The sequence below is a fragment of the Beta vulgaris genome, chromosome 6, assembly GCF_026745355.1.
Source record: "Beta vulgaris subsp. vulgaris cultivar EL10 chromosome 6, EL10.2, whole genome shotgun sequence".
NCBI lineage: Eukaryota > Viridiplantae > Streptophyta > Magnoliopsida > Caryophyllales > Amaranthaceae > Beta > Beta vulgaris.
The window spans coordinates 38248044-38320132 of NC_079207.1; the positions used below are offsets into that span (position 1 = coordinate 38248044).

At 35.9% G+C, this 72089-nt stretch overlaps 1 protein-coding gene and 1 long non-coding RNA gene across 2 annotated transcripts; one reads left to right on the plus strand and one right to left on the minus strand.

Annotated features, from left to right (window-relative positions):
- Positions 1-3891: 3891 nt before the first annotated feature.
- On the plus strand, positions 3892-43009 carry LOC104908512 (multicopper oxidase LPR2). Its single transcript, XM_048646193.2, has 6 exons — positions 3892-4354; positions 12201-12741; positions 15489-15824; positions 35369-35949; positions 42639-42730; positions 42827-43009. Exons 1-5 carry the CDS (start codon positions 4127-4129, stop codon positions 42690-42692), a joined length of 1740 nt encoding a protein of 579 aa, XP_048502150.1. The 5' UTR covers positions 3892-4126; the 3' UTR covers positions 42693-42730; positions 42827-43009.
- On the minus strand, positions 7684-8613 carry LOC125498266 (uncharacterized). Its single transcript, XR_007275136.2, has 2 exons — positions 8257-8613; positions 7684-8168 (listed from the first exon to the last, which is right to left on the minus strand). It is a non-coding gene; the product is annotated as an uncharacterized LOC125498266 (long non-coding RNA).
- Positions 43010-72089: the final 29080 nt, after the last annotated feature.

The window sequence follows — 72089 nt, forward strand, 5'->3', positions numbered from 1 at the left end:
GGTATGCCACCATGGAATTACGGGAGAATATCTTGGCTTATTGGGATGTATCACTTGCATATGAGATAGAGCCATTGAATCAAGAAGTTTCAAAAAAGTTCAGTGAAGTAAAGAGTCTTCTTCATAGTTGTCCACCAAATGAGAATATCGTAGTTGGTTTAGGATATGGATTACCCTCTCATATAATGGAAACAAATGAAAGATATACGTGTACTTCATTAAGGGAGAATGGTGGACCTATTTTCTTAGTAAAGGAAGATCCTTATTATGGGAATAATGTTGGAAATTAATGCAAAGCTTGACATGGTTGAGAATAAACAAGAGAGGGAGGAAATATCTCTGACCTATCTGGTGGCCTCCACGATGAAGAGGCAAGTCTCCATAAAAATGGCGAGGTTTAGGAAGTAACTTCTTCAGAAATATCTTTAATGAGTTGTTTGATGGATGAATCTAGAATTTGTCTCAATATTGAAAATGTTAATTTTGCAGAGCCCAAATATCACTTTCATAGCCGAAGGAGGAAAGGCTCTTTCTTAGCAATCTCAAAAAAGGAATAACATTTAATGACTCAAGGATAGACTCTCATCACTAGTGGAAAAAAACCTATATGATGCGGTCAAAATCGGGCTTGCTGATGCGGTTTTGGTCCGCATTAAATGGGCCCGCAACAGTATTGAGATAAATACGAATCTTGTCCAAAACCGCATCAAATTCGTTAGAATCTGATATGGTTTTGAACATGACCGCATCAGAAAGGGGTGTGGAAGGGTCTTAAACAAAAAGAGCAACAGGTACTGTACAGCGTCATGACAAAATTTCAGTTTTGAGTCTCAACATTTCAGCCTATACACAGAATTAAAACACAATTTTATACCAAAAAGTTTCATATATAATATTTTCAACAATTTTACATATATAGAATACACAAAAAAACTAATACATAAAACTGAAAAATGAAAGTGTACTGAAAAATAATAAAAACTGAAAAAATATACAAAAATACAAAATGAAACTTATACCCAAAAGGTTAAAACGAAAAATAAAATGTAAATAAAAATTAAAATTTGAAATTGAAACCCTAAATCTAAAAAGATATAAAATTACAATCTTAGATAAAAAAAACCCAAAAATTCAAATGCTTGATTGTGGCTGGTGTTCGTAGCAGTGGCGGATCCAGCATGGGTTCAGTGGGTTCAACTGAACCCACGCGGTCCGGAGGAAAAACTGAAACTAAGGCAAATAAGTAAACGATATATAATAAATACGTGTTATATATATCATGTTATTGCAATTTGCCTCAGTGGTAAAGTGTGCGTGTGCGTGTTAGAGCGTCTCTTTGAGCAAAGGTCGCGGGTTCTACTCCTTACAGGAGTTGTTTACTTTTGTTTTTTTTTTGGGTTTTTTTCTTATCTTTTGTTAGTAAAGGTCTAGAGCTTATGTTTCATTATTTGGTCTTTTATTTCCATTTTTTAATTCTCTCTTTATTAATTAAGTCTCCTTTATATTTATAAATCTCATCCTCCCACCAAGTACTGATACATCAAAAGGAAATGAATCTAGGTTATGTTATGTTCCGTTCTCTTCTCGTTCTCTAATTAATCATGCACTAAGTGAAATACTATGTTAATTATTTGATTCACTGCTCATATATTTAATACATCTCCACCAATTAATCATGCACTAAGTGAAATACTATGTTAATTATTTGATTCACTGCTCATATATTTATATGATATGTAATGAAAAGTGTGCTAGTTGCTAATTTTTTTTTTCATTGTTTCATATCTTAGATATATAATTACTTTCAACACTTAATAATTGATAGTTTGATTTAATGAAAGTTGTCTTAATAATTGATACTCAAGCAGTAGTTCGTTTTATAACTCTGTATTTGTTCTATAAGATATTGATGATCTTTTGTTAGTACAATATTTTTAATTTTTTGTTACAATGTAACCAAGAATGAAGCTTTATGAGATACCGTTGTTGAAAGTTTTCCTTTTTATTAAAAAATGTAGTTGTGGATAGTAAAATGTAATTTTAAATTTATGTTTACTCCGAACCCACGTGGCTTAATTCCTGGATCCGCCACTGGTTCGTAGACGGCGAGTGAGAAGAGGGCGAGTGAGAGACGACGAGTAAGAGGCGACGGACAACGAGTGAGAGACAGCGAATAAGAGGCGGCAGCGAGTGAGAGACAGCGAGAAAGAGGCGACGACGAGTGAAAACCCAACGACGGCGAGTGAAAACTCATAAATGGCGAGTAGACCGTGAATCTCGCGGTTGGTGTTTAGTCTTGGCTGGTGGTGATTGTCGTGGGTGGTGTATGTCAGTGGAAGGTTGAGGAGAGATAAGATAGAGGCTCATGAGATATTGAGGAGAGGAGAGAGAAGATGGGGCGCAGAGAGAGGGAGGTGAGGTGCTGAGAGAGGATGGGGAGCTGAGAGAGGGAGGTGAGGAGAGAGAAGATGGGGAGCTGAGAGAGGGAGGTGAGGAGAGAGAAGATGTTGAGTGAATGGGGCGCCCGTTAGGTTTTATGAGGAGCGAATATTGGGCCAGCGTTTGGGAAGATTGGGCCAGCGACTTTAGAAAAATTTAAAAATCTGATGTGGTCCACCAAACTACATCAGATTTTAAAAAAACCGCATCTGTTTTATAATCTGAGCGATCCACAAGAGGACCGCATCAAATTGTCCTCCCAGCTTTTCATCACATTTTTAATGTTGATTTTCGGATGCAGTTTTACACAAAACTGCATCTGTTACTAAGTGACATATAAGGTTTTTTCCACTAGTGTATATTGCACAATGCAAGGTCAGATTCCTTCACGGAAGTAAAAATGGATAATGTGATGGAGGAGAAATTAAACAACAAGAGTGGGAAGCACATTCAAGAAAGGGTTTTCTCAACTCAATCAAGTGATCATTCAAGCGTAGAAGAGGAGGTTTAGGATAATGCATATATATTGGAGATGTTATCTAGAGTCAATTCTTGTTTGGCTATACAAAACAATCAACCAATTTGTGAAGAGGCTAGTACTACCTCGAGTGAGGATTTTAGTCATCCTCCTCACACAACAATGGATCCCCTCTTTTGTTTTTTAGCCAAGTCCGAGATCAAAACAAGGAGAAGGAGGTTTGATGTAAAGACACATGGATCATCCTAGATTTAGTTGAGGAATAGTAAGAGAAGTAAGAAGGTCCCGTATTTCTTCACTAACCTTGATTGGGTGATTGTAGGTGTGAAGTTAGAAGAAAATAAAAGTGTACACAACCCCTTCAACAGAAGTCTATCATCCAAATAAAAAAAGTGTGCTACTCATGTTTATAGTTCGTATAATATTAAATGCTCAAGTCGTCAGTGGTCTTGTAACAATAATTATCTTTGTGTAAGTCCTAGTAGTCTCAATGTTTGTGTTTGTGTCACCCGTAAAAAGACTAATGGTGTTAGTACTCCCTCTGTTTCAAATTATAAGGCATTTTAGCTAGAAGAATTTGTTTCAAAATATAAGGCATTCTACAATACCAATGTAAGATTAAATGCAATTTTATATTATCAAGATAAGCTTATAGGTTATTTGGTATTATCAATATAATATTTAATGTCAATTCTTATTACCCATGCAAATTTAACTAAATTCTTAATCTATGTGCAAAAACCTTAAACGACTTATATTTTGAAACGGAGGGAGTAATGAATAGCATTTAACTTTTAATGTTTGTTGTGTGTAGTTGCTGGAAAAAAAAAACAGAATAATATTCATGCAGACTTTTTCAGATTCACACCACTTTTTATAAACTCAAATCAACCAAGCCCAAAAAAAATCAAAATTCTCCCATAAAAAGAGAGGTAGACCAATCACAAATTGTAATGCATGGCTGGATGACTGTCCACTGCAGCTTCCTTTGGATACAAATTGGCATTTTCCGGAAATTTTTGCCATCTTATCTAAACCTACCCCACTTAATTACTAAATTGTCCTTAAATTGAACAACATCTGCAAAACTCGAATACTCTGTCTATCTTCACTCACTTTTGTTATTCTCTCAAACTCCGAATTCAGCACATCTCTTCCTCCACAAAGACCAAACAATTTCCCTCAAGGTTTCTCTCTCCTAACCATATAATGGGTAGAAGATGTAATTTGTGCAACATAATTGTAGTTTTAGGGGTATTTTTGGGAATTCTTGGAAGTTGTAGCACAGGAGTTAACAGTCAGATTTTATTAAGTAGCCACAAATTGAAGATGTTTGTAGATGAAATTCCCAATATACCCAAAGTATATGGGTATGAAGTTGTTGATGGAAAAGCTGTTTCTACTTCATTAACAATCGGCATGTTCCAAAAGTTTTGGGTCAGTTCATAATTCCCCTGTTTTTATCTTTGTTTTTATTATGGTGTTTTCATTTACATCTAGTTAATTACATGTTAATTGTTCTGCTGCTCCTTTAGCCTCCCTTGTTTCTAGTGTAACTTAAGCCTAAATTCGAAGTGGTATTGGTGTAGGAACATCACATACTTTGTAAGAACTCGTTGAACTGATCATTTTAGTAAAACACTGAAGTAACGTCCATGAATAAGAGGTTGAAATTCAAAAAAATAAGCGTTAAACAAGTATCCATAACAACGATTAACGCATGATTATATTATAAGTTAATAAAATAATATATAAAGTAGTTTTATTTTACGAAACGTTTTATGCCTTATGCATGCTCATTTCATGACCTGTCTGACGACTCACGGAACTATTTAGGTAATGCTAAATTTATAGACAACTTTTTCTTTGGTAAAGACTATAGGAAATTATATCATCTAAATCATTTGATATTATTCAAGATATTGTTTAGCATAGATGTGAATATCTTTGCATATCTCTCTGATTATCTTGATTCTTGTATATCTCTCCTTTTATCCCTTACCTTTGTATGATATTGCTGCTGTATTACCTTTACATCAATACAATGTCATCTCACTTTCTCAATGACTCCACATGTTTTAGATAACTTTTTTGTTTTTCTAAAACTCAAACTAAGTAAATAAAAGTTTCAATTCCATAATTTCCATTTGTGGAAACATATTGGTTCTTCATTTCTTTCGATAAAATGTAAGCATAAGACTACTATATAAAACTCAAAAACAAAGGAATGTGTACAAAAACGCAATCCACCCTTGTAAACCCGTTTAGTGTTGACTTTTGAAGATATATTTCAGTTTGCTGAATACCTTCCCCTTTGATTATCAGACGAGCAAAAAATGTTATCAGACAAAGTGAGTGAATTTGTTGGTTTGACTTTTTAGTTCACGAATCGTTACTTATTATGAAGGTAGCCGTACTAGCCGACGTAGTGCCATGGACTATGATGCTACTATTCTGTTTCAGGATACTCCATAATTGAGTAGAGTTTCTTGGACATATCGAATTCTACTTTTTTCTCATTTCGTCTGTCAAAATAATATAAACCCGAATAGGTAATTTCAATTTTCTTTTTGGAGAGGCACCACTTCTTTCGTTCTTTATATAAATGCTTTACGTTAGCAAACGATTTTCAATACTTCACGTTTATTTTTCCTCTTCAGTCCTCCACTTTTAAAACAATATATATACTTATATAGAGAGAGAGATATTTTATCTTTTATTATGTTAGTGATATGAATATGATTTCACACTTTGATAAAGTTACTCGAATAACGCTTGAACAAAAGGATAGTACTATTGATTGATTACTCTTGCTGAACTCTCAAATTGGGTTTTGATTCAATTAAGTCACTCCTGGCTTAATTAATCAAGCACTAAACTTAATTCACTCCTTAATCAAATTCAATGGTTCTTAAACACACTCAAATCACTCCTGAAATTAAGTTGTTTAAACACTAATTAATAAACACTTCTGAATATCAATTAATGGTTTGTAAGCAATTAACTCACAAAAATAAAATTTTCATACTCTTAATCTGTTTTTATTTATGATCTAAAGATGCCTTATATAGGTATTACAAATTCCTAATTATACTAGGACTAGAAAACATAAAAGATAACTAATAAACTAAAAGATAAACTAACTAACTAAGACTCCTAACTAGCTTAAAACAAGTAAAACCTATCCCAATTAGGATAGTAAACCCCTGTAAGCAAAAGACTTCTACTACTACTAGAATTCTAACTAATAGGAATCCTAATCCAATTAGGATTTGAATTTCTAACTTAACAAGAATTGATAAACTAATACTACCTCTGTTTTTATTTAGTTGCAACGTTTTGACTTTCACGCTTGCCAATGTACAACTTTAAATCATTTTATCTCTAATTGTATGTAAGTAAAAATTATAAAAATTTGATATTATGAAAGCTTACATCGAAACGAATCAAACAAGACCCCACATGACTATATTTTGTTTAACATATAAATCAATAAATGTGGTCAAATAAGAGAACATGAATAGTGCAATTTGTCAAACGTTGCAACTAAAAAAAACGGAGGTAGTATATTCCTTACGATACTAGGAGTTATAATCCTACTAGGATTAGAATTTCAAGTTCCTACTAGAAGTAGGAAACAAACAAACTCTTAACAAACTAAAAATTAAAACTCCTAAATTACATAGAATTCTAACAGATTTAGAATACTACTTAATTAACACTTCTCATACACATAAGTTATAGACTATTTGTATCTAAAATCTAATAGAGTTATGATTCGTGACAGATTCAGAATAAACCTGTATTGAGGGCGGATAAAAAAAATTGAAAACTTACGAGGGACACATTCAATTTTAGGAAGATATTTTTAAAAGAGTAAAATTTAAGTTGAATCATAATGTTTTAATACATATTTAAATTATATTTTACGGTAAGATATTTAAATAAAAAAATCAAACATAATTTGGTGATGGATTAAAGTATATCACAACTCATAAAAGTACAAACAACAATAACACAAGATGGGTCCCGTAGCCAATGGGAAACGCATAACATAATGATAATATCATGGAAAATACTTGTGCGTAGAGCTGTCAGTTTGGTTAATAAACTGTTGGTTGAACTGAACAAACTGAAAATTAAACTGAATTAAACTGAACTGGGAGTAACTGTAACTGAAATCAACTGAAAAATACTAAACTGAAACTGAAATAAACTGTAAATGAAAAACCAGAACTGAACTGCAACTGAACTGAAACAAACTGTAACTGAAAATAACTGCAAAAAACTGAAAAGTTGATCGATCAACTGAAATGAACTGAACTGAATATTTAACTGAATTAACTGAACTGATTCAAACTGAAACCGATTCAAACTGAACTTTTTTAAACTGGTTTTTTAATTGTACACAAACCATCATATTTATTTAAGTGGATCTGGAAATCAAGCAAAAACATACAGTTAAGAAAAAAAACAAAATATAAAGTCCATCATATTTATTTATTCTCCGTTCATATATAAAACGAATACCAGTTATTAATGTCATTTATGGATAAAACAAGAATTCAACTTAATCTCTAGAAACCCCAAAAAGAACAAAAACAATTAAAGAAGAAATGAGAATACTGAACAAAAATAGAACGAACCCGGAAACTAAAAAAAACAACTCCATCCATCATTTATCTTTCCCAAACAATTACTAGAGAAACCAAGAGATAAAAAATTAATCTGTAAAGAAGAGAAATAAGAAAGAAAGAAAAGGAGAGTAAGAATTGGTGATCAGATATAATTAGTTGCGGAGAAAAAATCAAACAAAAATAACAACAAGACATGTAAATCTGAACAAAAAAATTGAAAAATATAAACATGAACTCTAAGAAAACTAGAGTTATCCTGATATTTAGATCTAACACTAAGCATTACATCAAGTATATAAACAAAGTTCTTCAAGTATCAACTTTCAGCCTCTGTTCCTTGACTTCCATCTTTATCTCCCAAGCTTATCTTAGACAACACATCCCGAGCCATCTTACTAACAACAGCATACCTTGCACTATTAGTCCTCCACCAACCTAAGATATCAAACTTCTCAGAATCTTCCTTTGTATCTTCTTCTAAGTACCTATCAATGATTATTTTGCCTCTTCTTTGTCTTCACACTGAATGTTTTGTGTTCCTGGGGTGCAGTAGAAAGATCTGGAATTTCGTCCAGATCAATGTGAACAGAATGAGATGTTTGAGCATTTGACATCTGAATCAATTATCAATGTCCAAAAATTAGATTGAAAGTTTAAATTAAAGTAAAATATTATGAATAAGAAGTTGAAGTAGATGCATACCGTGAATCGTGATCGAAGTTGAAACTTCGAAGGAAACACTAAGCAGAGACTCAAAGAGACTAAGAATCTGTGAGAGAAAATAGAGAGAAAATGAAAGAGTGAGGAGTTAAGTGACAGAGAGTGTTATGCGGCTAGTACTGTATTAAGGAAGTACTCAATACTAGGACTAATGAACTAGGGTTATTGGCTTTATTGCCTTACTGAGAATCAATGAGTCAAGTTTTTTAACAATGGCGCCAAAATAGTAAAGTGGGTTTTTGCCTTTTCACTTTTACCTTTCAAGTTTTGGAGCCAAATGAAATTTTGTAGCGCCAAGTGAAATTATGTAGCGCGAAGTGAAATTATGTAGCGCCAACTGCCAAGTGAAGTACATAAAGATGGAAGATTAGAAACTCTAAAATTTTAAAAATAGTATTAATTTTTTTAATATATATATATATTAAATATATAGTATATATAATTTTTTTTTGGATTGGACTGGACTTATTGGACTCCAAAGGGGTGAGTCCAAATCCAGTCCGAAAATAGTTGGGCTCAAAAATTTGAGTCCGAGTCCAGTCCAAAAACTTTTCAGTCCAATCCAGTCCGACAAGTTTGGACTGGACTTGATTGGACTCTGGACTTTTCGCAATCCGCTTACACCCCTAGACCTTAGCTTATAGTATACTACATATACGAATTTTCACTTTTCATTCAGTATCTTACTAATAAGCAATAAGGTTTACTACGACATACTCCCTCCATTTCATATTAATCTACACACTTTGACATTTTACACTATTCACAAATTACACTTTGACCCTCGTTTGTGATTTATACGTGAATAAAAACATAGTCATGTGGGATCTTGTTAGATTCGTCTTAGTATGTATTTCATTAAAATGTAATTTTTATAATTTTTACTAATACAAAACTAAAGATATATGTCTCCAAAGTTTTACATTGGCATGCGTGAAAAGTGTAAGTGTGTAGATTAAAATGAAACGGAGGGAGTAGTAACAATAATTAACTACTTGTTTCAATTCAATTAGATGATTTGGGTTTCAAAATGAACTTAACTTAAAGACGATTACCTTAGATAGAGTATTGTTATCTTCTATTAAGTTAATTAATTAACTTACATTGATACATTTGTTGATATTATCAAATATCCATTATCGTAAACGAACTTACGCCATCTTGAATTAGCTAATCGACTTACATTGATACATCGATCTAATCCAATATTAACTTGTTTCAATTCAATTAGATGATTTGGGTTTCGAAATGAATTTAACTTAAAGACGATTACCTTAGATAGAGTATTGTTATCTTCTATTAAGTTAATTAATTAACGTACATTAATACATTTGTTGATATTATCCAATATCCATTATCTTAAACGAACTTACGCCATATTGAATTAGCTAATCGACTTACATCGATACATCGATCTAATCCAATATTAACTTGTTTCAATTCAATTAGATGATTTGGGTTATGAAATGAATTTAACTTAAAGACGATTACCTTAGATAGAGTATTGTTATCTTCTATTAAGTTAATTAATTAATTTACATTGATACATTTGTTGATATTATCCATTATCTTTAACGAACTTACGCCATCTTGAATTAGCTAATCGACTTACATCGATACATCGATCTAATCCAAAATTAATTTGTTTCAATTCAAATTAGATGTTTTGATATGAATTTAACTTAGAGACGATTAACTCAAATGAAGCATTGTTATATTGAACCAATCTACTGAGTTATACTGTTCTACATCTGTTGCAACTGAATTAGATGTTTTCGGTTCCGAAATGAATTCAACTTAAAGATGATTAATTTAAGTAGAATACTATTATTATCTTGAAATAAACTTAGGGTACTGTTTAAATAGATGTTTTGAGTTTCAATATGAATTTAACGTATAGAAGATTAACTTAAATGAAGTACTGTTATATTAACCAATCTACTGAGTTACATCATTCTACATTTGTTGTAACTGAATTAGATGGTTTCGGTTCCAAATTGAACTCAACTTAAAGATGATTAACTTAAGTAGAGTACTGTTATTATATTGAATTAGTTTATAGACTTACATTGATACACTCATTCCAATAACAACATGTTTCAATTTAAGTGAACGTTTTGAGTTTCAATTACTTTATCGACTTACATTGATACATTCATCTAATCTAATATCAATTGTAATTTCTTTTAGTTTGGCTAAGATACGTGAGTTTCAAATTGAATATAACTCGTTAACGATTAACTTAAATGAAGTATTGTTATCTTGATTTCACTTATCGATTCACATAGATAGCTTGAGCTAATCCATAATCAACTTATTTTACGTCGATTATAGGCTTTCAATTTTCAAATACATAGAGCTTAATGACTTATATAGATATATTACTCCATTGAACTAATACACTAAAAGTAAGACATTAATATAATCAACTTTTTTAAAACTTATAACTCGTCTTTTGAGGAAGTTTATAATAATTTATATTGATATGAGACATCCTTTTTAAACCAAATATGATATGATTTACATACAACTAAAAGTTTGAATACCGACTTACATAGATTTGTCTTATTCAAAATCATATATATGTCAGTAATAAAGTACACTTTTACCAATGTCACTTTCATTCACGTTTTTATGAAGTACAACTGTTTTTTGAGACAATTGTGGAAGTGTCGACAACACTTATTTGTTGCATTAATTTTTAACCGGATCCGAAAAAACACTTGGCCAAAATCGACACAAAGCTCAATTTTTCCCGAACAAATACAAGAGTGTGATTAACTTCTACCCGAACCGATGCGATTATCGTCGAAGTTATGTGGTTTTCGTTAATAACTGAAATAAACCGAAACGAAACTGAAAATAACCGCAACAAATTTTAACTGCTATGGATTCAACCGTTGGTTGGTTTATCTGTTTGGTTAAAACTGATTTAAACTGCAACTGAACTGAACTGAAAATGGAAAGGGAAAAAACTGAATTAAACTGAACTGAAAAGTTTGTTAACTGAACTGAACTGAACTGTTAATTATTTCAACTGATACAAACTGAACTGATATCAACTGAACTGTTTGGTTATAACCATAACTGAACTGTTGAACTGAATTGACACCTCTACTTGTGCGAGTACAACCTATTAGTCTATGCGGGCCATGCAGAATTTAATACACCGGGTATCCACATAAGATCGTTATATATCATTGCTTAACTGGATTTCTGATGACTTAAAGGCTTCTTGTATGTTCAGACGCTCACTCTCCACAAATTTTAATTTGAAGATGGATAAATCACTAGTATCGAATTTAAATTTGAAAAATTATGTTTCAAATTAACTGTTGTGCTAACTTTGAAATTTTAAGAAAATGATATTACCTAGCTCGAGAATAGTTGTCCCAGTCTTTCAAACTCTTATAAGTGTCATGAAACTTCTATCCATCTTTTCATTACTTATTCTATTACATGCGTAAGATATATTTGAAAATCAGTAATAAATTGTCGAAATTGAATAATACCTTTAACAATATTTTATAAGAAAAATACATATTTATGTGACTATTAGTTCAATGCAAGAGTGAATTTTTTTTATATGACACTTATATGTATTGTGTCATTCAATCTTATTGGCTAATGTTAATAACGATTCTTTACTTATTTACTGTTTCAAGATATAAAGTTAATTTAAATCTAATGATGTGAGCTAACAATACTGATGACATAAATAATAGTAAAAAAGTGGGATAAAAGAATTGGTCATAGACTCTCCACAAGAGTATGTTTAAATGTCAACACATTTATAAATGTTATGCCATACTTTTGAGTTTTGGTCTTCTACACTGCTACTACATTGTCTTTTTTTTAGGACATTGTATTTGAAATTGTTTAAAGTTATGTTGCTAATCTTGAAAAGATAAATCCATGAATTACAGAAATTTCATAGAGACCTGCCACCAAGTCCAGTGTTTGCCTATGGTACATCCAAGAAGATGGCAACAATACCAGGGCCAACAATAGAGGCCCTCCACGGCATAGACACGTACATAAGATGGCAAAATCATCTGCCTAAGAAGCATATCCTTCCATGGGATCGAACAATACCAACGGCGATCCCTCGAGATGAGGAGGGGGTTCCGACGGTGGTGCACCTTCACGGTGGGATCGATGAGCCTGAAAGTGACGGTCATGGACATGCTTGGTTTACCAAAGGGTTTAAAGAAAGAGGGTCATGTTGGAGTAAGAAAACGTACCATTATCATAATCAACAGCATGCAGGAAATATGTGGTACCATGATCATGCTATGGGGTTGACTAGGGCTAATCTTTTGGCTGGCTTGATTGGCTCTTATATTATACGTCACCCACAAGTTGAGGACCCGCTTCGATTGCCTTCTGGAGATGAATTTGATAGGGTTTTCGTTGTTTGTGACAGAGATTTCCACAAAAATGGATCCATTTTTATGAATAGCACTGGTAAGTCACACCATTTATTTCATCTTATCATCTTTTTCTATTTCTCATTCTTTTTTATAAATATGTTCTTTGCGTAATCAACATTTTAAATACAAATTAAATATCAGTAGTCTCTACAGACTACAGTTTACCGATCATAAAATATATCATAAAATACAAATTCATATTGTGTTTTTTTGTTTTCCTTGGACTTTTTTTAATTTTAATTATTGTGTAATTGAATAACATTATAAAAACAAAAAAAGAAGTTATGAAAATAAAAATTAGACGCTTAGTGCTTTTGCGAAAAGGAATTTTGTTTCTTTTTTTTTTGTTTCTTAAACATGGGGCAACCTTATTTACTGGTGGCCAATAAGTCTTGCTTTTTATTTATTTATAAGATTTAGATCATACAAATGCAGCTCCCCTTCGCCTTTTGGACTTTTCTCGGTGTTTCTATGAGTGCCTAATGTGCATTAACTATTAAATACAAGGTGGTAAACCTCCTCCCACTTAGGATTTGGATCACTTTAAGAAAAGTAGTACAATTAATTAGTTCAAGGAGAGCTTGACTGTTTGGAAACATGTTCCATCAAGATAAAGGTCTTGTTTTCTCGATTGCTTTTCACAGTCCATAGACCATGTATTTCCATTAAAAGGCTCTTTTGTTAAAATTGCTTAGATTTATTAACTTTTAATATATATATACTTTTCTCAGTTTTGCTCCAATTTATTCACTTTAGTTTAGGGGGTAACATCAAGACGTTAATACAAAAGTATGAGAAGCAAAAATGAAAAAGATGAAGAGAAACTAAAAAGTGAGAAAGAAAAAATAAAAAGTAAATAAAATATTAAAAAGTAGATTATTGTATGGATGAAAAAATACAATAAAGAAGATTAGACATTTACTAAAAATATATAAAATAACAATGTATAGTAAAAAAAAAAAAAAAAAAAGACCAAAAATAAAAGTGTACAAACTAAGGACAACAAAGGGAGCATATCTTAGAAAATTGAAAGGCCAATTTGATAATGTTATACTTATGGACCTATGTTGTTGGGCCACTTGTTTCATGTAATGACCCGACCTAGTACTTTTTTTGTATTTTTTTTTTGTAACATAAATATGTGAAACAAGGTGTAATAAAGGTGGCCTTTTCTGCCCAAATAGTTGTTATGTGGTGTACTTTATCTGTTTTTTAATACTTCAATTCCTTTGTTCTGTTTTAAATGAAACGTTTGCTTTTTCACGCAAACCAATACACTTTTTTAATCATTAATATCTTTAGTTGTACACAGATAAAAAATCAAAAAAAAGTTACAATTTGATAGTAGGTATCAAGATCGACGAATCTAACAAGATCTCACTTGACTATGTTTTTCTTTATATAATGGTGAAATTGGAATCAAAATTGATCAATGAATAATGTCATTTCACCCAATGTTTCATTTAAAACAGAGGATGAAGTAGGTATATTATTATATTATCTTTATATTATCATGATACTAACTTTAACAATATTAAATTACTAACGTGTAAAGTGTAATGTCATTATTATAATTATTATTGGGTTTAATAACTATATATTGCAAAATATTGTTTTATTAACTTTTAATATAAACATTAAAAATATAAATGGTCAAGTTGATAGTTGACCAGTGTACCCATTCAATATGATGCATTTGTTAAACAAAAGAGGAAGTATGTCTATAATGTGGTAATCGTTACTTTTTTTAAGTAACCGTTAGCGATCGGATGTTAGTTGTTAAAAGAGAGATGTTAAAATAGTTTTCAAAAATAAATAATGTGCAAATCTAATATTAATCTATATATGCATACTTTGCGTATCAAGTATCAATAATGATATTTCAGTTCTTGTTATTAGTTGTTATATTATCACTACGATCCTCCAAGTAATAACAACTATTACTTTAAAACACTTACACATACTCATCAACAAATAAGAAGTGGCACAGAAGTGAAATAAATATATGGGAAGAATTAAGTAAAACTATTCAACCTTTAGAAGTTAGTTGGAACGCTACCTCCATCTCAAACCACTATTTAAAAAGATGGATTATTACTAAAGATTCCCGTACAATCAATGTTGTTAAAATCGAGATTCTAGTTTGAATCGAAAACAACCTTTAGAATCGAATCGTAAAATTGAATCGTAGAATTGTAAGATTCTACAAACATGTATAATCAAGATATTGCACTCAATATTCATTGAATATGCTAAAATTATAAGTTAAAAGACCTAAAAATTGGAAAAAATAGTTGTTTACCCACTATATTGGCAATAGCTAATAATATATATCTCTTATTTTCTTTTTTAGGATGATTCTAACTTGCGAGATTTTCGCTAGTCAACAGAAATGTATCGTCTAGAATCGCGAATCGAATCGACTACGATATTTTGAATCGTAAAATCGTAAGATTTTAAGATTTGAATCCCGATTTTAATAACTTTGCGTACAATAATTTCCATTATACATTCAGGGTGCACGATGGACATGGTACACCAAAAATAAAAAAAATTTCCTCATCGTTCATTTGAAAACTCCCATCAACAACATTCGCACAAAGAGATTTTCAAATGAGAAAAGATAACAGTGGGTGTACCATGCAAATGATACACACGGATATACAAAAATTGCACGCACTTAAATAAAATAGTGTAGTATAGATTTGCATGGTTATTTCCTCTACTAATATAATCATAATATATATAAAGCTTAGAAATGATTTGGTGAACTGTGAACAGGAAACAACCCAGACATACATCCAGAATGGCAACCTGAATATTTCGGGAATGTAATAGTAGTAAACGGGAAAGCATGGCCATACATGGTAGTCTCACGTCGGAAATATCGGTTTCGAATAATCAACACCAGCAACGCACGCTTTTTCAGATTCTACTTGAGCAATGGCCTCCCATTCATTAATATAGGATCTGATTCAGCCTATCTTGATCGCCCCACTACAAGTAAACACACGCTCGTGGCTCCCTCTGAGATCGCTGATGTTGTTATCGACTTTTCTAAATCCAAATCCAGTATTGCTATGCTTTCTAATGACGCAGCATACCCTTTTCCATCAGGTAATAATCATCTTTTTATTAATGATGCATGTTTTCCACTAACCTACTTCATTATATTAGTCTAATCTTGTTTTAAGTGGACATTGTTATGCTTTTCACCACTTTGTCTGTGGTTTTCCTTAGTGCTTTATTGGTTTAGTTAATCATAGCTTGTCTGACTCTATCCCACCATCTTATTGATACTAAGGTATATGCATGCACTTGGGTACAAGGTGCGTGCTCCATGCCACACTAATCTAAAACAATTAATGCACATTTGGTTCAATTTTTTTACTCTAAGAAACATAATCAAATACCTAATTTTTTTTGTTTGGTTCAACATTTTCTCAATCCAATAACCACTATTTGATGATAATATATTCCCTTTATTACTTTTCATTTTCCCTCAAGTAACAAAATCCATTTGTTGGTATTAATAATTGTTTCTTTCCCTTTTCTCTCCGAAATTTGAACAAACAACTTGATAAAGGTAACAAGTTTTTAAACCATTCCACCCATCTACTTGATTTCATTACCTTTCAATTCCATAACTTCAACCAAACATACTCTTCTTAATTAGTTGTGATGCATATTGATTAAAACACCAAGAGCATTCAAGTTAAGAAAGAACAAAGAAAAAGAACAAGTATCAAACCGGTTCGAATAGTTCGAACAACCACCAACTTTCCACTAACCAAAGTACCACCAATCAAGACCAAACTATAACAATGAGCTTCTAGTTTGAGTCTACTTTGTGATTCAATCACCAAATCAACGTTTAGATGAAGGAATTAGCAAAGGTTTGATAAATGGTCAAAACTGACTGAGAGAAACACTTAGCACACAGCTTAGTATTTTGGGCATAAAAGTTTCACTTTCAATTCAATTGATCTAATTCCAAAAGGATTACAAAGTAAACTTATATATCTACAACATGTCCAAAATTCAGCTCATTTGGACGTCATTTGCTATGCCAACTAGGACAATAAAGTAAGAGAAACAAAAACTAAAACTGTTACGGCACACTTCTAATGATTAGCTAAATTACCCTATAGGACGAGGGAAAACAGAAAAACTACCAATTGGATATTAAAATACATATCTTAAAGTAAATATCCTCAAAAGCTCAAGCCAATTGGAGAAGGAATGATCATTGCCCAAACAGAAGAAAATGAATGCTGGAACGTGTAACTGGGCAGTTGCTTTCCTTGCCATGAAGTCTCTCTTCTCATTTGTTAGGCTTCTTTTGCCCATGTGAACTTCACATGGTCTTCTACACTTCCTTAAGTCTTTAATAAGCTTGAGGTGGCTGAAAATGCAGCAAAAACATCTCCTAAGCTTGACAATCGGATTACAAGAAGATAACTAGCTTAGCTTTAAACATGATTAGCTTAACTTAAACATGTAATTAGGCTATTAATACCTACTAAACTTGATTACAATACTAATGATGATTAAGGTATTATTAGTATAATTAATCTTGCTTAAAGAGAATTACAAAAGATTAACCTAATTAAGATGCTTAAGTAGAGTTTTAGGAAAACCGAGCTAGTTAAGCTTATTACACCTTGATTAGGACAATTTAAGCCCTTAAAGACCTTAATAATCCTCAATATTAACCAAACCCAGAAATTAAACAAACTTATGATTAATTTCAAGATCAGGTCAAATGCATATGCTTCATTCTCCCCTTCTTGAAGTAAGATTCGTCCTCGAATCTTGTTCTCTTTTTCACCTGAAACATGAAATTTATTGTTAGTGCACTCCCCTTCTTGAATTCTTTCTTGGTTTTTCTTTTTTTTCAGTCTTTTCTTTTATTGGTATAAGGTTTGCACTCAAATTGTTTTCATGTAGCTCACTATTTTCAGTGGATTTTGGTTTCAAAATGAATGGTTCAAGTGTAATGGATTGAAGGTTTGTTTTAGGCTATAAGTGTTTTCATAACCATCATGTTGCACCGCCTATCATACATCCAAGGCCTTCCTAATAAGATTTCACAGCCTCCATGGGTAACACATCACAAAGCACTTTATCTTCATAATAGCTGCCAAAAGAAAAACAAATTAGTGGTTGGTTAGAAATTTCAATTGAAGTTTCATGATTAACCCATTGAAGAAGGTAGGGTTTTGGATGCTGGATCAATGGAAGCTTCATTTCCTTAACCATGTTTAAGGACACTAGATTGGCGCAACTCCCACTATATATCACAAGTGAACATTTCTTGCTTTCCACTTCACAACTTGTCTTGAAAATCTGCTCCCTTTTCGTGAGGCCTTTGGAGCACCCCTCTTCATGGAGTAATCTTCTTGTTATGAGTAATGGACCTTCTTGGATTGGTTCAATCACCACTTCTTCCCCCTGCTCCTCTTCTTTGTTGCTTGGATGCTTCTTCTTCTATGGCTTGAATGTCTACAAGAGTCATGACTCTCTTGTTAGGACATTTTGTTGCATAATGGCCATACCTTGGCATTTGTAGCACTTGACATCCTCCTTCTTTGTGAGTTCTTTGCTTGTTTTCGGCCTTTGATTCATCTTGTGGAGTGTAAGATAAGTCTTCCTCCTTGTTATCTCTCCACGCCATCTTTCTCTTCTCCTTTAAATGTTTCTCCACTTTTAAGGCAAACTTGAAGAGTTCATCTAAGGTAGAATAAGGTTGCAATTCCACCTTCCTCCTAATGTCTTTTTCTAATCCTCCTAGAAAACGTGACATGGTTTGCTCCTCCCTCTCTTGTACATCAAGTTTCATCATCAGTTTCTCAAATTCATGAATGTAATGTTCAACTCCCTTATGATCTTGAGACAAATCAGCTAGTTGGTTATATAAATCAAGAGTATAAGTGGAAGGTAAAAACTTCTCTTTCATCTTCTTCTTAAGTTTTAACCAACTCTTGATTTTAGGCTTATGTTTTCTAGTTCTAGCTAAAACAACATTCTCCCACCAAAGGGATGCATACCCCTTTAGCTTAGCTACAACAACTTTAAAAGCCTTAGCATCATCATACTCCTTAAGTTCAAAGATCCTATCACACCTTGCAACCCACTCCAAGTAAACATCTGGATTAAGGTTTCCATCAAACTCAGGAACTTCTAACTTAATGTCTCTAAAATCATCTGTTTTTCGTGGCCTTCTCCTATTCCTTGAAGACTCAGAGACAACCTCCTCACCACTATCATAGGATACACCTTCATCCTCCACATCTTCTCTCCTTAATGGTCCTCTAAACCCTTCTCTCACAACTGCCATCAAATTAGCCATTTGCTCACTCAAAGTGGCTATTTGATTCTCCACTCTAACCAATCTAGCTTCACTCATGTTCATACCTCTTCTAAACTGATTTTCTTCACCTACACTCATGATTGATTCAACCTCAATGAAAGTTAGGCTAGAAAGAAAGAAAAGAAGTGTGTTTGGGCTTAGAATAGGTTCGGTTTTGGGGGGGATTGTGTTTGGGTTTAAGGAGTGTTTTGAGTGTGTTTATGGGATGAATTTGAATGCTCTTAATCAACCTACAGCTCTGATACCAAATGATGCATATTGATTAAGATAACAAGAGCATTCAAAATAAGAAAGAACAAAGAAAAAGAACAAGTATCAAACCGGTTCGAATAGTTCGAACAACCACCAACTTTCCACTAACCAAAGTACCACCAATCAAGACCAAACTATAACAATGAGATTCTAGTTTGAGTCTACTTTGTGATTCAATCACCAAATCAACGTTTAGATGAAGGAATTAGCAAAGGTTTGATAAATGGTCAAAACTGACCGAGAGAAACACTTAGCACACAGCTTAGTATTTTGGGCATACAAGTTTCACTTTCAATTCAATTGATCTAATTCCAAAAGGATTACAAAGTAAACTTATATGGCTACAACATGTCCAAAATTCAGCTCATTTGGACGTCATTTGCTATGCCAACTAGGACAATAAAATAAGAGAAACAAAAACTAAAACTGTTACAGCACACTTCTAATGATTAGCTAAATTACCCTATAGGACGAGGGAAAACAGAAAAACTACCAATTGGATATTAAAATACATATCTTAAAGTAAATATCCTCAAAAGCTCAAACCAATTGGAGAAGGAATGATCATTGCCCAAAACAGAAGAAAATGAAGCTGCTGGAACGTGTAAACTGGGCAGGTTGCTTTCCTTGCCATGAAGTACTCTCTTCTCATTTGTTATGGCTTCTTTTGCCCATGTGAACGTCACATGGTCTTCTACACTCCCCTAAGTCTTTCCATAAGCTGGAGGTGGCTTGAAATGGCAGCAAAAACATCTCCCTAAGCTTGATCAATTTCGGATTACATAGAAGATAGCTAGCTTAGCTTTAAAACATGATTAGCTTAACTTAAACATGTAATTAGGCTAGTTAATCACCTACTAAACTTGATTATCAATACCTAATGATGATTAAGGTATCATTAGTACTAATTAATCTTGCTTAAAAGGAGATTAGCAAAAGATTAACCTAATTAAGATGCTTAAGTAGAGTTTTAGGGAAAACCGAGCTAGTTAAGCTTATTACCACCTTGATTAGAGCAAATTAAGCCCTTAAAGATCTTAATAATCCTCAATATTAACCAAACCCAGAAATTAAAAAAACTTATGATTAATTTGGAGATCAAGTCAGATGCATATGCTTCAAGTTGTCAAACTAAGTCGTAAATTTTCTTTAGTAGCTAGTTGATAGCAGTTAATTGGCTATCAAAAGTTAGCTATTAGTATAATTTTTAATACTATTGATATTCAGAAAAACTAGTGGTTGGATTTTTTTTAAAAAAACAATATATTCTACATTAAAATATACTCCAAACACACGCCACCACTATCTCAAAAAGCTGATTCAGTTATATATATATATATATATATATATATATATAAAGGCTACTTCACCACACATTAGACATTACTTTTAACATTTTGCTAACTTACTACTTGAAAGACTGCTACAATTAGGGGGTGTTTAAAAGACCCGACCTGCTAGAAAAAGGGCGGGTATATTTTAAAAAAAATATATAATTTTGACATGTCGCGTATCTGACCCGGTAAAAGCGAGTCGGATCATGGGCCGTTTATTTTTGTCAACCGTGTACCCTGTCCCAAAACGTTTATTATTGTCAACCAGCTACCCAATACCTGAGAAAAGCGGGTCGCCTACACTGCACGCCCTACGACTACATATATAGTATTATTTTCATGTGTCTATTAAACATTTTGGGACCCGTACTTAATTATATATATATATATATATATATATATATATAATGAATTGATAAGAAGAATTTCCCTATAGGACTGAAACCTCGCACGGACCAACCCAACCTGGTTTAGTGGGCTAGACACCTCAGAGTAAGAGGGGAGGATAAGGAAATCCTTATCCTTAAAGTTCTCCAAGTGGGAATTGAAACCCCCCCCCCCACCACCTTGAATTGGGAAGACACAATATCAACCACTCGACAAGCTTAGTTTGGTGTACTAACTTATGTTTTTTTTTTGTAAAGAGGTACATGGAGGGACTAGTGAATCCCTATCTCAGAGAGAAATCACTAGACACCTAATCTAGTGGAATCGCTATCTCAGGGAGAGACCACTAGAAATTAAAGTACAAAGAAAAGAAAAAAAAAACAAAAAACAAAAAAACCTAGATCTAGCTCCACAAGGAGGCAGTACAAAGATCGGTGGCAAGAGCCAAAGACGTGGCTTCAATTCTTCGAGATTCACACAAGTGGGTGGTGGACCATCCCAGTGACAAAGGGAGCAGATTCGACGAAGAAAACGCTCGTCAATGGTGGAGGAGCTTCACCGATAGTGGCTGGGGGTGTAGTCGATGAAGAACCAACGACTAGAGCAACACTCGTCCTCTTGGCGGCGAGATCGCCCTGCCGACGAAGTGAGAGAATCGAAAATTTCCAGATCTGAAAAATTTTAGCTTGACAAAAAGAACTTGAGATGGGGTGCCAAGAGTTTACGGTTTATGGTGCGACACCCTCAACCACCACCTCGACACCGACAAGAGAAGCGACGATGTGGTGAGCTGATGGTCCCTTGACGAAGGAGGCGAAGCTCCGGAGATCGGGGTGGAGATGGTTGAGAAGGAGACTGATGGCGTTGGAAGGATTTTGAGAGAGGCGGTGAAAACGTTTTCTAGAGAAGTCTAGAGAGAAGGGAAAGCCCTTCTCTCTAGATTTCTCATAGCCACTAATGCCTTGAATGTACTAACTTAAGTATATTAGGTCTAAAAATAAAAAAACTACTATATAGAAATGAACAATTTAAAAGAATATATTTCTTAAGATGATCATATCAAGATTGCAATTAGTTGTACATAATTATAATTGTATAAGATCTGCAATAGATAGAGAACGAATTTGGAGTTGATCAGTTTGTTAATTTTTTTTCTCTACAATTTATCACGGGGGTGGAACGTGGAAGTCAGCTTGACAACTTTGCATCCTTACTATAATAACTGTTTTGAACATCAAAAAGCTACGCAAATAGCTGAATAAATAAAGTGGTGCCTAGTGGCATACACGCAGCAAACACAACCGAGAAGAACGAATGGGTCGATAAGAAAAGGCTCATTGGACCTTTTCAGGAAGCTAACTCTTGGAGAGGCATTTGCTTAATTTCTAACAAGAGTAGAAAATATTACTTTTTGGGCATAAGCTGGTAGATATCAATGCACTTACGTAATCAGGATTATTGAAAGAGATTTATTGCTTGCCATTTCATTCCAATCAACAGTTTAAATACAAGATTACAAGAGAATATGATGGCTATAATTACGGAAACTAATTAGCTATAAGTTAGGAACTAAATATATACTTTATTTACAACTAAGGTATATACAATAAATCAGAATATATGAATCATATATTCTAACACACCCCCGTAGTTGTAGCGGACGGCTCACAGACGCTAAGGCTGTCCCGAAAACCATCAAATAATACGCATGGAATACATTTTGTAATAATATCAGCAAGCTGATAACAACAGGGCACATGAAGAACCCATACTTCGCCTTTAGCAACTTTTTTGCGAACAAAGTGAATGTCCATATAAACGTGTTTAGTACGTTGATGTTGCACCGAATTACCGGACAAATAAATGGCAATGACATTGTCACAGTATACCAAGGTAGCACGATGAGGAAAATGCAATTCAAGTAATAAGTTCCCGAGCCAACAAGTTTCAGAGACTACATTAGCAACGCACAATGAGGAAAATGGAGCGTTTGGTGTCCGAACACCCTCTCCAATCAGCATCAATATAAGAAATGAGCTTACTAATGGAGGATTTGTATAAGTGTAGGTCGTAGGAAAAAGTACGCTGCAAATAGCGTAAAATACGCTTAAGAGGTGTCATATGCTCATTGCGTGGATCATGCATGTGAAGGCAGACATGTTGCACTGCGTAAGAGATATCAAGCTGACTGAAAGTAAGATATTGCAGAGCACCAGCAAGACTGCGATACTTAGTTGAATCCTCATAAGAAGAGTCTTGAGTTGCACTAAGTTTTTGTTTAGTGTCAACATGAGTGTGGCAAGGACTGCAGTTAGTCATGCCAACTCGGGCCATCATGTCCTCAACATATTGTTTATCAGACAAAAACATACCAATAGCATTGCGAGTCACAACAATCCCCAAAAACAAACTCAAAGGATCTAGATCCTTCACAGCAAATTCGGTACCCAAAAGATCCATAAAATGTTTTCGTAAGCAATCAGATGAAGCTATAAGAATGATATCATCAATATAGAACAAAATATATGCAATATCGGACCCTTGTCTGTACATAAACAATGAGTGATCAGATTTAGTATGAGAGAAAAAATGGTGGCTTACAAAGTCTGCAAACCGCCAATATCAGGCCTGAGGAGCATATTTAATTTAAGGCCATAAAGAGATTTCTTTAGTAAACACACATGATCAGGGCGATTTTTATCGCGAACCCCATGAGCTGATGCATATAAACTGTTTCATTGAGATAGCCATGTAAGAAACATTCTTGACATCCAATTGATGAGAGGCCAAAAGTTAGAGAGAGTAATGTTGAGAACAACACGAATAGTTGTTTGTTTGACAACAGTACTTAAAGTCTCATCATAATCAATACCTTACTACTACAAGCCGAGATTTATGCCTCTTTAATGAACCATCAAAATTTCTCTTATGATGAAAAATCCACATAGATCTTATAACATTCACATCCCGAGGTCTAGGTACTAATTCCCATGCATCATTAGAAATTAAAGCATTAAATTCATCTTAAACTTTTCCAATTTGGATCACGAATAGCACTAAGTGGATCCTTGGGTAGAGGAGAGATGTTAGGGGTAGTCCTAGCCTGATGTTGAAGTTCGAAAAGTATTTGGACTTGGGTTACACAATGCCATTTTTTGTGCGAGTGGTCATGAGATGGGATGGATGAATAATGGGTTGAGGTGGGTTGGTTGGCTAGGCTAAGTGAGGAGTATGTGGGCTGGGATATATAATTGGCCCATACATATGTGGATTGTGGACCGGACTGTTGTGAGGAGGAAAGGTGAGGTGTGTCAAGAAGTGAAGAAGAGGGAGGGGATTGTGGGCCTAGAAGTGGCGCAAGCCCACGTATACCAACAAACCATGTACTCCCATTGTTGCACGTGGGTCTGCTGCTACACATGGGCCTGCACCACTTCTCGACCCACAATCCCCTCCCTCTTCTTCTCTTCTTGACACGCCTCACCTTTCTTCCTCATCGCAGTCCGGTCCACATATGTCTGGGCCTATTATATCTCCCTGCCTAGATACTTCTTACACAGCCGAGACGACTAGTCCTCCTCAACCAAATATTCAGCCCTCCTATCCATCCCATGACTACTTGTGCGAAAAATGGCATTGTGCGACCTAACTACCTATAACCTTCTCATACCCACGTTGTGACACACCATCACCATTATTCTTGAGTAAAACTAGAATCTAGGGAGTCTTGACCGGAGGATCATCAAAACAATCAAATTTCTTTAGCACATTCTCCGTATAATGAGATTAAGACAATGAATAGTCCTGGGGAGTTTTAACAACCTTAACCCCTAATATCACATCAGCTACACCCAATCCTTCATCTCAAACTTAGAAGACAAGAATCTTTTAGTCTCCTTTGTGACATCAAGACTTGCACTAAACATGAGCATGTCGTCAACATATAAGCATATGCTTACGCAATCAGAGCCCTTTACCTTTGAATACACACATGCATCTGAACCATTCACAATATAAGAAATGAGCTCTGATAGTCTTATGGAATTTTTCATATCATTGTTTTGAAGCCTGCTTGAGGCCATAGAGAGACTTTTTTAGCCTGCACACCTTTTGCTCCATCATTGGCATGGCACAACCAGGAGGTTGTTTAACATATATCCTCATCAGGATCACAATTTAACAAAGATGTCTTCACACCCATCTGATGCACAAACAGGTTAAAGGAATAAGCAAAAGCAGATAAAACACGAATGTTAACAATTTTAGTCACATGTGAATAAGTATAGAAATTATCCACTCCAAATTTTTGAGTGAATCCTCTAATAACCAATCTTGTCTTGAACCGTTCCACGGTCCCATCGATTTTCAACTTCCTCTTTAAAAATCCACTTTGAGTTAATCGCCCTAATCCCCTTAAGTAAGTCTCTAAGTTCCTAAGTGTTATTCGCCATGATAGATTCCAACTCATTGTTGACTGCTTTTTTCGAGAAACTAGCATCCATAGAACTCATGGCTTATTCAAATATATTGAGATCCTCATCCACCATAAATAATGGCATATCCATGACCTCTGAAGTTTCAAACTCGGATATAAATGCAATAATGAAATTTGGACCAAAAATTGATTACTCCCTTTGCCTTTTACTTCTTCGAGGCTCATCTGAGTGACTTACCTCACTCGAAGTAACCAAAGGACCTGCATCACCAAATTGAACCCTTACCAAAGGAGCATTTTATTATGCCCAATTTTCTTCAAAGGAAATACCTCTTCAAAGAATTATGCATCTCGAGTTTCACACACAGACTTTTCATCCGACCTCAGATTTCTGTAGGCAGCATTATTCTCAGCATAACCAATGAAAAAAAAATCAAAAATCTTGGCTCCTATAGTAGTCCTATTGAACGAAGGCATACCCACTTTAGCTAGATACACCCACAATTTCATGAATTTCAGATCTGGCATAAAACCTCTCTATAACTCAAATGATTTTGTCTAACTTCTTATGAAACACCCTGTTCAATATATAGTTTGCAGATAGGACAACATCCCCCCACATATTATAGGGAGCCCATAACTTAGAAGCATAACATTCATCATTTTCTTCAAAGTTCTATAATTTCGTTTTGCTATATCATTCTGCTGAGGGGTATATGGTGCAGACACCTGATAAATAATGGCCTCGTTCTCACATAGATTCTTAAGGAAACAACACCCATATTCCCCACCATGGTCAGACCGAAGCCTTTTAATTTTTCGGTCCAATTGATTTTCAACTTATGCCTTATAAATCACGAATTTATGTTCAGCCTCATCCTTGGACTTTAACAGGAAAACTCTATAGTATCTTGAACAATCATCCACAAAAGTAATATAATATTTCTTACCACCCCGACTCTCAAGATTCTTAAAGTCTGCCAGATCAATGTGAATTAGTTCTAATAGTTCAGACACACTATTAGTTACTATTTTGAATGAATTTCTTATAAATTTTGCCTCAGCACACACTACGCACTTCTTGTTAAGTCCATCATCAACCACATCATGTAATATATTCATTCATCTAAGATGATTTATTAACCAACCCCCGCATGACCCAATCGACTGTGTCATAGATTTATAGAGTAAAAAATATAAGCAGAAGAAAAAATATTAATCATATAAATAGGAGTTACAATGTACAAAACAAACAAGCCACCATTAACGTACCCTTTCCCAACATACTCACTATTACCAGTCAACACTAATTTATTGTTATAACGGACGTGAGAGAGAAACAAATTATGAATGCAAAAAAACAATAAAATAGACAACAGATTTACGTGGTTCACCAATTTGGCTACATCCACGGCAGAGAGGGAGAATATTTTATTATATGAGAAGAACAGATTAGGAGAGAAAAGAATGAATTTCGTAGTCTAAACCCTAAATTAAACAGAGTATTTATACCGTCGAAAAACGCGTTTCCGCGTTTACCGGGCAGCCGCCGATCGGGTCGGGCGAACCCGCCCGATCGGGCGTAATTCTTTCCTTCCCAGTTCGTTGCGCGCCCGGTCGGGCGAAGTCGCCCGAGTCGTAATTCGGTACTTCGCCCGATCGGGCGAACACGCCCAATGCCATCGGGCGAACACCTTTTTCACTTCAGTTTCTTCTCTCGTTGCGGGCCCGATCGGGCGGCCTCGCCCGACTCGATCGGGCGGTAGTCCAGATTTGTCTTCGATGCAATTTGACGCATTTAACAAACACATTAAGCACAATTCTACAAATCTCCACCTTGACTTGAATCCTCTCATAATAACCCAAAAACAGATGCATTGATCACAACGCCCAGAATCTCCCAAACACCAGATTTGTCCCAAAAGACAACCAGACCAGATTAGTCCCTAAGGACCCCAGAATTGCCCAAGGAGGGCAATTAACAATCACGAACATTGAGTAAGTCCAAACAATGTTGAAACTTACTCTGCGGAACCGGCTTGGTGAACATGTCAGCAGGATTATCAGCAGTTCCTACCTTTTTCACCTTAATCCTAGTCTCACTCCTTAGGAAATGGTATCTCACATCAATATGTTTAGTCCTCTCATGATGGACTTGATCCTTAGCTAAACATATTGCACTCAGACTGTCACAGTAAACAGTAGCCTGATCATGATGCAACCCAAGATCACTAACTAGTCCCTTTAGCCATATTCCCTCTTTAGCAGCTGCTGTCAACGCCATGTACTCTGCTTCAGTAGTAGACAAAGTAACTGTAGCCTGCAAAGTTGCCTTCCAACTAACGACAGAACCACCAAGAGTAAATACATAACCAGTCATTGACCTCCTACTGTCAACATCTCCAGCATAATCAGAATCCGAATAACCAGTGACTAAACACTGGGTATCATTCCCATAAATGAGACCAACATCAGAAGTACCTCTTAGGTACCTAAAAATCCTCTTGACTGCCTGCCAATGCTCCTTACCAGGATCACCCATGAACCTACTAACTACACTGACTGCATGTGCAAGATCCGGCCTAGTGCAAACCATAGCGTACATCAAACTCCCTACTGCACTAGCATAAGGAACCCGACTCATGTACTCCTTCTCCTCAGCAGTTTTGGGTGCAAAAGCCACAGACAAATGATTATTTGAAGCACTTGGAGTGTCTATAGGCTTTGCAGTTGTCATGCCAAACCTTGATAGAATCTTCTGAATATAACCTTTCTGAGACAAGAAAAGTTTCTTCTGACTTCTTTCCCTATAGATCTCCATCCCCAAAATCTTCTTTGCAGCACCCAAATCTTTCATCTCAAACTCAGCACTGAGAAGACCCTTAACCTCTGAATATCAGACTTAGCCTTAGCAGCTATAAGCATATCATCTACATACAGAACCAGATATATGAAAGAACCATCACTCAACTTGTTATGGTACACACAGCAATCATACTCACTCTGTTGTAGCCCAACTCAATCATGTAGCTGTCAAACCGCTTATACCACTGCCTAGGAGACTGCTTTAGCCCATACAAGGACTTCTTCAATCTGCAAACATAGTCTTCTTTTCCCGGAACTTGGAACCCATCTGGTTGTGTCATATAAATCTCTTCTTCCAACTCCCCATGTAGGAAAGCTGTTTTCACATCTAGTTGCTCAAGTTCAAGATCCTGATGTGCAACCATTGCTAGTAGCACCCTGATGGAAGTATGTCTGACTACTGGTGAGAAAATCTCATTATAATCTACCCCTTCCCTTTGTGTGAACCCTCTTGCAACAACCCGAGCTTTATATTTAACCCCCTCAGTAGGTGAAGACCCCTCTTTCTTCTTGAAGACCCATTTGCATGTCACAATCTTCCTTTCCTTAGGACGTTTGACTAACTCCCAAGTCTGATTTTTATCGAGAGACTCCATCTCATCTCCCATTGCAGCAAGCCATAAAGTAGACTCACTTCCAGAAACAGCTTCCTTATAGGTGGATGGCTCATGATTTTCAACCTCCACCTCCTCAGCAACCTGAAGTGCATAGGCCACCATATCTTCAAAACCATACCTCTTTGGAGGCCCCACACCAACTCTTCTAGCTCTATCAAGTGCTATGCTTGGTTGATGAATTTCAGATGGCTCTTCTTCATGTTGATCTTCTCCACCTTGGTGCTGTGATTCACTCTCAGCCTGAGTGACTTGCAGCTCCACCTGTTTATCAACATCTCCACTGACGACACCACAGTAGACTTTACGAAGGGTTAAGCATGGAATTTTCATCAAATATTACATTCCTACTAAGTATGACACGATTTTCAGAAGGTGACCATACTCTATAGCCCTTAACCCCAATCCCAAAACCAACAAATCTACCCTTCTTAGCTCTAGGTTCTAATTTTCCCTCATTTACATGATAATAGACAGTAGAACCAAAAATTCTCAACAAAGAGTAATCTGCAGGCTTACCAGACCACACCTCATAAGGTGTCTTGCAGTCAATACCTGTGTGGGTCCCCGATTGATCAGATAGCAAGCTGTGCTTACAGCTTCTGCCCAAAACCTCCTAGCCATCCCAGCATTTGAGAGCATGCACCTTGCTCTCTCCAGAAGTGTCTGATTCATGCGTTCTGCAACTCCATTCTGTTGTGGCGTGTTTCTAACAGTATGATGGCGAGCAATCCCTTCATTTTTGCAGAACTCATCGAACTCAGACCAACAGAACTCCAGACCATTATCAGTTCGCAGCCTTTTGATCTTCCTTTCAACTTGATTTTCCACTAAAACCTTCCACTGTTTGAAATTCTTGAAAGCATCATTTTATGCTTCATCATAATCACCCAAGTCATTCTTGAATAATCATCAATCATAGACACAAAATACCTGTGACCTCCAATAGATGCAACTCGGGAAGGTCCCCAACAATCAGAGTGAATATAATCAAGTGTACCTTTAGTTGTATGAACCGCCTTTGGAAACTTGCTGCGATGAAGCTTCCCAAACACACAGTGTTCACAAAACTCTAGGCTCTGCACCTTGTGCCCACATAGAAGATCCCTTTTTGACAGAATTTGCATCCCTCTTTCACCCATGTGCCCAAGTCTCATATGCCACAACTTGGTCAACTCCTCCTTGTGAATCTCAGATGATGCAACAACAGCAGAATCTGTCATAGTAGACCCCTGAAGAATATATAAGGTACCAACTTTAATACCTTTCAGAACCACCTTTGAAGCCTTGTAGACACTCATAGCTCCACCTTCACCTTGAAAACTGAACCCCTTACTATCTAGAAGACTCAGAGATATCAGATTCTTTGTCATTAATGGAAATGCCTAACTTCGTTCAAGGTACAGAGTGTACCATCATGAGTCCTCACCCTTATAGAGCCTATCCCAACTACTTTGCAGGCAGCACTGTTAGCCATAGAAACATTGCCTCCATCTATCTGCTTGTAAGTTGAAAACCACTCCCTGCATGGACTAATATGATACGATCCCCAGAATCAAGAACCCACACATCCCTACAATGTGACTGGCTATTAACTACTAGGGCCAGATCTTCCTCAGAATCACCTCCAGTTTCTGCCAAAGCAGCAGAACCTTCACTTTTATCCTGCTGTTTTTTTTCTTAGGACACTCATTCTTCCAATGCCCCTTCTCCTTACAGTAATTACAGATATCAGTAGTTTTAGGACCCTTAGAATTCGAATTTTTAAAGTTCGTTTTCTTTTTACCAGATTTCTTTTGTCCCTTCCCTCCAGTAACTACTAATCCAGATGCTTGATTTTCTGTACTAGACCCAGAAGCCTGGTGGCGGACTTCTCTAGTATGCAAAGCAGATCTTACTTCTTCTAACGACAGACTATCTTTACCAACAATAAATGAATCCACAAAATTCTCATATGACATAGGCAAAGTTACCAACAGAATTAAAGCAGCATCCTCATCATCTACTTTAACATCAATATTTCGCAGATCTAGTAAGATGGTATTTAATTTATCTAAGTGATCTCTTAGAGACGTACCTTCCTGCATACGCAGGCTGAACAGACGTTGCTTCAAAAGCAACTTGTTGGTTAGAGATTTCGTCATGTACAAGCTCTCTAACTGCAACCACAGACCAGCAGCAGTGTCCTGCTCCGCAACTTCAGTAATTATGTCGTCAGACAGACACAACATAATTGTTGAATATGCGCTTTCTCCTCCAGAATTTCCATCTCAGCGGTAACTGAATCCGTTGCCTTCTTGGCCAACGGTGCCCACAACCCCTGTTGCTTCAGTAAAGCCCGCATCTTGATTTGTCATAGACTAAAACTATTCCTCCCAGTAAATTTATCAATTTTGACATTCATCCCAGACATCTTTCTCACACAGATCGATCACCAAAGCTCTTGATACCAATTTGTTATAACGGACGTGAGAGAGAAACAAATTATGAATGCAAAAAAACAATAAAATAGACAACAGATTTACGTGGTTCACCAATTTGGCTACATCCACGGCAGAGAGAGGGAGAATATTTTATTATATGAGAAGAACAGATTACAGAGAGAAAAGAATGAATTTCGTAGTCTAAAACCCTAGAATATAAACAGAGTATTTATATCCCGTCAGAAAAACGCGTTTCCGCGTTTACCGGGCAGCCGCCCGATCGGGTCGGGCGAACCCGCCCGATCGGGCGGTAATTCTTTCCTTCCCAGCTTCGTTGCGCGCCCGGTCGGGCGAAGTCGCCCGAGTCGTAATTCGGTACTTCGCCCGATCGGGCGAACACGCCCAATGCCATCGGGCGAACACCTTTTTCACTTCAGTTTCTTCTCTCGTTGCGGGCCCGATCGGGCGGCCTCGCCCGACTCGATCGGGCGGTAGTCCAGATTTGTCTTCGATGCAATTTGACGCATTTCAACAAACACATTCAAGGCACAAACTTCTACACTTATTAACATCAAAAACTAGCTGGACTCCTGCTTTATTAAGCAAACTACTAGAAATTAAATTTCTATGAAGGGAGGGATAAAGAGAACATTAAGGAGAGCTAATGATTTCCAAGATGTCAGCTTCAGGTGAAATTTCCCCTTTCCGAGCACTTGAGATTTACTGTCATTTCTCATATAGACTTGGTGACCCCCATCCAACTCTTTAAAATCCATAAATAGGTCTTTGTTTGTACAAAAGTGACGAGAGGTTGTCGGGTCTACTACCACTCATTATTCTCCACTAGATTAACCCCAAAAACCATTGTAACAACAAGTTCATCTGCCTCTACTGCTTGACCTTTGTCTCGATCCTTCGAGCCTTGACCCTAACCAGTGCTTGTGTTTTTGTTTGGACAAATAGAAGTGTAGTGACCTGGCTTGCCACATTTGTAATAGCAACCCAACTTCTTCCCAATCTTCCCATTACGCTTAAACTTCCCCTTGTCAAGGGGATTTTGACCTTTCTCGTTGAACATCTTGGAATCTCCTCTAGGCTTCCCAGAACCCGAGTAAGAACCAAAGCCAGCTTAACCTAGATTAGCCTTAACTGCCAGATTATTTGCAGTTGGGGCTACAGAGTCTTTTAATCTATTTGCCTCTTCGATTTTCATGTGACTAACTAACTCCTTTAGAGTCATGTCCCTCTTCTTGTACTTCAGATGATTACGATAAATTTTCTATGATTCAGGTAACTTTTCTATTAGAACATTGGCTTGAAGAATTTCACACATTTTCAGTCCTTCAGCAAGAACTTCAACAACTAAATTCTCTTACACATGAACTTTCCATAATTGGTTTATTATCTACCAATTTAAATTTCAACCAGTTCTAGTAACATACTTCTTTTTCCATGCATCATCAGCACCATACTTTTTCTCCAAAGAAATCCATATTAATTTTGCAGTCTTTGAGGATACAAACAAATCAAGTATGGGGTTTGTCATGAGGTTTCAACATGTTTCCCTTATCAATCTTATTATCCTTAACAAATTTTTCCATACTTATCCTTCCATCAGATTTAGGGATTTTCTCAGATTTCTCGTTGGCAAGAGTATCAACAATAACTATAGTCGTACATGTAGCATCTACACCATCTTTTTCAGCAGGTGGATCATTAAACAAAACATAGTCAAGATCTACTTGTTCACATGCAATCAAGAACTTTTTAGGCCACCTCTTATAGTAATTAGTTCCATGTAAAGGTTCCAACTTTGACATATCAGGGAAAAATCTAATATGAGAACTAGATATGATTTCAATAGAACAAATTCGATTCTAAATGGTAGGATATGTAAATCAGCAGAAATCAAACAGCTTAATTTGAATTAAAAGGACAAGTTGCGCCATGGTATGATGGCCACTACCTTAGATAAATTAATAAAAAATAGAAGTAATACACAATGCATAATCATGTGTGATATTGTTAGATTCATCTTAATTTTACATACAACATATCATCTTTTTATAATTTTAATGTTACATAATTGACGTTATGAATGGTCAATGGTGTGTTTTACCTTTGGAAAAAGCAAATAGGAAGTCTAGTAAAAGACGTATGGAGTAACAAAGAGATGCGACAGTGTGCACCCTTCATTATTATTTCAGAGAAATTGGTCTAGTTGACGCCTTTCAAAAAAAAAAAAAAAGGAAAGAAAACTACTCCAAGTGATCGAGGTTGATCGATTATCAGGTGAAACATATATTTAAGCTTCAATAACGCTTCATGATTTCAAGATTAGAAAAACTAGGGGAGACAAAGAGACACAAATTATTCGCGGCTTTTGGAGTGATAGACCTGTTCATATATTTTTTTTTATTAGGAAAGATGATTGGTTGGAAGACCAGTCCCTGCAAGGCTACTAGCCTACAAAACACACCAATTTAGAGGCTGGGTAGAATTTAAACAACCTAAAAGTAACTGTCCCAACATATTGTTGGATGAGGATTTGAACCTTGGGAGCCTGAAATTCGAGGTGGTACTGGATTGAGCTACCACCTCTCCCTGGACAGACCTCGTCATATCTCTATTATATAAGCCCAGGGAGGAGGTGTGGTGTCACCCATTGAAATGACTAGAGTACCCTCTAATAATTCAAAACAACGTCTTCTTTTTAGAAAAAAAAAGAGAGGTAATGCAACCTGCCATATGAGTAAGTAAAAAATGGAATATGCAATCACCATTAATAACTTGACAAAATAGATTGACACAATCAATTCATGAATTTAATTAGAATCTTCAGTTAAAAAAAGTTAGCGATATATCGTGACAACATAATACTTCGTATTTACAAAGTTCAAACAATATGGTTTATTAACATCTATAATCGTTAAATAACTATACTAAAGTCATTGATAAGGAATTATTAAATCATCAACTAATTTTTTTAGTAACGGTATTGAATAGCTAAAAATCGATAACCTTCAATTTAAAAAATTAATAACCTCTACAAAGGAACCTCAAGAATTTACAGCATTACCAAAATAATTTGAGATAAAAAAATGGCCATTCGTATATATAGCTCCATAAGGTGGTTGGCCTACGCATTGCGTGCATATGCGACTAGTATTTATGTAGGGATTGATTTGGCAATTATTTATAGGTGAGTGGATTATCCATTGACCTGCCCAAATATATGGGTGAAAACCCGCAATGAGGCGGGATGCCAGACGAGTGGCGGGTGGAGTGGCAGGTCGGATATGAGTGAGATTTTTGACCCATCACACGCTCCATCCATCTACCCATGTCTTATATGTGTGTGTGTGTGTGCGCGCATGCATGTATTAAGAATTGTCAAATGATATTAAGTCGTTTTGTTGTTAATAGATGACTAAATTTTAATTTACTATTTTTGTAAATTGTTAAGTATACAATCAAGGCCCCAACCTATTACCAACCCGTGATTGATGGATGGTGTGGATGGATGAAATTTTTGGCGGGTGATGGATGGTGTGGATGAAGATTTGGTTCGCAGGTGACAAGGCGGGTTGAGATCCAGCCGACCCATCTCCAACCTATTACCAACCCTATATTGGAATGTGTTATACCTCATACCTGACTTTGCATTGTTAATCAATCCATTATCCATATATACTAATACCGAAATTGTTTAGAAATTAAACAGGATGAATAATTGTACGAATTAAGGAAACTATACTACAAGTAAAAAGATAAGACATGATACTTACAAATTAATTTTACGATTTATATATTTATTTAATCTACATGTTGAGAAATCTCACATTACCTAAGCTGTTTTTTTTTTTTTGTTTGGGTTGTTTCTGTAATGGTGTTTGACTGGTTTCTGCTATGCGATCATCTGCTGAAAACAAGATTTATGTTATATCCCTTATTCCCTTTTAACGTTCCTCTATTCAGGAGAACCTGTCAATGATGCAAACAGCAAGGTGATGAAATTCATTATCAAAGAGCAACGTGTGCATGATTCAAGTTACATTCCAAAACGGCTAATCAAATATTCACCACCTAAGTTATCCACTGCTTCACGGACACGCTATATTGCCATGTACGAGTACACTAGTCCTTCCGACGAACCCACCCATCTCTTCATCAACGGCCTATCTTTCGATGCCCCGGTAACAGAGCACCCTAAGGTCGGGTCCAGTGAGATATGGTACGTCATCAATCTGACGGAGGATAATCACCCGCTTCACGTCCATCTAGGACTGTTTGTGGTGCGAGAGCAAATAAAGCTGTTGGATTTCGACAAGTTCAAGGATTGTATGGTTGACATGAATGATGCAGTGAAATGTAACATACACAAGCACGCACGTGGGAAAAAGAAACCTGTTCCGAAGCATGAAAGAGGATGGAAAAATGTGTTCAAAATGATGCCAGGCTATGCGACTAAGATATTTGTGAAATTCTCTTACATTCATAGCAACAATTCCTACCCTTTTGATGCTACTAAGGAGCCTGGTTATGTCTATCATTGCCATGTATGTATTCTCATCCCTTCTCTTGATAAGTTTTCGCGAAATTATGTTGTGATAACGCATTATAACATTAAAATCAACAATTCTATGGATCAGCGTTATGATCATTTGATTAGAAATCACCAATGCAGCAACATACTTGGAAAAACAATACCCAACAATATTGCTAGGAAGTGCAATTCCCAGCCTTCTATTGGGTATTCTACTAGTCGAATCTAACTTAAGTGGAGTCTAGTAGGTTCTAAGCTACAGGGTGAGATATTATAATCTCATTTAGTTTTCTAAAAGAAAAAAATTCTCATATACACTCTTAATTGATGTTTAATAATTAGGGGGTTTATTGATACAATTTAGTATACTATAGTACCTATTTTCTTGCTTCAAGCAATCAGATTTTTAATGAGTGCCAAAACTTGATCGTAATATAGTTTCTAAATACAGAGGCAAACTAATATAAGGAGACCTATATGGCTCGACATACCTTTTTTTCTTAAAAGGGGCTGCGACGGAGTAGCTAAACATTAGTATGTAACTTCAATACTTGAATATATCATATCATTTAAGATCCCAAAGTTTTAACTTTTTTGTTGACTAATATTTGCGACACACCTGGAGAATTGCAGAGAAAAGACAAATATGATAGGCACAAAAGTTGAGATATTTTATTCCACTGAGTTTATATATTACAACATACAACAATCCCCAAATACCTAAATAACTAACAGAAAAAACAGTAACATGGGCTAAGAATATAATACATCTATGATGTGTGAAGAAGCTAAAGTAAGCAACGGTACGACTGGGCTGATATTTGCTACACTCCTCCTCGAGCTTGGTGTGGAGGATGAGAATGAGCACCTAGATTGTGAAGAATGTGTTGATGCTTGGCATGCAAGTAGTCCTTTTATAAGTTTATCAGCAAGTTGATGATGAGTAGAAACATACACTGGTTTGATAGCTTCTTGAGAAACTTTATCTCGAATGAAGTAGCAATCCACTTCTACATGCTTAGTTTTTTTTAATGATGCACTAGATTCACAATTATGGAAATTGCATCTTGGTTGTCACACTTGAGCACAATAGGTGCCAGGAATTTGATGTCAAGTTCTTTTAATAGCTATGTGAGCCATGTTATTTCACATGTAGTCAATACCATCGCCCTCTACTCAACTTCTGAAGTGGACCTTGCCACCACTTGTTTTTTCGTTGTCTAAGAGATCATAGAGTCTCCAACAAGGATGCAGAACCCTGTAGTCGATTTTCTAGTGTTTGGGCAACCAACCCAATCACTATCACTGTTAGCAATGAGCTAATGAGAGGTGGCAAGCAATACTCCTTAGTAATGTGCACCTACTAGATATCTCAAGACTGTCTTGGCAGCTTACTATGCACAAATGTGGTCTTTTGCATGAATTCGCTCAAGATATGGACACTAAATGCAATGTCAGGTCTAGTGATGGTGAGATATATAAGCTTGCCAATAAGATGTTTGTAGGGTGTAGGGCCAGGTAGACTTTTAGCTAGATCATGTGTGAGTTTGAGAGCTGAGTCCATGGGTAGTTTTAGAGGTTTGGCTTTAGTTAGTTCTATTTTTTCAGCAGGACAAGGGTATACTTCTTTTGAGATATGAAAATTCATTGAGTGGATATCCACTTCTATTCGAAGATAGTACCTTAGAAAACGTAGGTTTTCCATATGGAATTAAGTAGCAAGTAAGTATTTGATTTCATCAATATTAAGAGATTGAGAGTTGCCTGCTACGAAAAGGTCATCGAAATAAACAAGCACAGTCACAAACTGGTTTTCTCTGAGCTTAGTGAAGAGAGAATAGTCAGCTTTCGACTGCAAGAAGCCAAATGTTTTAAGCGCACTCTATGATTTTGCAAACCATACAATGATTTATTAAGCTTCCAAACTAGGTTTGGCTGAAGGCTTTGGTATGGATGCTCCCCTTGTCCCAGTACAATCTTCTTGCTAGGTCCCTAATAGCAAGCATGCATGTGCATGTACACATCTTCAAGTAGGTCACCATCGAGGAATGCATTTTTGACGTCCATCTGGTACACTACCCAATTCTCTCTAACAGCAACTGCAAGCAATGTTCTCATAGTGGTGAGTTTGACTAATGGAGTAAAGGTTTGCTCATTGTCAATACATTCTCTTTATCTACAACCCAAGATCACCAATTTGGGTTTCTTCCTCTCTTCACTTCCATCAGGGTTGAAGGTTGTTTTGAATACCCGCTTGCTTCCTATGGTTCTCTTCCCCGGAGGCAGGGTAGTTAGAGTTCATGTATCATTTTCTTCAAGAGCTTGTGGTTCGTCATTCATAGCTAGCAGTTTTGAAATTTTGGAGATCTTGCATAGTAACACATTGAGTCATAAAAGCATGATATTTAGATCGCGGTTGTCATTGCTATATTTGTAGCAGGTTCAAGCTGTTTATGAACATTCATAGTGTCAGCGACATAGTACACTAACCAACTAGGTGTTTTGGATTGCCTCAAAGATCTTCTAGGAGCTTCAACAACACCAACATCCTGGATATGTCTTGGCTCTTCAACATCATAGTAGAATGTTGTGAGTCATGAGGTGTTCCATAAAAGCCGTTCATCAGCATCTCAAGTGCATGTGTTGTTAAGGCATGTGTTTTTATGGCTAGGCTCACCATGTGGCTCTCACTCTCAGGCATAGGTACTAGGTGGGGCAGTAGGAAAGTTTTTGTGGAGTTTTTATTAAAAGGAAACATTTTTTCCTAAAAGGTGACATCTCCTGAGACAAAGATTTTGTTGTTGAGAAGGTTCAATAGTTTATACCCTTTTTGGGTGATAGCCTAGAAACACACATACCCCTAGGAGCAAACTTATCTGTGGTTTTTTCAAGGTTGCTAGCCATGTCCAAGTAACCAAAAGCCCTCATGTTCACATAATTTGGCCTCTTGTCAAATAGCTTAACATATGGAGTTTTGTTATGTATCACAAATTCAAGGTGTCTGTTAAGTATATGTGTAACAGTTAGAACACAATCTCTCTAAAATTTCAGAGGGAGGCATGCTTGCATCCTCAGGGCCCTTGACATTTCCAACACATTTCTTTGTTTTTTTTAAGCTCAACCATTATGTTATGGTATATCCACACAGGAGGTCTGATGTACTATGCCTCTCAAAGGCAAAATTGATTGCACTTGCTGTTTTCGAACTCAACAGTATTATCAGGCCTTATCTTTTTGATGCTCAAGTCAAACTGGTTTTCAACAAGGTTAGCAAACATTTCAACCACATGAAAAGCATCAGACTTATATTAAAGCAAGTACACCCAGGTTACCATGGAGTTGTCATCTACAATAATGAGAAAGTATATGTACTCTCCACATGTAGTTACCCTCTAAGGTTCTCATATATCCATGTGTATGAGGGAAAATGGTGTATGTTCTTGTTCAGACCATAATGAAGTGTGGAAAATTTAGCCATTGGACATGTCAAACACACTGCATTAGATACATCAAAATCATTTTTTACACAACCAATTAACTTGACTTTATTCAAGGGACCATATCCCGTCCTATTGTGCCACAGCACATAATTATCCCTAGATATTAGATGATTAGCACTAATAATTGTGTTCAGCTTCCCAGCATCTCCTCCTTTGTGAGTATTACATATCTTGTCATCTCCCATATTGCATATCTTGTTCTTTTTATTGGCATTCAGGCCTTTTAGGGGTGTATTTGCCAAATAGTAAAGTCAATCTTGAGCTCTTCTAAGTCCCTTTGACAGTCAGAGTAGGAAAATCCTGAATTATCAATAGTCAACATGAAAGGGGACTTTGAATCCATCTTTTATTGGACTAGTTTATTCACTGATAACAAGTTATGTCTAAATTTTTGAATAGACAACACACTTCTCAACTCAATGTTATTTTCCAATTTCACATCTCATACGTGAGAGATATGTTGCCATGGGGAAGGTTATGCAAGGTTTGTTTGTGGTTTGAGCAAGTTTAATGAGCATGCTATGTCATATGTCATATGTCATATGATTAGATGCTCCTGAGTATATTATCTAATCATATGCATTAAAAGAGACATTGCAGCAAACAACAATACTTGCAAAGCTAATGTCAGTCTCCTGCTTAGTGTCTGATCCATGCTTCTTGGCACCAGAACTAGCATGGAGACTTTCAGCAACCGCTGGAATTGTTCAGAGAAGAGGAGTTGCTTTGGTTTATCTGTTGAGACATGCGCCTTTGTAGCCATTTTATTCACCCTTGGCTTGTTCCATTTGTTCCACCTCCTTGGTTTACACTACTATCTCTTCGAAGTTTCCTCACATGTTGTTTGTTCTTATGATGATTATTTTTGTAAAACCAACCACATGCTAAAAAGCTTCAAGTGTATGGTTTTGGCCACCACACATAGAACATCCTCCTTCTATAGTGTTCATGTTGTACATAGTAGATGAATCCAACGACAACTTCGAAATGTTCAGGACTTCTCTTTTAGCGTCCTCTTGCATCAAAGAAAAGCAAGCTTCTTCCACAAAGGGCAAGGGAGACCTCATAAGCAACTAACTTCTTTGTTGATTGTAGTCTCCATTCACTCAATTAAGGAATTGGAACAAGCGATGTTCATCTTGTTAATTGTGTATAGCTAGCACTCAAAAACTCATTTACCTCAATAGTAAGAGTTATGATGGGTGGTAGGTTGTTCAAAGCATCAAACTCCTCCTACAATGCTCTCATCTTTATGTAGCATTCATTTTTGGGTGCTCTATTCTACTTTATTTCAAACATCTCCTTGCTCAACTTGTATTTCCTTGAGCTATGAGTCACTTTGAATATGCTCTTAAGTCCTACCTAGCTCTGGAAGTTTCAAGGTATAGGACTAATGTTTTCATAGCTGTAGTCATTGAACCACGAAGCCATGAGATGACTATACTATCACATGTATCTCATCGATGTTGTTTTTGAGCATCTTGAGCATCCCTTTTAACCAATCTTGTCAAAAAACCTGTGCTTTTATTTGGTAGCTAGGTTTATCTCTATGGTTCTGATCATAGTTTGCTGCTCCCTTAAGCTTCTTAATGTTGACAACGTTTGGTCCATCATAGGGTTTAAGATATAGAGGGTCAGTGAAAGTGATTTTCTTGTCTACCCTGTATGATATTTTAAGGCAAAGACATGATTCTTGATAAAACACCGGTCATATTAGTGAAGGTAATTTACTGTGACCGCAGGGTAATAGAGACCTTGCATTTGATTTGTATTTTCTTGGATAGACTCTTCTTTTCACGTGATGGAGCCTAGAGCTCTGTTACCATGTTAAGTAATATATGCGGTGGGTTAGGTGATTTACAGAGGAAAGAGAAATATGATAGGGGCAATAGTTGTTGAGATATTCGTTCGTTCAACTAAGTTTATGTATTACGCCATACAACAAACCCCCAAATACCTAAATAGCTCAAACGACAAAACAATCGCATGGGCTAAGAAAACCAATACAACTATGATGTGAAAAGAAGCTAAAGTAAGCAACTCATGGGCTGACCAAGTAATTAACAATCATAATTAAATGACTAAAATTAAGTAAACTAGATAATTATTACTTTGAAGCACTAACATTGACACAACCTTTTGCTTCAAAGTTTGATAAAAATAAATAAAGCACATATCTTCATCCACGACGCGTTTCTCATCTCACATTGTTAATGCATGTTATTAGTAACCTTTAATCTTTACAACACTTTTCTCATTCAGCGCAGATCATCACCCATCACTTTAGAATAAATTTTCTTCAACGACCACTTATGCCATAGATTATTCCTCATTTTCTAATAATTTCTTTGCTCACAACCAACCACGTGACAATGGTTGCATTTGGGGGGGGGGGGATTCCCATTCTCTTTATGGTACTAAGACATATTTACATGCTCCTTTACGTTTTCTCCATTTTTGTCCGGCTTTATTGATCTCCTTTAGTCTACATCATTAATAGGATTGACGAAATTTGCTAGGTTATTTTAGATGGATATTCAAGTAAGGACATTTCAGACTCATATTTGTCAGGAACACTCACTAAAACCTTATCAACAACTCTCTCATGATTGGAAAATATTTCACCTTGAAATCTAATTTTATTAACAGTGTTCATAAGTTTACTTGTAATCGAATGGTTTGGCACTTTTTTCATCCTTTGTATCTCAAATTCTCATTTGAGGTTCAAAACTTGCATCAACTTTGTTTGAGCATTACCCTCAAACTCTTCCTTTAACATGTCCCATGCCTCTTTTGGTGACTCACACAAGTCATGAGACCTGGAAATAAGAGAGCAAAAGAAAGAAGTAAACATTGAAATTTAAGAAAGCTACTGCATTTCTCAACCACTTGAATCAACACATTAGGCTACCTTTTGTATAGGCTTGAAACTAATAGAAAATGGCAAAACAGTATAGCTAAAACATGGAGTTATGGCTGATTTAGTGTCCCACAACTCTCTCCACTAATCTAGTGAACTCTTTTTAAATAAAACAAACCTATTTGACTAATCTAACTAAGTAAATAAAAATCATAATTAAATGAGTAAAATAAGGAAACTACATAATTAATACTTTGAAGCACTAACTTCTAAGAAAACTAGTATCTAATTTAGTTAGCTTCACAACAAAATTAAACCTTTTGTTGATACATGAACTTACAGATATTGGATCATGAAGACAATGTCATGATGAGGCCATTAAAATTGGTAAATTAGGAAGTGGAGGACGACCTGAGATCGCATGTTACAAAGAGGTAAAATGTATTTGATAAAAAATTCAGCCTTTATGTCATCTTTTTCTTTCAATGTGTGCAACTGAGTACTAACACTTAATTTCTTGGTTTTTGTAGGAAATTTACTTGGTCGTAATGGCCCTCGATAGATCAATTACGCCTTCTTTAAATCCGGTCAAAGTTGTATAGTGTGGAATAATAATAGCAAAGACCCTTTGTCAAGTTGATGTCACAATAATTAGCAATCTACACACTGTTTGTGCTCAGTTATCCTTGACAAAAGCAAAAGCTTAGCATAAATATCTTCTTTCCCCCCGATGCATACATAACAAATGGGTTATCAACTCTTGAAAGAGGGATTTTGCTGCTAGAACAACTCGTAATTCAAGTAAAACCGGATATGAACTAATCACCTAAACTAGTGGCCGGATAGGGTTGTCATTAGTAAAGCAATCAAACATCCATCACTTAAACGAGAACTTCATTTACCGGTTTTTCTCCAACCTTGCAATTTCTTGCCACATTCCCAAATATGCGAAATAGCTTGTAACTTTTATGTTTAACTAAGGGTTTTGTATATCAGTTAGTAGAGGAATATATGCAGTAGGTGCTTATAGCTCAAAATCATTTGAGAAACCAAAAAAAAAAACAAGGGTTTAATTAACTCGGAAAGCAACTAAGCAGAAATCAGGTTTTTAAGTATGCTTTACGTCTGAAACAGAGGTTGTACGTGGCATATGATGAGGAACAAAGTAGGGTATTATTTAATAATCAAGATATGAAATTTTCAGAAGGGTATCATAAATTATTAGCAACCAACGAGACCATTAATCTAGGTACAACCAAAATAGTAGCAAAATTTAATCGGTTTTAGAGGAACTTCACATGCAGCGATTTGTATCGCATAAATCATTAACAAAAATTTACATGCAATACTCTGAAATCAACTACTTCAAACTTATAAAAAAATTAGTACTTTGTCATCACTGTACATATTCGAAAATTACATAATTTGCATAAATCAAGTGCTACACAAACAAACAAACTAAAAGAGTAATGGTTTAAAGGGTGGTCCTTGTGTACCATAATCGGATATTTAGGAATTAAATATCCTTTCACCACATTTAGCACTCTTCCATTAACCTTCTAATATTTTAAGTTCAGGAATTAACTCAAAATAATCAAGTTTAGAAACTCCTAAACCTCATAAGTACTACAGTTTAGCCACATCATACTTTTCTTAATTTTCTTTGTTGTTATGGATGCGATACCTCAAAAAGAACAATTTCTAAGTATGAATAACATGTTGAGGAGCCTAGGAAAAAGGGTTCATGCAATATTTAACTAAAGAATTCAAAAGAAATAATAGCTGCCAAATGTAGCCCTTGTTCACGTTGGAAATGACGTGAAAAAGGAGTGGTCTAAAATGAGAGTGAATTTTCGTGAGTTATGAGTAAGTAAATCAGTTGAAAATTTTTTGGTTCCTTGGTCACTTATATATATATAGAGAATGGGTAGTTGGAAACTCATGATTTTTGGCTTAGTAATGGGGGTAAAATCGTCTTTTAACTACTAAGGAGCATTATAGAATTTTCTGGTTTTACTTAGTCCTTACACTTATATAATAAATCTCTAATCATTCATTGATTAAAGGAAACCCCAAAACCAAAACAAAACCCTAAACAATAATTTCTCTCTCCTCTGATTTTATACCCCGTACTATGCATGTTCCATTTCTGCATTTAGAATTCGGAATTTGCCCAAACTTATCGCACGAAAGTTGTAGATCTAGAAAGTTATTGAACTTAGATGCAAAAATCACTCGATTCGGAGTTCGGAACTATGAGTTACGGCCTTTGCAAATTTGGTGTTGCTATATTCTCCGAAACTCATATCCTAGGTTCCAAGTTTTTTGTATCATATACCCAAATCTCGTAAGGTAACTATTTCTTACAACATCCTCCAGTATTTTAGAGGAGAACGTTATAAAAACCATTGAGTGATTCAATGAATCTAAAAAAATTTAGTACAACAAATCCCAAAAACTGATTTTTGTGCACTATAAACCACTTGAAAAGGAAACAATTTATACAAAACATTTCAGAATTCATGCTTCTTGATTGTTGAACTCAGAACGGTTATTTGGTGGCAATTAACACTAAAATATGATAAACACTTCTCAGATTCTTTATCAGTTAAGTTCTTGAAATAATAAAAGGTTGAACACTTATAACCTGAGCTATCCTCATTTCCTTTTTCCCTCGAATGACTTGCAATTGTTCCTTAATTAGTCTCGTGATCTTACTCAATTCTTACCGGGATCCTGGGATTACGTCATCTCAACCAATGAGTGTTCAATATCTACATACATGCAGAGCTTCATATGAAGCCATATTCGACTGGTAGTTATAGTTATAGAAGACTTTTGTGCATGTTAATTTATCTTCTCATAAACCCTTAAAATCTTGTATGTAAGCTCTAACCATATCTTCCAACATTTAAATAACACACTTTGTTCTCTCAAGTAACTTATCCCCTTAAACTTCACTCCTAACAATTTAAGTATTTTGCATCATATTGTGGCACATCTCGCTTCAACCCTTCCTACCAAAATTTTATATCTTGATTCATCCTGCTCTCTTCGTGATACGCATTGCTAAGCGCCTCTCTTAGAATTCGCTCTTTTTTTCCAGCTCTGAATCATAGGTTCTCGGTATTTTTTCTTTTATTCATATTCTTTCACCACCATATACTTCAAAAATCTGTTGTCTCATTTTTTCTCTATCTTTAAACTCAGTTTCTTGATAAACTTACTTTGCACTTACTTAGCGCAAATTTTCTCAAAAGAAATGTTTTTATCACGAAACATTTAGTTCTCCTTGCAAATATCCTTCCTTAATCACATTTAACTTTAATTGCATTACTCTTTATATAACTCCTATGGTATCGAAATGATGAAATCATTTCCATGGCAAGGTTTCCAATTCAAAGCATCCACTACCCCATCTGCCTACCCCGACGGTACTAAATGTCTATATCATAATCCTTAAGCAATTCTAGCTATCTTCGCTATCTCACTTTCATCTATTTCTAATAAAGATATATCTTAAGTTTGGATGATCAGTATAGACCTTTAAGGTTACTTAATTTAATAAAACGTCTAAGATTTTGAGGCAAATTCCTCAACTTCCATTCCAATTCATGCGCAAAGGTAATTTTCTTATACTTTTAACTAGCTAAAGGCATAGCTTATCGCTTTCTGATGTTACATTATTCTACATGTCAAACCTTTCTGAGAAATATAGATATACACATTAAGTCCTTCTGTCCCCGAAGGTGAAGCTAGAACTAGGGCATTGGTTAACCTTTTTCTTCACACTAGTAGAATAAATGCTATTTGCTGCGCTGATATTGCTGCGGTATTATCTGTACGCAGCAATATAACACGCAAAAAGAAAAAAAAAATTGAAAATTACAATATTGCTGCGGTTTCCCGCCAAAAACCGCAGCAATATTAGTCAACGGGAATTTTGAAAAAAATGTGGGGCCTGAAGAGACTAATATTGCTGCGGTTTTGAGCGGGAAACCGCAGCAATATCATTAAAAATTATTAAAATAATATATATAAGACATGGCCAGCGTGTTACGCGTCTATGTTAAGTAGGGTTTTTTTTTTCACACTTATCTCATCCGCGCCCTTCTCATCCTCTCTCTCCTCAAATGCTCTCTCCTCTCATCCGTTTTCTCTCTCCTCTCAGCCTCTCTCAGCCGTTTTCTCTCACCTCTCACCTCACCTCTCACCTCGTCGGCATCGCGTCTCGGTGGCCCATCTCGAGAATCCAACACCGAACAACAAAACATCGTCGCTCGCAACGTCTCGTCGTCGTCTCAGTGGCGATAGCGCAGCAACGTCGCCTCGTCGTCTCGCTCATCTCGTCGACTCGCTCATCTCGTCATCGTTTCAAGATGGCGAAGCAAGTGAAATTCGCAGCAACGCAACGGACTCGCTCATTTCACGTCGTCATCGCATCCGCGCCTCGGCCTCCTTGTAGATTTTTTTGTTTTGCTTTTTCATTTTTCCTTTTTTTAGATCTGTTAGTTTATTTTTTAGTTTAAGATCGTTTTGATTTTTTTTTTGCTTTTTCATTTTCTTTTTTAAGATCTGTCAGTTTATTTTCCAATTTCAGATCGTTTTTTTTTTTTGATCTGTTAGTTTATTGTTTTTAAGATTGTTTATCGGCCTCTTTGTAGATTTTTTTTTTTTGCTTTTTCATTTTTCGTTTTTTTTTAGATCTGTCAGTTTATATTTTCATTTAAGATCTTTTTTTTTAGATCTGTTAATTTATTGTTTTTTAGATTGTTTTTTTAGTTGGTTTTTCATTTTACATATTATTCTTTTGTAATATTAATGTAATTAGATTTTTTATTTTTATATATTAATGAGATTCATGTCATTTTATTTTTAGTTTGTTTGCGAATTGAGTGGATGGTGAATGGGTTGGTTGTTTGTATCTAATATTTCAAATTTAATTGACAAATGCAAAAAAAAATAAAATAAAAATTTCCTGTACTGGACATATTGCTGCGGTTTTGGCTTAAAAACCGCAGCAATATACTGATTTTTTTCTGATATAAAATAATAATATTGCTGCGGTTTGGTCTTTAAAACCGCAGCAATATTACCTTATATTGCTGCGGTTTAAAACCGCAGCAATATTAATAATACCTGTTGCTGCGACCTCAATTGCTGCGCGCCCTATTCCGCAGCAATAGGGCACTTTTTAATCGCAGCAAGTAGCCTTTTTTCTACTAGTGTCAACTTGTAGAAAGCTTCCTTATTGCAATTCCAACCACTCTAATTTTATTATTTCCTTATTACTTCTTTAAGATGCCTTTCCTGATTCCATGAACATACCAAAATACCATCTACAATAATCGTCCTAATTTAGTCTAATAAGATTGAAAATATCACTACATCGTATTTACGATCGCTAGTGGTGAATTACTAAGCTCGATTGGTGTTTTCACAAACTCATAGTAACCATGACTCATCCTAAATTTCATATTTTAAATATCTCCCCTTGTTGTATGCATGCATCTAGTAATATCTCGATATTAGATCTACTTTCAAACACCCTAGCCCCTTTTAATTGATCGAATGAATCATCCATTCGAGATACTTTCAAACACCCTAGCCCCTTTTAATTGATCGAATGAATCATCCATTCGAGATTATAAATTCATATTCCTAAATGTAATATAATTAGTCACCTGATAATCTTTACATAATTAATTCATCTCCCCGGTTGAAACAATTATAATCTTTTGCAACGATTCTTCTAACTACGTCATTAACTCGACATCTCAGCTTTACAGGTAGGCATGGCTACCACCTATCATTAGATAAAAATCAACCACCTTATATAGTCGCAATGCTGACAAATTCTCGGATAATACATCTGGAGAGTCTTCAACTACCGGAGCTCTTTCCATCCTTCATTACTTCCTTATGATTCTCTACTATTTGAATTATGTAAGCAATACCTTCCGATAACACGTCTATATATTATCACCTTGCTCTGTTCTTCCGTTCTTGACGATAGACCCTTCTATATAATACTATCTTTGCTTGGTGATTTCACCTAATAACATTTGATGATCATTCGGTTCTTGATCATCCAAGATATCCTCCAAAATTATATTATAATACACAAATCGGAAAAAGAATAAATCTACTTGCAACTTTGACTCTTGCTATCTCAATTACATAATCTCTAAATAATCATTTACAACAACTTGACCCTTTATCAAATATACAAGTTTTCATACTGAAGCTTAACAAAATGCACTGCAGATACATAAATGCGAAGTCCCCAAAAAACAACAAATCAAACACGGTATTATAATGATTTTTTTTTTCCTGAAACCACATCACTTGAAATCTCCGACAACTCTGATGTATCTTCGACTTCTCTCCCCTTGACGTTTCCATATTCCCACTATTCTTCCTTTTCTTCAATTCTTTCTTTTATTTTCCATCCGCACTTACTCTAGAGCATAATCATATGACTTCCCCAAGGTCAGATAAGACCCCATTTTCTGAAGTTTCAGTTCATCAAAGTAACGCCCAACTCCGACCTATTTTTCATGACAATATTCGACTTACATATTTGAGGAAATCATATGCCAAATCCATTATAAAAGTTTCCAATCTAATTAGTAATATCTAAAATTCAAATTCCAAAAACAATTTCCTTACTGCAAGACATGTAAGAGAAACATATAATTTTTTTGTATTCAAGTTCACTTCACAATTGAAACCCATATCGTAGCCAAACTACAACACATGTTCTTGGAGGTTTACAAGTTATTTATAAACAAATCACAAAGTACTTGTAACTGACATATAAACTCCAAATTTTTAATGTAATCAATTCCCCATGACAATCATATTGATTCTTATATTACCAAAATGATATCCATATTTTCGAAATTATAGTTCTCTTATATTATACCTCTATAACTATATCTTTTGCTAAGTAAGTGAAAAAATATATAATACCAAAAAACATACACAACCTAAGCTCTACCTAGGGCGAGCAAACCAACTAGGTTGGACTCCTTACACACTAGGCAAGCAAACACACAAATTATACAGTATCAACTTTTATCTTCGCAAACCAAATTTTATCTTGAACAAACAACTTTCTAGGCAAAACAAGACCAATTCTTAACAGCAGCATGTTTCACATTTTTTTTTTTCACCATAGCTCTAGGTCTCTATAGAGTCATATTCCAAATCACTTCATTTCTTATCCACCATATTGTGTATCCAGAGCACATTATGCAGTAGCAATCACCCTTCTGCGGAATTGTGATCTACTACTTTTTGACCAGAATTCAGCATTCTATTAAACCAAACCTGGGACTGGTTGATCCCAATCCAATTTTTCACTAGCCTCAAACATCATTGAGAGTAATCACACTAAAAAAATAGATGCTTAAGTAATTCTTTCCTTTAGCACATGACACAATTATCATCACTACGCATCATAATACACAACAACCTATCAACTATTCTAAGTCTTTTAAGCATTATAAGCCATGAGATAAACCTGTGCTTTGTAATAAACAACCTTCCACACATATCTAGCCTAATACACTCTGTCAACTTACCCTATCAACTGATTCTAGCATTTCCTGATAGAGAACCTAGGCATGTTCCTAAGATCAGCTTTACTGTAAATTTGCTTTGCTTCCTCCTTCAACTTGCATATCTGTTTCAAGTACCAAATGCACGATGATTGTGAAACATAATTCCACCAGTTTCCTCCTTTGACATACACCCGATTAACCCATTTGATCCACATGGAGTTGTGTATAGTAACTCAAATAGAATCTAGTTTTGAAATTTATCATCTCAAAACCATTGGAAATAAGAAAGTAGAGGAAAGAAATAAAGAAGAAATTTAATGAAAGGTACCCGCATTTCTCATTCACTCTAATCAACTAACGAACAAAAAAATGCAAAACAATAGGAAAACACAAGCAAAACATGGAGTTGTGGCTAAATTCGTGTCCCACATTTCATCCATTAATCGAGATATGAACAAACCTCTTTTACTAATATTACCAAGTAATTAACAATCATAACTAAATGAATAAAATTAAGGAAACTAGATAACTAATACTTTGAAGCACTAACATTGACGCAACCTTTTGCTTCAAAGTTTGATAAAATTAAATAAATCACATATCTTCATCCATGATGCATTTCTCATCTCACACAAATGTAGTTGATGCATGTTATCACCAACCTTTGATCTTTGCAGCACTTCTCCAATTCAGAGCAGATCATCACCCATAGTAGAAAAAACCTCTTTTGCTACTTTACAAATGCTTTGGTTGTTTTAACAAACCGAGCATTTGACAAGTTTTTGGAAAATTAAAAAGAAAATTTCACAAATGCATGTCCAGGTAAATTAAAAAGAAAAATCTAATATTTGGAAGTTGAAACGCAAACTCTACAACTATTTCCACTGTAATCTCCGTTCTTTCTCTCTTTCCCTCAACTCTCGATCTGCTTCTCTTTCTCTCTCTTCCCCACTTCACTCACTCTCGATCTGCTTCTTCGAATGCATGTCCAGGTAATTTCTTTCGATTTTTATTACTATATTCAGTTTTATTGTTGTATTTTAGGTTTTATTTTTGGTTTTCTGGATTTAGGGATTATTTTAGGGTTTTCTTTGATTCTTTAAGGTTTTGTTTGATTCATCGATCCTCCACTCCTCCCAGTAGATCTTTCAAAATTTACCCATGGCGGTGGTGCGATCATTTTCTTAGGCCACCGCATTTGATCTCTTTTATAACTATATATCTTCGCGTCATCGACCATTGTTGTCACCCTCGAGTAGCCGTTGCTCCTCCTCGAACGCCGGTGACGTTCTCATCATATTTCTAGGTTTTTTCTGCAACCACTTATACATATTTTTTTGCCCTAATCTTGTTGTAAATATTGTAAATATGAAAAAAAATTAGAATATTTAGTGTTTGTGTAACTGATACATGTCTTGCTTTTGCACTAATTTCACGTCCTTCTACTTTTAAATTACACATTTTAATTTCCTTTATTTTTGAATTTCGTCAGATTACTTGCAAATTGCAACATTTCTAGATTTCTACTTGATTTGCAACTGATTATACGAGGGTATTCGAGTGATGGAAGGAACTGAGAATTCAGAAGAAGTTGTCTCAACTGTAAGTGCATGATAATCTAGTTTCGATTCGCAATATTTAGCTAATTTGGATTTAGGTTCTTAGGTTTTCATTACCGGATTTTGTAGCATTTTTTTAATTGTGTGAGCTCGTCAGCTCGTGAGGTCGAATGTAATGTATGTCTTTTTGCAAGTTGTTATAATGTTCTTATGCAATTTATTTTAAGAGCAATATTACTACCATGGTTTAAATGAAGTCACAATCGAACATCACACAAGCAAACTATCGAAACTAGATAAGTAGTGACAGCTAATGAATATAAACTGGTTCTTTGATTGCATTCTTTTAGTTGTATGAGCTTGTGAAGTTGAACGTTGTGTGACTTTTTGCAACTTGTTATAATGTTCTTATGTAATTGCTTTTAACAGCAATTTTACTACCATGGTTTCGAAGAAGTCACAATCAAACATCACACAAGCGCCTATTGAAACTAAATAATTTGTGACAGCTAATTAATATAAATTGATTCTTTGATTTTCCTCAAATCAGCAAAGAATCAATTAGGGTTTTGAAACTTCGACTTTATTTTGAGAATTTTTATATCACACTCTAAAATCATCATTTTCTAGGTTGTATGACTAGATATCCCAGCTTCTCTTATACTTGAGAAGTAACTTGTGTGATGAATATGATAGAGGTTGATAACATTTGTGTCTCGTTAACAGATCCCCAAGATAGTTATGTTGATTTACACATTTTTGTGCTCAAATCAGGAACTTGCTAATGCGTCTTCAACTATTTGCTTAACAAATTATGCAGAGTCTTTTTCATCTGATTAGATTTATCTTGTTTTTTAATCCTTTGCGGAAGGAGAGGGTTGCATTGTTTGTAAATTTGCAGCTCTTCTTTTAGTTTTAATTAGTTTATTTATCTTTAGATTTCACGAATAACATGTTAAATAACTTATGAAGAATTGATTAGGAGTTTAATCAAGATTAAGTTGTTTATACCTTATTTGTGATATTCGGTTAATATTATGAAGGTAACAAATTTAATATATTAAGTTTCCATAATATTTTGTTCAGTTAGTGTGTGCAGCATCTTTGGTTTTCCTACAATCTAGGAGCCGCCAAACACTAACCTAAGCATGCGCTTAAAAATAGATCGTTGAGGTAGTTCCTACATTTTAGGAACCACAACAACTAATCTATTTATAAGGCATGTGAACGTGGAGAAGTGGCTAAGTTTAAGGAAGCTCAACTGCCAACGGAATTATCACAACGGACATATTGTAGAGAAGTGGTTGAAGCTACGTGTGATAATGGAGAAGATCTTGGAGAAGATTGTGGAGAAGAACTTGAGAAGAAAGGTCCCTACAAATAGAGTTTTGTAATGATCTTATTTGTGATACTTTCAGAATTTTATGTAATATTCTTAGTGAAAGTACATTCGGTTTTCTTCTTCTTAGAAATTGATGTATTATAGATTGGGTTGAGTGAATCTAAGTCTGTAATCATTTTGAGAGAAAAAGAGAAGAGAAAGAGAAGAGAGAAAGAGAAAAGACTTGAGTGAAGTCAAGGGAGAAGTCAACTATCAGGGGGAAAGGCTGACAGAGAACCAGTTCCTAAGGAAGAAGGTTGGTCCAAGTTTAGGTTGTACAAAAGAGAGTCTTTTGGCCTAAAAGTTATTAAAGAGAATTGAGTCAAAATTCCTCGTGGTCAAGGTTTTTCTTCCTATTGGGCCTAGGAAGTTTTCCTTGTAAAAATCTCGTGTTCCTAGTTCTTTTTTATTTCATGCAATTATTTCTTTCTTATTCAATCATTCTTTTATTTCCGCAAAAAGTTTGAAAATCTCTCCAACTACAATTCCGCCCCCCATCTTGTAGTTGCTTAAGTGTTCGTCCAAGACTAACAATTGGTATCAGAGCCTAGTTCCTCCAAAATCAGTTAACACTGAGGAGCTAGTTCCTGGAAACGATGAACACATCAGGAAAAGATTGGAAGAAGGTTACTCAACTCACGTCCACCAATGTTTAATGGCAAGTATTATCCATACTGGAAGAATCGTATGGAAATATTATCAAGGCCGAAAATTATCAATTTGGAGAGTAATAGAGTAGGTGACTTCGAAGTCACAGAAAAAATGAAAAAGGTAAAATCCCCAAGCCACTCTCCAAATATGATAAAGATGACTTCGACAAGATGGAGATGAATAACTTGGCCAAAAAGATTCTCCACTGTGTCTTGGTCCCCATGAACACAATCCAATCATGGGATGCAAATCAGCCAAGCAAATGTGGGAACTTCTTCAAGTTACTCACGAAGGAACAAACGAAGTCAAGAGATCAAAGATTGACATGCTCATGCACAAATATGAGCTATTTCAAATGAAGCCTAAGGAGTCTGTTCAAGAGATGCTCACAAGGTTCTCCAACATCATTAATGAACTTGAATCTCTAGGATAGATCATCACTCCAGAGGAACAAGTACGAAAAGTTCTACGAAGTCTTCCTCGGGATGAAAAATGGATGGCAAAGGTCCGCCTGCTTGAAACAAAAGATTTCACCACATTCAATATCGAACAACTTTCCGGTTCCTTGTTGACTCATGAAATCCATCTAGGAACTCATGAAGTTGACTCTAATAGCCTAAGGCTTGGCTCTCAAGTCCGATGATTGAGGATTCAGAAACTGATGAAAGAGGCAGCACTGATCGTGAAAAGATTCAAAAAGTTCTTCAACAAAAACTACAAAGGAAGAACTTGAAAAAGCCAGGAAAGTTAATGTCACAAGTGTGGAAGTCGGATCACTTATAAAGGAATGCCCTCTCTGGGAAAATGAAAAGAGCAAAGGAAAGTACAAGGAGAAGGAAAGGAACGCAAAAACCTTTCTCAAAAGTTGATATGAGAAGGGCCATGGTTGCTGCCTGGGGAGAATCCGATTCAGAGGAGGAGCAGGAACAACCAGAAGAGGAGACAACTCATTTATGTCTCATGGCAAAAACAGACAAGGAAGAACACTTGCCAAACAACAAGGTACGCATAAATGTTATTGAAGAAGAGTTAAAAGAACTTTCAAAGAATCAATTAATAAAACTACTTTTGGAAACTTTGGATGACTACAAGGCCATTTGTGTTAGAGAAGAAAATTTAGAAAAAGCCTTAGAAGTCACCAAAGGACATTCAAATTGGTTTAAAACAGTGAATGCAAACATTGGGAAAGATTCTTTGAAGTCTTTGATGAAAACCGACGTATTCGAGAAGCTTTTGAAAATGCTAAAAATGAAAATTATTTCTTGAATATGGAAATGGCTGAATTGAAACTATTCGTTCCTGAAGGAACCAGTTCCTCTATAAATACCAGATCCGAGTTCGAAAAGTTAAAATTCGAACATGAAAAAGTTTTGAGTAAATATCTGGTACTTAAAGAGAAAATGGAATCTTCAAGAACGACTCTTCCTGATCCAGTAGCTGGATACAAAAATATAAAAATGAAGGAAGAAGTGGGTTAGGTTTCAATCACAAGAAGAAAAACAAAATGAAAAAATATGTTGATCTTCCAAGCAGCCGAATATGCTCTTACTGTGGGAACAGTGGACACTTAGTGTCTGACTGTTCCTCCAGAGAAGAACATATTGAAATGAACACCCACTTAGTTAAACAAGTTTGGAAAGTTAAGAGAAATACAAGCCCGACAGAGGAACCCAAGTCAAACTGGGTTCCTACCACTGACTGATTGCTTTGATACAGGCTAAAGTGAGGGGGAACAACCTGTGGTACCTCGATAGCGGTTGTTCTAAACACATGACAGGAGATAAAGAGAAATTTCTCTCGCTTTCAGCCTATGATGGAGGAACTGTGACCTTCGGAGACAATCTTACCGGTAACATAGTTGCAATAGGGAAGGTAGGAAAGTCTAAGTCACATTCCATAGACATGTATTTTTGGTCGAGGGTTTAAAACATAATCTGCTTAGTATTTCTCAATTTTGCGACAAAGGGAACATGTAAATTTTACTGATGAATGTGTGTAGTAAGTAATGCAGGAATAGGTACCAAATTCTAGAAGGAACAAGGAAAGGGAACACCTACGTTGTTGATCTCAACCTTGTTCCTAGGAACAATCTAACGTGTTTAAGTGTCGTCGATAATGAACCACTTCTTTGGCATAAAAGATGTGGTCACGCAAGTATGGCATTACTCCAGAAGCTAAGTGGTAAGGACTTGGTGGTTGGATTACCAACTATCAAAGTCTCAAACCATGAAGTTTGTGGACCCTGTAAAAGGTAAACAAGTTAGATCCTCGTTCAAATCAAAGAAAATGGTAAGCACACAAAGTCCCTTGAATTGATTCATATGGACTTGTGTGTCCCCTGTTCGAATCCAAAGTCGATCTGGTAAGAGATATGTGCTTGTAATAGTTGATGATTTTTCAAGATACACTTGGGTTATTTTTCTCCATAGCAAAGATGAGACATTTGATGAATTTGTTAACTTTGCAAAAAGAACTCAAAGAATAAGTGGTTTTAAAATATAAGCACTTGCGTTCTGATCATGGTAAGGAGTTTGAAAACTCCAAATTTGATGAGTTTTGCAGAAACGAAGGTCTTGATCACAACTTCTCGGCTCGTAGAACTCCACAACAAAATGGCGTTGTAGAACGGAAGAATCGCACTTTGGAGGACATGGCAAGAACAATGATCATAGCAAGCAATCTTCGAAGAATTTCTGGCTGAAGCGTGAATACGGCATGCTACATAATCAATAGAGTCATGCTAAGACCTATTGTCTTGAAGACCCTTATGAGCTACTCAAAGGAAGAAAACCCAATATCTCTACTTTAGAATCTTTGGCTGTAAATGCTTTGTACATAACAATGGTAAAGACAATTTAGGAAAGTTTGATGCTAGAAGCGATGAGGCTGTTTTTATTGGATATGCTTTAAGTAGTAAGGCATATAGAGTTTACAACAAACGAACAATGTGTGTTGAGGAAAGTGTCCATGTTATTTTTGATGAAACTAACTCTCTGCAGGAACCAAGTCATGAAAATGACTTTGAAATAGGACTGACTCGTATTGAGGAGTCAGTAAACATTGATGAGGAACTAACACCTGCAGGAACCGACAAAAAGCATATTTCTGAAGAAGAGATAGTTGTTCCTGATCCTGTTATACAGGAGGAACAGGCACCAGAAATTCATCCAGTAGACGAGACGAATGAAGCTCCTCAAACTGGAGGAGCAGAGACAAAAGATTTGAACCAAGACCTGGAAACACTTAAATCCCATCCATTGGATTTAATAGTAAGTGATATTGAAAAGGGAACTCAAACGAGATCCCAACTGAAAAATTTTTGTGCTTTCCATGCCTTTTTGTCTATGACAGAACCACGGATGCCCTCCTGGAGTCTGACTGGATAAACGCCATGCAAGAGGAACTGAATGAGTTCCAGAGGAACAAGGTCTGGCCTTGAGACCAAGCCTAAAAACCAAAAGGTGATTGGACTAAAATGGGTCTTCAGGAACAAGCTAGACAACATGGACCAGTCATAAGCAACAAAGCCAGACTCGTAGCCAAAGGGTACAATCAACAAGAAGGTATTGACTTTGATGAAACCTTTTCCTCCTGTAGCTAGAATCGAAGCAATTTGATTGCCTTTGCATCATTCATGGGTTTTAGGTTATACCAAATGGACGTCAAATGTGCCTTTTTAAATGGATATTTGATTGAAGACGTCTATGTGGAACAACCTCCTGGTTTTGAAAACCCGGATCTTCCAATCATGTCTATAAGCTAGATAAAGCTCTTTATGGGCTTAAGCAAGCTCCTAGATCATGGTATGAAAGACTTTCAAAATTCTTACTTTCTAATGACTTTATACGAGGCAAAGTTGATAGGACCCTGTTCCTTCGATCCAAAGGAACAGACATCCTAGTGGTTCAGATTTATGTGGATGATATAATTTTTGGTGCAACTAACGAATCTCTTTGTAAAGAATTTGCTGAGTTAATGCGTAGTGAATTTGAAATGAGTAGATGGAGAGTTAAACTTCTTTCTGGTTTGCAAATCAAGCAAACTGAAAAGAGAACAATGATCCATCAACAAAAATACGTAAAGGAGTTATTGAAAAAATATGGACTGGATCAAGCAAAATCAAACCATACTCCTATAGGAACAGGTACAAGGTTAGATGAGGATCAAAGTGGTAAGTCCGTAGATCAAAACTTATAGAGGTATGATTGGTTCCTTACTTTATCTAACTGCTAGTAGGCCTGATATATCCTTTAGTGTTGGTTTATGTGCAAGATTCCAATCAAATCCTAAGGAATCCCATTTGACAGCTGTCAAAAGGATTCTTAGATATTTGAAAGGAAGTGATGATCTTTGTTTGTTCTATCCTCGAAGTGACATCTTTGATCTAGTAAGTATTCCGATGCTGACTATGCTGGAGACTTGGTGAATCGCAAAAGTACATCGGGATTATCCAGTTCCTAGGATCAAGCTTGGTTTCTTGGAGCTCAAAGAAACAAAACACTGTTGCTCTTTCCACAGCAGAAGCTGAATACGTGGCAGCTGCTGCATGCTTCTCTCATGTATTATGGATCAAGCAACATGTACATGACTTTGGCATAAAATTTAAGTGTGTTCCTATATTCTGTGATAACACTAGTGCTATTTGCATTTCCAAGGATCCAGTTCATCACTCTAGAGTCAAGCATATTCACATTAGACATCATTTCCTAAAAGACAATGTAGAGAAGGGATTAGTCAAAGTTGATTTTTGTCCTACTGAAAATCAAATAGCTGACATATTGACTAAACCTCTATCTAGGGACAGGTTTGAAAAGATACGCTTGGAACTAGGAATGATAAAAATTGTTTAAATGTACACATGATGTTGATTCCCCCAAATTGTTTCTTACTAAGTATGTCCTGCAACTTCATGAATTAAATTTCATACACCTAGGGTCACGTATAAGGATTCACATATGTCTCTTAATATTACCCTTAGTGTCCTTGCACATATTTGGTACGTATGTAGTTTGTATATTATGGACACATTTTTATCATATGCAAGAGTAAATTTTTTTTTTTTTCATTTTTTCTAATTTACCTCCAATTTTTCTTGTCTCTTTTTCTTTTCACACCTTTCCGTCCAAAAACAAACACATTAATCTGAATTACGACCACAATTACGCGTTCAATTAATCTAAAGTTAAATGAAGAAACTTCATTAATTGCCTTCCAAAAACCCATAAACCGTTTCATTAAACCTAACTCTCCATTTTTTTCACACGGAATCATGATTACTTTATAAACCCAACCATCAATCACTGACCCCTCATAATTTCCCTCTCACATCAACTCACTTGTCTCTCTCTCTCTCCTATTTCTCATCTTCAACCTCACACCAAAACTCTGTCACCATGTCTTCCAAAACTCAAAATTCCGGTGATCATGAAAATTTCCCAAAGAGAAAACACCATCCCATGATGAATTAAGTGCTCAAGAATCATCCAAGAAGACGCAGATTCTACCGGGTCAAAATCGGCATCCTCTGCTCTGTTTCTCTCTCTCGAAAAAGGAAGAAGGTGAAAACGAGATTGAAAGCGATCAAGAACAAGAGATTATGGTACCTACAAAACGAGGTAAGAAAACAAAGTCTTCACAATTTCTTGTGGGCTTTTGTGTAGATATTGCATGGTGCAAAAAGTCTAAGTGGAATGAGTTATTGAAAATTTTAAATTTCAGAAGTGGTTAAAAATTGTTAGCATAGATGAGGGTCTTTATGAAAAGGAGATGAAAGTGTTTCTGGGTTTACCATAACTGAGGGTGTGTGTTGTCAATTGTCAATGGGTCTGTAGTTACCATACTGAGAAGAAACTGGGGAATGGTTTGATGTTCCGAATGAGGGTTACAAGGACTACATTAAGGGTAGGGCTAAGTTGAACATAAATGGATTCCAATGCTCAAATTCTTGCTTTCTTTAACGGCAATTCAATGTTTTATCTTTAGATCAAAAAGAATTGTCTCCATTTCATAAGCTGCTATTTCAATTGGTTTGGCGTTTCATTTTACCCCGTTCCTCAAAAAGAACCCAGGCAAGTCTAATGGATCTTTCCATTATGTATTCTTGCTGAAAACATAAAAATCAACCTTCCCTCCATGATAATTTCACATCTCTCTCACTGCATTACCCATAACACCAAAGTGGGTTATGGAAATCTTCTTTCCTCTGTTTTCAAATAATGCAAAGTTAAGCTGCCTACTAGTCCCTCCTTTTCTCTTGAGCCAGAAAATTATCTTACACAAGAAACTTTGACTAGACTGAGCTTGAGGTTGGTAAATGGGAAGATTGATTTTGAGAGAGAAGAAACTCCTGTAAAGGTTGAAGTGGGTAGTAAGAGGAAGTTGGATGAAGAAGGGGTTCCCAGTGGGTCTGTCAGGAAGAGCCAAAGGTTGGTGGGTCCAAGTTCCAGAAGGAGCAGGATCAAGGTGACACAGTCTTTATTCACCTAGATTCTAATCCTGTCCCTTCTACTGCTGTGGATTTTCCATTACTGTCTACCACTGGGCTTAACAAGCTACTCCGGGAAATTCAGGACTCCTTGACTCTTCTGCACACCAGGATCAATGCCATTGAAGCTACTGTCAATGTTCTGGACTCTCAGCAGCAACAACAAATGCTTGCAATCAAGAATGCTGATACTGGGATCAGGAACAAGGTGGATGGTGTGCTCTCCAAGATAGATTTTGTGGTTTCCTCTCTCTTCAAAAGAACCAAACCCTAACTTCTCTTAACTTTGGACCAATTGAACAAGTTTTTTTTGGCTGTAATTATTAAACAATCTTTTTGATTTCTCTTCTTGTGTCCATCTGAGACACATGAAGTACTTTTAATTTCTCTTTCATTTCTTCACTTTCTTTTGCCTTTCTCTGCATATTGCGTAATTATTGCTGTCTATAATGTTGCTTTCTGCATGCCTATTTTGTTTGTGTGTTTGGATGGCTAATATTATGAGATGTATGTTTGAGCAACTTGCTTGTTGCCTAGACTGTTGACTCTCTAGTGTTGCAGGTATAATCCTTGGTTTTCATAATGACAAAGGGGGAAGAGATATGAGTGTCAATTTTTTTTTATCTTAGTTCCTATGTATATTTTTCTCATCCCTGTTCCCAGTCAAGTCTGATCCTGTTCCCAATCTCAGTAGAGTTTTAATTAGGTTAGATTGTGGATAGTTTGTGTAGTTTATTTTCTTAGTATTTAACTTCTTTAGATTTTTTTTAAAAAACATAAAAACTTAAAATTTTTTTAATTATTTGTCATAATAAAAAAGGGGGAATATTGTTATTTCACTATTTTGATAATGACATATAATTAAAATTTACGTGATTTTAGTTTATTAAGTCCGGTTTTTAGTTTATTATGTTAGAAGTAATTTCATATGTCTTAGATTTATTTATCCTATTTTGTTTATTTTACTTTGTTAGATTTATTCTTTTAGTTTTAATTAGTTTATTTATCTTTAGATTTCACGAATAACATGTTAAACAATAACTTATGAAGAATTGATTAGGAGTTTAATCAAGATTAAGTTGTTTATACCTTATTTGTGATATTTGGTTAATATTATGGAGGTAACAAATTTAATATATTAAGTTTCCATAATATTTTTTTTAGTTAGTGTGTGCAACATCTTTGGTTTTCCTACAATCTAGGAGCCGCCAAACACTAACCTAAGCATGCGCTTAAAAATAGATCGTTGAGGTAGTTCCTATATTTTAGGAACCACAACAACTAATCTATTTATAAGGCGTGTGAACGTGGAGAAGTGGCTAAGTTTAAGGAAGCCCAACTGCCAACGGAATTATCACAACAGACATATTGTGGAGAAGTGGTTGAAGCTACGTGTGATAATGGAGAAGATCTTGGAGAAAATCGTGGAGAAGAACTTGAGAAGAAAGGTCCCTACAAATAGAGTTTTGTAATGATCTTATTTGTGGTACTTTCATAATTTTATGTAATATTCTTAGTGAAAGTACATTCGATTTTCTTCTTCTTAGAAATTGACGTATTATAGATTGGGTTGAGTGAATCTAAGTCTGTAATCATTTTGAGAGAAAAAGAGAAAGAGAAAGAGAAAAGAGAATAGAAAAGACTTTGAGTGAAGTCAAGGGAGAAGTCAACTGTTCAGGGGGAACAGGCTAACAGGTAACCAGTTCCTAGAGGAACAGAGTTGGTCCAAGTTTAGGTTGTACAAAAGATATTCTTTTGGCCTAAAAGTTATTAAAGAGAATTGTGTCAAAATCCCTCGTGGTCAAGGTTTTTCTTCCTATTGGGCCTAGAAAGTTTTCCTTGTACGTAAAAATTTCATGTTCCTAGTTCTTTCTTATTTCATGCAATTATTTCTTTCTTATTCAATCATTCTTTTATTTCCGCAAAAAGTTTGAAAATCTCTCCAACTATGATTCAACCCCCCCCTCTTGTAGTTGCGTAAGTGTTCGTCCAAAACTAACATTAATGTTGATTTCATATATTTGTAGCATGGGACATTGTTATAGCTTATAAGTATATGTCTAGCATGCGACACTGTTAATTTACTATTGATTTCATATATTTGTAGCCAATTTATGTAATTTATTGCTGGAATATATATGTAAGATATAATGTATGATGACAGAAGGTGCCTGCTTTAAACCCGTGCATTTTTTTTTTTAATAAAATTGTGCAAATGCTCCGGTTGTATGCTTAAATCGGAGCATTTGTTTCCACAAATGCTCCGGTTTTCTCCTATAAACCGGAGCATTTGTTCTATTATAGGCGTGTAAAATACATCAAATGCTTTGTGTAATTCTCCAATTTTCAACCGAAGCATTTGTGTAATTCTCAAATGCTCGTATGACGTCTGCTACGCGTCAAATACGGAGCATTTGTGGGCATTTTAAACGGAGCATTTGAGTATTTTTCCACTAGTGGCTCCTTCAACTTGCATATCTGTTTCCAGTACCAAATGCACCATGATTGTGGAACATAATTCCACCAGTTTCCTCCTTTGACATACACCCGATTAACCCATTTGATCCACATGGAGTTGTGTGTAGTAACTCAAATAGAATCTAGTTTTGAAATTTATCTCAAAACCATTGGAAATAAGAAAGTAGAGGAAAGAAATGAAGAAGAAATTTAATGAAAGGTACCCGCATTTCTCATTCACTTTAATCAACGAACAAAAAAAATGCAAAACAATAGGAAAACACAACAAAACGTGGAGTTGTGGCTAAATTCGTGTCCCACATTTTATCCATTAATCGAGATATAAACAAACCTCTTTTACTAATATGACCAAGTAATTAACAATCATAATTAAATGACTAAAATTAAGGAAACTAGATAACTAATACTTTGAAGCACTAACATTGACGCAACCTTTTGCTTCAAAGTTTGATAAAATTAAATAAATCACATATGTTCATCCATGATGCATTTCTCATCTCACACAAATGTTGTTGATGCATGTTATCACCAACCTTTGATCTTTGCAGCACTTCTCCCATTCAGAGAAGATCATCACCCATCACTCTAGAACAAATTTTCTTCGACGACCCCTTGTGTCATAGTTTATTTCTCATCATTTTAGAACTTGCAAATTTTTGCCACATGCTCAAATCATTGACATTTGAAGCATATTGGTTTTCCTTTGTGCCAATAATCTCTCTTCTCAACCATGTGACAATGGTTGCAATGGGGGGAGGGGAGGGGAGGAGGACTCCCATTCCCTTTACGGCCCGTTTAGTAATCGTTAATAAATTGCGGTAATGGAAATGAATTTTAAGTTTAATTTTATTAGGGAAGCACCCCTAAAATCTCCATGGTGAGGTATTTTTTCTCCATGGGCAAGCAATCTCAACCATAAGCTTGTGTTTTTGTCTCCAAGGGGAAGCAGTTTTCATTACCACTCATTACCACCTACAAGGTGGTATTGGATGAGAATGAAAATTCAAGAAGGAAAGTGGACACTTTAGGATAAATTAGCATTACCATGGGAATGGACAATGATATTTCTCACAAATTTACACACAAATTAATTCCCATTACCACCATTTATGACCAACTACCAAACGGGTCGTTATGGTACTAACACATATCTACATGCTCCTTCAAGTTGTCTCCCTTTTCGTCCTCCTTTACTGATCTCCTGTAGTCTACATCATTAAGAGCATTGGCAAACTTTGCTTGGTTATTTTAGATAGGTCTTTAGAATATTCAAGTGAGGAAATTTTGGTTTCATATTTGTTGGCAACACTCACTAAAACCTTATCAACCACTCTCTCATTGGAATATGTTTCAATTTGCAATCTAATTTGATTAATAATCTTTATAACTTTACTCATCACCTAATGGTTTGGCTCTTCTTTCATCCTTCGTATCTCAAATTCTCATTTGAGGTTCTAAACTTGCGTCTACTTTCTTTGAGCATTGCCTTCAAACTCTTGCTTTAACATGTCCCATGCCTTTTTTGGTGACTCACAAGTCATGAAACATGGAAATAAGAAAGCATAAGAAAGAAGTAAACATTGAAATTTAATGAGAGTCACTGCATTCTCAACCACTTGAATCAACAGAATTGGCTACCTTTTGTATAGGCTTGAAACTAATAGAAAATAGGAAAACACTATACCTAAAACTTGGAGTTATGCTAACTTACTGTCCCACAATTTTCTCCACTAACCTAGTGAACTCTCTTTAAATAAAACAAACATATTTGGTTAATCTAACAAAGTAAACTATCTCTATCTTCATCTTTTAATTGAACTGGTTCGATAACATCACTAGTCAAAAAGCGCTAAAGGCGACGCCCTTTTAAGAAACTAGACATTTCTTGATCCCACTAGGTGCAAGAATATCAACTTTCTCCATTACAAAAGAAAGCAACAAACATCGATGCAAATATGGCGATTAAGACAGAAATAAACTATTTGTAAAAAAATAGAACTGAACTGACCACACTTGATACTGAGTAGCAGATATAGTGGGTTTGGGAAAGTTGTTAAAGATTGTTGAAGACTGAATAATCCGCAATTGAAAACGGATTTGAGCAAGTGAAAAGGAGTCGGAATACGTCACAAATAAAATAACCCAATTTGGGTATGAAGACCACGATTATGAGTGAAGAAGAGGAAATTGAACAAAAAAATTAAAAACATAACAACTTACTGGTTCAGCGAAGCCGCGATGTACCGAAGTCAAACTACGAAGTTCGAATTGAAGGTTTCAGCGACGACAGTTGGCGTCTCGAGTTCGCGTGACTTCGAAATCAGGGAGGAGAGAGAATTAGAATAGAGAGGAAAGAGAAGAGAGAGAAAAGAGAAAGGAGCGTAGCTGCGTGAGAGTCTAAGAGAGAGGAGAGAGAGGAGAAAGAGGAAGTAACGCGTGCTTGGCCCCTAAGTGAAATTCCAACTTATTTATTTATTTTCTTTTTTAGCTGATTTTTTTTTAAGGAAAATGTTTGGGTAACCCTTAGGGTTGCCAACCCTCTTAGACACATAAGAATAAAATATTGATATGTATGTAATAAATGAGGAGAGAAGAGATATAAAAATAATGTTTTAATGTATTCCTAACCAATGAAAATTCAATAATAAGAGGGTTGGCAACCCTTAGGGTCACTCAATCAATGTCCTTTTTTTAATTAGGCGATACAACAATACCCCATGTAACCCTCTAAGTCCACCACTGGTTGTTGGCCACTTGTCACCAATGACTTACAATTGTTGCCTGTGGTGGGTAGTGTTGTCGTCTGCTTGTACAAGAACAGGGACCAAGCTAAATATCATATCAGAAGATTTATAGAACAGTAAATTACCAATTGGTTATGGCAAATCTTATATTCCAATCAAGGAACACAACTAGCTAACAACATATAATATTAGATTGCCGATTTTGTCCGAAAACGATAATTTTCTTTAGCTAAGTAAACTAGGTTACCTGTATACAGTGGCGGAACTATGTAGGGTCACAGACTCACAGTTGGTCACGTGACCAACTATTATTTTGGAAAAAAAAATTAAAACTCTCTCTCCTTCACTGATAAAAAAATGCCGCCCCTTTTCTCTCTCACGTCTCTTTCTCTTCCTCTCTCTCCTTCAACCTCAAGTTGTTAACTAAAATTCTTGAATTTTGTTTACATGAATATCTTTTTTCATTCAAATCTTCAACTAAAATTATAATCTCGTCTTGATCTATCGATTGTTACCCGTTTTGCATTTTTCAGAAATAAAACATTATCATTCAAAACCCTAGAATTTGGGGAAAAACTCGACGAAATTCTTCTTCTTCGAATCGTCCTCTTGAATCTCCTATTTTTCACAGGTTAGGCTTTTCGTTATACGTAATTTTTTTGAAATTAGATGATTTTGATTCGAGAATTCTTGGATTTTTTTTATTTGTTCATGGACCACATAGGCTTCAGAAATTTAGGGACTTTGTCTAGTATGAGGTTGGTGATAATTCTAAAGATTCCGTAAAGGGCTTGGATAGACGCTAACATAATTTTTTAGATAAAGGCACTGTATTTGGATGACTTATATGATATTTGTTGCTATAATTTTTATACAGCACGATGTATCCAGACAGTCTTTAGACTTATATTTACTTGTTCGTATGTTGACAAACCATTTGTTAGCTGAAAGACATTATTCTTTCTCCTTGATTTTATACAGATGCTGAATTATAAATTTTTGGCACTTTGCTTTTTGCTTCCATGATTAATGATAATTAAAATTTCAAAATGTCAGCTATGGTAGGGTTGATGAATTGGTGTTCTTTGCAAGCTTGAAGGGGCAGTTTGAAATTGTAATTCACCATTATATTCAGATAAAATCATTTGAACTATTTTATTGTTCGCTTATTGTGGTATACGGTTCTTTGATGATTGCGTACATTAGAGTGGCTCTCTTTTGGTGTTGGGTATTCGTTTGCTTGATGTTGCGACATATTGGCAGCTGTTTCTCGGTTGTTGATTTTATTGAATGAATTGGAGGCCTTGTCAAAATTTCAGTTTCATGGATTTAAGGTTCTGCTTTTGTATTATATTTTCATTTGTGATTTTTGTTGATACATCAATAGTTTGATGTGATTATTTGTGGAGATAAAGTGACTTCACTCGGAATCGTGTATAATGCAAGTTTAGAGCAATTGTAACTAGCATATAGTGCTAGCCTTGGTTTTGCAATTACAAGTTAATTAAGTTATTTTTTTTCTTTTAGCTGAATTTATGTTGTACCCATTTTTAAAATTTTAATTTTGACATTTTCCATCCCTGTACCCATATGACCGTCCCTCTATCCGTTTCCGTGCTACCTAGAGTGTGACCAACTATTCCCAGATTCCTGGATCCGCCACTGCCTGTATATATGTAATTATTACCTTTTCACTATTTATTTATTTTTGATTCAAATGAGGCAAAGCCCAGAAATAATTTAAAACAAACAAAACTACAACTAAGAAAACTACCTACGGAGGGATCAAGCGTGGGAAAGCCACACCTTGTAAATCCTCAACTAGAATTCTACTTAGAATTGGGGGAGGGTTATTAAAAAGATGGAGGTGCAACTCTAGGTTACTCCATGATTTGCAAGCCAGTCTGTTGCACGATTGCCTTCACGGTACACATGAGCAATATACGTCTTCCAATCTGGGCTATCTAACAGAGTCCGACATTGTTGGATTAAGTGAGCGCATTCACCACTAGCCTCTACCTTTCCTTAAAAGATTTGCACACACGCTAAATTATCCATCTGAATCATAAGCTTTCTGATTTGCAAGTTGAGAGCAATATGTAAACCACGATGGAGAGCCAAAACCTCCGCTTTGAAAGCTAAACAGATGCCAAAATTCGCAGAAATGGCTGATACGAAGATGCCGAGGTGATCCCTGATGACTGCACCCCCACCAGTGGACCCTGGTGACCCTTTTGCAGCCCCGTCAGTGTTGAGAGCGTACCAACCTTCTAGCGGTGAAACACAATTCACAAATTTCTTTTTTTTTTTATTTGGGTTGTGGGGTTCATCATCCTCCAATCTTAGCAGCACTCTTTTGGTTTCATTGAAACGAACTTGCAGAAAAGCTACCGGATCCACTGGAATATCTAGGCGATGCTCGAATACTCGGCTATTACGCCACCTCCATAACCACTACACTGTGATACCGAACATAGTTGGCCACCATTCCCCCTAATCATTCTGACAGATTGTAGGATATCCAGTGTTTGATATCTCCTTGGGTGAACTCGGGGGTAAAAGCAATCCCTCCAATTTCTTTCCAAACCATTGTCACAGTTGGACAATCTCTAAGCACATGAATGGAATTCACCACATTGTGACCGCAAATGAAACATTTTGGGTCATCAGTTAATTTTCGCTTGAATCCATTGTTATTATCCATCAGACGGTCATGACATAATAGCCAAAGAAATGCACGTTGGCGTTGTTGAATAGGCGCTGTCCATACCAGATTCCAACACTCTTCATTAGAGGAATCAGTTTCATTTTTCATCAAACTAATTGCAGATTTAATGGAAAACTTCCCTCTAGGTGTGCCATGCCAATACACTAAGTCTCCTAATTCTGCATCTTCCTTTAATTCAAATGATTGAATCATTTTTAGATGATCCGAATTCAAGTATGATGCAAAGGTTTCCCACTTCCATCCAAAATCTTTATCCCACATGTCATCAACTGTTGCTCCTTCTAGCTCTGGTGGAATAGGTTGGGTTACCACATAGTTAAGGGGTTTGTTTAACACCCACTTATGGTCCCAAAACAGGGTGTTGAGACCATTACCCACAGCCATACGCATCCCTTCAAAAAGCACTCGAGTATTTTCCGTTATACCGCTCCAAATATTTGACATACCTTGTTTAGGTACAAACATGTTGATATCACATCGACCTTTGCAATATTTTTGTCTCAAAACTCTTGACCAGAGGGCATTGGGTTCGACTAGCATACGCCACCGCTATTTGGTCATGAAGGCTGCATTTGCTTGTCTCGCGGATCTAAAGCCAACACCCCCTTGATCTCTTGGCTTCTGTAAAGTTTCCCAAGAAATAAGATGCATGGTGCGTTTGTCTTCGTTTCCCCCCATATAAATCTCCTCGTTTTTCTATCAAGCTCGTCACATATGGTGCGGGAAATTTTAGCCGTCTGCATAGATTAAGTAGCCATGGTGGAAAGGGTGGCTTTGGCTAACGTTAACCTTCTAGCAAGTGAAAGATATTTCATTTTCCACCCAGAAAGCCGTCTATCGATTTTTTCGCATAAATGCCTGAAGGTATCTTTAGTGACCCGACTTGTGAGGGTAGGCATCCCAAGATACATACCAAGGTCTGTAGTAGCTTCCATATTGAGGGTTTTGCACAAATCGGACTAGGTATCATCTTCCACATTGGCCAAAAAGTAGACCCGACTCTTCGCTAAACTCACCTTTTGGCCTGAAGCTCTGCAAAATCTACTCAAACAATCATGTATGACTTGTGCTTGATCAATCGAAGCTTCTGCAAAAAGAATAATGTCGTCTGCGAAAAACAAGTTAGAGAGAAAGGGGACATCACGGCTAGCTCTTATAGGTTTCCACTTCTTCTCTATTATCGCAGTTTCGATAGTTTGAAAAAGATGTTCCATACACATTAGAAAGAGATATGGGGATAATGGATCCCCTTGTCTAACACCATGAGATGGTGTAAAACTCTGTGAGGGCTCTCCATTCCACAATACATGTAACTTAGCAGAAGTCACGCATTCCAGGATAATATCAATGAGTAATATTGAGATGTTCATATGAAGAAGTGTATCCCTAATAAAATGCCATTTAAGCCTATCATAGGCCTTTTCAAAATCAATCTTAATGGCCATAAACCCCTTTGAACCTTGCTTCCGGTGCATTGTGTGAATGACTTCTTGCACAATTACAATGTTATCAGTAATTTGTCGGCCCGGTACAAAGCTAGACTGGGTATTAGAAATCAGACAAGGTAAAATAGGCTTAATTCTGCTAATTCTTACCTTAGTAATAATTTTGTAAATTACGTTGCAAAGCCCTATTGGTCTGAACTGACTTGCTGATTCTGGATCGTCCACCTTGGGGAGGAGCACAATGTGCGTGTTATTGAGATTCTCAGGCAACCCCTTTCCTTCTAAAACCCGAAGAACCAAATCATACTCGTTTTGGGACACAATCTCCCAGTTTTTTTGAAAAAATAGAGCCTGAAAACCATCTGGACCTAGCGTGCGGAGAGAGCCCATGTTATGCACCACCTTGTCTATTTCTAGAGTGGAGAAATTTTTTGTGAGATGTCTCCAGTGTTCATTAGATAGTTCTGGAAATACATCCTGAGGGATATCATACGTAACCTCATGACTATCCTCTATAAAAAGTTGCGCAAAATAATTCACTGCTGTGTTTTTCACCTCCTCTTTGTCATGTATCCAACGCCCCTCATTGTCTTTAATAGCCAAAATTTTGTTTCTCAATCTTCGAATCACGGTGCTTATGTGGAAAAAAAAGTAGTGTTTCTATCTCCATCTTTAAGCCAGTCAACTTGAGATTTTTGAAACCATAAAGTTTCTTCACGTTCCAAAATTTCATCCAGTTCATGCCTTAGGCGAGATTCCAACTTGATTAGACCTTTATGCTTACGTTGAGATAGAATTTCTTGGATTCCGGCTATTCAACCCAACAGGACTCGTTTTTGCTGGAATATGTTGCCAAAAATTTCTTTATTCCACTTTTGTAACTCAGTTGAGAGTTTAGCCAATCCAGGGACTAATGGCAGCTCTTTTTTCCAGTTATCATGCAAGAAAGCTTTGAAATTTTCATGTGACATCAATGCAGCTTGAAAACGCAAGGGACGTGAACTTACTTGCAGGGGGGCGAACCCATTTGGAGAGATAAAAATTGGACAGTGATCTAATTGAACTGCTGGAAGGTGTTTAATGTGGTTCTGATTAAAGCGCAAGACTCCATTCACTGTTGCACAAGGCTCGATCTAGTCGTGCACTTTCACGTGTTTCCTGAGTTACACCCCTAGCCCAAGTGTGAGAGGCTCCTGAAAATTCCACTTCAATTAAATCTAGATCTTCAATCTAGTCGTTCAACTGATCAGCTCTGCGAGAAGTTTCATGACTCGTGCTGCTACATTCTGAACCAAAACAGGTTTCATTGAAGTCCCCCACGATTAACCAAGGATTTTTGTGAGTGTGCGCAAAGTTGCGAAGCTCTTCCCAAAGTTCTCGTCTTTTTATGGGGTTAGGACTTGCGTAGAGTGTTGAGAAGTACCAAGGGATAGCCCCTACTGTTGTTATGTTCATTGTTATGTGTTGGGCGTGTTGAATTAAAGGTTCTCTTGTGACCAATTCAGGCTTCCAATAGACCCATATTCCACCGCTAAAGCCACTAGCATCCACCCTAGTCTGACCCGAGTAGCCTAAGATCGTAGCTATTTTCATAGCTTGTGAATATCCCATATGAGTTTCCACCAAATTGATGACATCCGGCTTATTGATGCAAACAATCTCCTTGAGAGCAGCCACAAAGCCTTTACTTCCTGCCCCTTGTACATTCCACACCATACAAGAGATAGGTAAAGAGTCGGGGGCTAAGTTTGGGATTCTATCTTCAAAGAAGGTAACGAAGTCTAGTATGTATTACTAATCATCCTGATTAAACTTTGAACATCATTGGGAATTAGAATGTTGACCACTAATTCCGGTGGCTCCGAGGTTGGTGTTATCCAAGTATCCATCCTTACTTCCAAGACATGGGTCAGGGGGATCGCTATTGCTAAGTAGGGGTTGTCCATTGGACATCCCGCGCAAATTGTTTTCTCCGGGGGGATGTTCAACTTGATAACATGAGGGGGTTGCAGGGACATTCTGGACCTCCCTTGGATATTCAGAGATGGATTGTTGGTTGAAGAGGACATTGTCAAAGGTTTTCAAAAAGGTGGCATGAGGGGTGGCTTCAACTAAGTGTGGGGAATTTTCTTTACCTTGCTGTGCTTCTAAGGAAGGCTTAGAAGTGGCACGGTTAATTACATTAGGGTTGATATCAGATAGCACTTTTGTGCTGGATTGATCTTGGGCCTTTATTTTTCTCTTGATAATTTTTTTGAAGGATTTTTTTGTTTTTGATAGATTTTTGAGCGAAAGAATTTTTTCCTAAATTGAAGGAAATCGTTTCCTTTGTTCACGTGGGGGTTTGCTGTGAATTCGCACCTAGATTGACAGAAGGGAAATACTCACTACCAAATCCCCTATTCTCATCTTCCACTAAAGGAAGCTCCTTGATGTCTTCTTGGCATACTTGCTCCTGCTCCGGAATTGCCTCACAAATTTCCTTATTAGTTTTCAGCGCCTCCACAAGATTCTCCTCTAAAACAGAAAATCTTGAACCCTCCCTTTTTTTTTGAATTTGAGTCATTAATGCTCTTGGAATTTTTTGACTTTTCAGGGCGTTGACTTTGACCTTCCAGTGAGATTTTTTCTGGGTACCGGAATATTATTATGGGCGGTTGGAGTTCTTTTCCTCGAAGGTTTCTTCACTAACATCCATGATCCAAAGTCCTGTAAATCTTCCGGTTTATTAGGATTGTGTTGTTGTTGTGGTTGC

Coding starts and splice junctions, on each gene's coding strand:
- LOC104908512 (XM_048646193.2), top strand. CDS start 4,127: ATGGGTAGAAGATGTAATTTGTGCAACATAATTGTAGTTTTAGGGGTA. Junction 4,355..12,200: donor GCATGTTCCAAAAGTTTTGG/GTCAGTTCATAA, acceptor CATGAATTACAG/AAATTTCATAGAGACCTGCC. Junction 35,950..42,638: donor GTTATGTCTATCATTGCCAT/GTATGTATTCTC, acceptor ATGAACTTACAG/ATATTGGATCATGAAGACAA.